Source organism: Nuphar pumila, chromosome 7 (genome assembly GCF_984573655.1).
Source record: "Nuphar pumila chromosome 7, dmNupPumi1.hap1.1, whole genome shotgun sequence".
NCBI classification, from domain to species: domain Eukaryota; kingdom Viridiplantae; phylum Streptophyta; class Magnoliopsida; order Nymphaeales; family Nymphaeaceae; genus Nuphar; species Nuphar pumila.
In genome coordinates, this window is record NC_143255.1 from 119,092,842 (window position 1) to 119,164,930 (window position 72,089).

At 37.6% G+C, this 72,089-nt stretch overlaps 2 protein-coding genes and 1 pseudogene across 2 annotated transcripts; all 3 read left to right on the forward strand.

Annotated features, from left to right (window-relative positions):
• The first annotated feature begins 10,579 nt into the window (after window positions 1-10,579).
• On the forward strand, window positions 10,580-17,798 carry LOC149833166 (lipoxygenase 6, chloroplastic-like). Its single transcript, XM_090013381.1, has 9 exons — window positions 10,580-10,940; window positions 12,024-12,304; window positions 12,695-12,932; window positions 13,274-13,606; window positions 13,729-13,814; window positions 13,926-14,033; window positions 14,752-15,053; window positions 15,686-15,952; window positions 16,829-17,798. Exons 1-9 carry the CDS (start codon window positions 10,580-10,582, stop codon window positions 17,586-17,588), a joined length of 2,736 nt encoding a protein of 911 aa, XP_089869507.1. The 3' UTR covers window positions 17,589-17,798.
• Window positions 17,799-32,362: 14,564 nt separating this feature from the next.
• On the forward strand, window positions 32,363-36,898 carry LOC149833167 (putative methyltransferase At1g29790; annotated as a pseudogene).
• Window positions 36,899-54,311: 17,413 nt separating this feature from the next.
• LOC149833168 (transcription factor FAMA-like) lies at window positions 54,312-59,841 on the forward strand. The gene is made up of 5 exons (XM_090012736.1): window positions 54,312-54,543; window positions 55,364-55,462; window positions 55,579-56,217; window positions 57,892-58,338; window positions 59,499-59,841. The coding sequence occupies exons 2-5, from the start codon at window positions 55,436-55,438 to the stop codon at window positions 59,586-59,588; spliced, it is 1,203 nt and encodes a 400-aa protein (XP_089868862.1). The 5' UTR covers window positions 54,312-54,543; window positions 55,364-55,435; the 3' UTR covers window positions 59,589-59,841.
• The last annotated feature ends 12,248 nt before the right edge of the window (window positions 59,842-72,089 follow it).

Here is a 72,089-nt window from a genome sequence, read left to right on the forward strand (position 1 = left end):
GATTTCAGCCTATACCTACAGGCAAACCTAAGGACTGAGCACATCCTATAGGTGTTGAACTGCCCTAGGGACAACATGCTAGTGCACCCAACTCGGCCCAGCCGAGTGGTGCACCTGCCATGCGGCAACCGCCCAAACCGATTGCCAAAATGCCCTGGTTTGAACCAAATGGGTTCAGACCAGTCCTGTGCTGGTCCAATGGACTGACCAGATATGAACCACATGGTTCAGACCCTGGTCCAAGTTTCCCAATTGAGACTCAAGGTTTGGGAATGCAAGAAGAACGACACATCGAATGCATATGGGTCCCTTTCTATTTTTTTTTGAAAAGTGATTTGACTCGGAACATGTTGACTATATATTATCTTTTTTGAAACAATAGGTTGCAGCCGACTATACTGGCAGACCTGTGTATTGAGCTCCTTCTCAAGCTATTGGGCTGGCCTAGGACTAGCATACTGGTGCACCCAACTCAGCCCAGTCGAGTGGTGCACCTGCCATGTGGCAACTGCCCAAATCAAAACCACTAAGCACCCTGGTATGAACCGAATGGATTCAGACTAGGATTAGGCTGGTTCAAACAGACTGACGGGGTCTGAACCTCATGGTTCAGACCCTGGTCCTAACATCCCAACTGAACCCTAAGGTCTGGAAACAACGGAAAAGAAGCAACCGAAAGCATAAGCCCATCTCTATATGTTTTTTTTGAAATACAATATGTCTCGAGCATGTTGTGCATTATTATGTGTTTTTTTTTTGTGTGCAGGTACCTCCGCATCTGAGCCAACCCTAGAGTGTTGGGCAACTAGGGACCTCAAGTGAGCTGCACCCAACTCGGTCCAGCCGATTGGGCGCACCCACTAGGTGCCAACCGTCTGGCAGTTGTGGTGGTGCGGTTGAGCAAAAAGAATGCCTAGGTCTGGTCCGAATGGACCAGACCAAGGGTAGTCTGATCTGAGCAAGGGACCCAGATCTGAACCACATGGTTCAGACCCTGGTCTGATCCCTCTAACAGGAACCAAAATTGAGAACAAAGAAAAAGAAGGAAGGCTTAACGAAAAAGAAAAACTTGTTCGGTCATGCATGGCAGCAGGATGGGGGTGCTGGAACCGGCCTCTCTTGCGCCCACATCTGCAAGGACGTTGCCAAAACTCAGCCAATCTACTCCCCATGCAGTTAGACCTCATCACATGGCCAAACGGCCAAAACCGAGTTCTATTAAGCATGAACTAAAAGTAAAACCGAAGAACAGTTTTGCAATGCATGCAACAAAATATAAAGTGACGTGTGTGAGTAACAAAAATTGTGTGTTAGCACACCACGAAAAGGAACCACCATTATCATTTTAATCCACCGATATCCATCATGCATTTCAGAAAATGCATTGTTGGAATCAGTTTCATGCTTGGTCAAAGCAACAAGAACATACATTTCACTTTCAATTCAACAAAAATGAAAGTAGTAGGCATAAACTCACATTGATTCTTTTGAAAAAGAGGAGGAACACGTTCTTCACTTGGCTGGTAGTGTAGGGGAGAGTCCCTTTCGGTACCACACCCTACACTAGAGCACAAGGAAGCTCTAATGGAGGTCACGGTTGGGAGAGAGAGAAGAGAGTAGAGAGAGAGAGAAGAGAAAATCGCCCCTCTTTTTCTTCTCTCGCTTTCCTCTCAAAACCTTAAGTAGGTAGGGTTAACTCAATGAGTGACTGAGATTAATTCTAAAAATAAGAAGGGCTGAGATGAGTTGCACACCCATCTAGGTCATGACATAATTGTTGTTTCTCAAACACACCTCTCACGCCCCCTATGAGATTCAAGCATTTGAATTTTCTTAAAACTCTTTAAAAAATGCCATTGCATTTGGTCTTTAATGCCCTTTTGACTTTTGAAAAACTTCAAAACGTGCCCCAGGGTTGCCGCCTCCTTGTGGCCAATGAAATTGCATTCTTTTTGCTACCTTCAATACCTTTCAAAAGTGCCATGGGGCTGCTGCCCCAATGGCCAATGAGTACTTGGTCTTTTGAAAAACTTTTAAAGAATTACAGCTGGGCCACCGCCCAGCTGGTCAAACACCCCCAGCTGGGATCTAGGTTCGACCCTCCAAGCTGAACCCAAACAGCCCACCAAAACCGATTTTTGGTTTTATTAAAATGTACACTTTAAAAGTTATTGTATATATATATATATATATATATGTATATATATATATATATATATATATATATATATATATATATATATATATATATATATACTCAATTCCAATTCTGATAAAATCCATAATCTTTTAAAACCACCTTCCTTGCCGAATTACGTAAAGTGAAAGGGTTTTAAATCATTTAAACTCTTTGATTTGCAATTCAATTGATTTTATGCAATTTGAATGAAACTTAGGGTTTCGATGAAAAATGCATTGCAATATGCATACATATGCATTTGTTTCAATACATATACATGTATATATGTTCGTATTAAGGTTTCATATATATATATATATATCCTCGTAGATATAAAAAAACATTTTTCTAAAATTTCTTATTATGCATTGAATTTTCTCAGAAAATTTGTGGGTCTTACAAGGTCTGGGTCAAACCAGACCCATTGACATCCCTACTTGTGAACATCACCAGGCTGAAGTAATGCCACAAGTTCAAAACCTAGGGATGTGTCCCTTACTGTGTGGCTAAAGCTTAGAGTACTCTCTAGTGGGCAAGAGAGACATGGGGTTTTTACGCTAATGAGCTCACACGTTAAGAGTTGTGTTCCACTAATCCCCTTTGTCATCCCCCATCTCCATACTCCTCTTAAATCTTATAATTCAAGTTGTTCTGATCAAGTCTGTCCTTATAAATGGATTTAACATGATCAATTTAGTAAAGATCGATCCATTGGATCATATTTTTATTAAATGAAAAAAATATTTTTGTTTTTTTTAATTTCAATTTTTTGTGTTTTGTCAACCATTGATTTTTGAATATGAATGATGTAGATCACATCTGAGTCCCGTTTGATCAAATCAACTTGCATCAATGAAATCCCAAAGGGTATGAAATAAAGATGACAGGGAATGAATGGAACCTATTTGCACAAGATCGTTTTGAGACAAGAAAGTGGACTATTGATAATCATTTGGACTCATTTGGTTACTTTTTAATTTCAACTTGACTCTTCAATTATTTGGGCTTGGAGAAATTTATAGTTTTTAACTTTGTACTTTTTCATCACATATTTGATGTGTTGCATTCTAGATGCTGCACACAAAAAACCTTGAAGGGCCTTGTAGTGTGTCATGATATGGGCGGTGTAAGGTGCAAAAGAGGTGTGTGCATCAAATTTAGCCAATGACACTAGATATTTACAAAATCATGAGTTGCATAATATATTCTTTTCTCTTAGCATGTTGTTTGTACCTTTAATTGTATGTACTTACTTTTTTGCTCATCTTTTTTCCATCTTGGTCAAATCATTGAGTGTGCAACCATTGAATATACTGCCAGATCCTTTAATTAGGTTTTGTTTGGGAGCTGGTAACTGGGATGGGAGTTGAGCATTTGGGTTTAAATTTTGTTCAATTATTACAGTGGTGGTTGTTTGAGAGGACAACATCGAGATGATAGTTCAAGTGAGACAATCTCTCGTTTAAATTTATGCTGAAAACCCAAATTGATAGCGGTGTCAATGCCCAACCCATACCAGATCTGATAGGGTTAGGGTTTGGTTATAAAGAATGGGGCTCGATTAACTATCCGGGTTGGACCCATGAGGTCTGGTTATTAAATGGGCCAAGTATGGTTTATGAAATTTTATACCAAACCAGGGATTGACCCAAGTTAGGATTAAGATCCACAATTTTTCAATGTAAAAAAATATTATTTTACCGAGTATGGACTGGTTCTGGTTTATTTAATTCTTATCAAATCTGGGTATGCTTTTTCTTATGAAAAACCAGTTAGACACAAATCCAAATTCGATACTTGCATCACTTAGTCGGATCAAGGTTTGGACCCACCTATTTTAAAGGGGGTCCGAACCCGTTGAAACTTACCAATTTAATCAAATGATGGCTTAATCACTTCCAAGTCCACGAATTCCCTCTCCCAAATAGGGGAGAGAGCTAACGATCCAATGGTATTGTATATTATTGCTATTACAAAAATTTTTGCATTTCAAAGCTAACCTTTTACCCTTAATCTAAAAAATGGGTTTCACATTTCTAAATTTTCTAATATGCCCATTGGGTTTTCCGGAAGCTACCAAACAGACACCTATCCTTACTATTATCCATTAACCCAGGTTAAACCACAATTAAATTGAATCAAATGACAGTGTAAGAGCGAAATAAAGTTTCTACCCTTCTAAAGCATATGATTAGTCATACTAGTCTTAATGGGTAGGGCTGCAAACAGATGGAATATGGTAGTCCAACATTTCTTTTCTAGATATGAATCTTTTAAGTACGATCCCAATGTACATTAGGATCAGATTCATATCTGTTCAATAGGATTACTTTTAGATTCAGATCAACCGTTTAAGTCAGATCTAGAATTGATCCAATTCAAAATCCGACCCGATTACATTTTATTTTTACCTGTAAATAGCTTGTTCTTGTTCAATTTTTTTTCAGACTTAATATCACGTCATGCATTTCGGATGTAGATTCAACCTTACCTCATCAGATAGAATTTTAATTCGGATATACTATTTGTATTTCAGATTTGGCAAGACCCGACCCGATCCGACCAGTTTGCACACCTATTAATGGGCAAACAACTATCATGTTCATAGTTGATTCTGCAGAGTCTCACTTGACATGGACTGGGGTATAGTTGGCTGCACATCAAGACCAAGGCCAAGTACCAAAATGCAAGCAAACTTAGACAACCAAGTTGGAGGTCCAGAGCCACCATGCAATTCATCTAGCTACAACTGGCCAAGTTAGTGTATGGCTTAGCTTTGGGAGAACAAACTTAACCCAAGTTCAGGTTGACTCAACCAATTTGTGCTTTTTGACCGCAGGGCCAGCTGGCCTCTTTGAGATGTGAGGCCACTGCCTAGGGCCTTCAAATCGTGGAGTCTTCTATCAACTTTGTATCAACTTACATATTAGACAAAACTCATAGATTACTTACAGATTAGAGATTAGACAGACAAGACATGCATTTACTAAAGATTACTTTGGCATTTAATGGACGTGCATTTTTTGTCTGAATTATTCATCAAGTATGATGTTATAATCAAGAGTTACTGAAACTGAAAAGCACATACCAGATCAATAATCTTTGCAGAAACTGGTGACCAGTTCATTATGTGCAGTGAATTGGTCACACACAATGAGCCCCAGAATCCACAGCACTCCCTTCAGATAAAAATAAAACAAACTTTCTGTCCGGACTGCATATAAAAGGAACTTAATATACTAATACTAGTCATTTTCAAAATACTCAGTTATACATACCATAATAACTGTCTTTGAGGAGCTAGCAATAAATAGTGATTATATAAGAAGGTCAATCTTTACAAGAAAAATATAACCAACCATAGCAGAAGATACCTACTTTAACAAAGCCCCTTTCTACCCGGTTTCAGAAAAGGTTATCTATTAATTATTTGCTCCAGAATACTCTATTTTTCTTTTTTGACATTTTGGATTACTTTTTTTTTAAAGAAGACATTTAGGATTACTGTTTGTAATTTGTCATAATAGATTGCCTACTTTGACTTTTAGGTGCAGAGTATGAATGCACTTTACCACTACCTTTAAATGAAGAACTTATGCTTGAGCTTCTCAGGCGAGAAAAAGAAGGCACAAGAAGATTGCAGGACATGGTTTTTTATTCAAAGATAAAAAAATTCAATTAGGAATGAGGGAGGTGTTATATTTGTATTTTATAAGTTAGGCTGGGTGTTTCTTTTTAGATGCACTTTTTTCTTTTATACTGATAGCCTCTCTTTTATAGCTAAGTTGAAGAATAACCCATTTATCTGTATTTGGAGAGAGATTGTTCTGGTGGAAGACAATACTTCAAAGATATGGTGCATTAAATGATTATGCCATGAGGTTTTCATTGAAGCACATGCCTAAGTAATCCGCCTTCTTTTCAAAAATGGCATGATCATATACACTTTAGGAACACAAAATTTGACAAAGTTGATAGAAGAACACTTGATATATATATATATATATATATATATATATATATATATATATATATATATATATATATATATATATATATATATATATATATATATATATATATATATATATATATAAAGTAATGCGCTTCTGCTCACTTTCTCATTTTTTCCCTAAAAATCATTGTTTTTGGCATTTTTCTCACATCTAATACCATAAATGTGATCAATAGGTTTTGTTTAGTGGGAACCAGCTTTTAGATCCCCAAAATCTAGCCAGTATACAGGTTTTTTTGGTGATCTAAAATCAATGGCTACGAAGGTACCGGTTTCTCTCGACTCCTAAAATCATCTAATTCCACTAAATCGAACATGTTAAATACATCTAACGGTTCAGATCTATCATGAAACACTTCTAAACAATAGAATAGAACAAGAGATGGGACCTAATATGTTCAGTTTTCTATTTTTCTTTTTATATATATATATATATATATATATATATATATATATATATATATATATATATATATATATACATAAACCCAATTAGTAAATATGAAAAATATTAAAAATTTAAGAAAAAAGTGCAATCTTTTTTAATAAATAATAAAAAATTTATGTACAATACAACAACAACAACAACAACAACTACAACTATGCCTTCATCCCAAAACAATTGGGGTCGACGACATGAACCAAAAAAAGGAAATCATTCTGGGTCTTCCACATGAATCCTTCTCCCCCAATCATTTCTATCCAATGCCATGTCCTCGATGAGGTTCAAAGCATTCATATCCTTTTCTGTCATCTCCATCCATGTCTTCCTAGGCCCATCCAACCTTTTTTAACTAATATATTTTCCCATTTCTCCATTCTTCTAACTGGAGCATCATTAGGCTTTCGCCAAATATGTCCAAACCACCGTAAACGATTCTCTCTCATCTTATTTTCAATGGGTGCAACGCCTACCTTCTTACGTATCTCCTCGTTCCGAATCTTATCTTTTATTGTATTTTCACACATCCATCTAAGCATACGCATCTCAGCTACACTCATTTTTTGAATATGATGTCTCTTGGCAGCCCAACATTCCGTACCATATAGTAAAGCGGGCCTAATAGTCGTCCTATAAAACTTTCCCTTCAGCCGCAATGACATTCTACGATCGCACAACACTCCAGTTGCACTTTTCCATTTCATCCACCCAACCTTTATCTTATGATTTACATCTCCATTAATTTCTTCATACTTTTGAATGATAGATCCCAAATATTTGAAACAATCATCCACTGGTATTTCTTGCTCACCAAGCTTCACTACACTCCCATCACTACTTCGTTGCTTAGTAAACCGACATTCCATATATTCTGTCTTACTCTTACTCAACTTAAAACCTCTTGCTTCCAATGTCTGTCTCTATAATTCTAACTTAGCATTAACCCCAGCTCTAAACTCATCAATCAAAATAATATCATCAACAAACAACATACACCACGACACATTTTCTTGAATTGATCTCGTAAGCTCATCCAGCACCATAGCAAATAGGAAAGGGCTTAAAGCAGATCCTTGATGTAACCCAACCGTTATAGGAAAATTGGTTGTCACCCCTCTATAAGTGCGGACATTGGTTACTACTCCTTCATACATATCTTTAATTATACTAATGTACTTGAGAGAAACAACTTTCTTCATCATTATCCACCAGAGAACGTCCCTAGGTACTCTATCGTATGCCTTTTCCAAATCAATAAAAACCATATGCGAATCTTTGTTCCTCTCTCTATTTCTCTCAATAAGTTGTCTAAGAAGATGTATAGCTTCCATAGTTGATCTTCCAAGCATAAAACCAAATTAATTCTCCGATATCATGACAACCTTTCTCAACCTAGACTCAATCACCCTCTCCCAAAGTTTCATAGTATAACTCATGCATTTTATACCATGATAGTTTGTGCAATCTTGTATATCACCCTTATTCTTATATAGAGGCACCAAAGTACTCTTCCTCCACTCATTAGGCATCTTATTTGTCCATCAAATCTTGTTTAAAAGATTTCTAAACCATTCTAAACCTTTCTCTCCCAAGCATTTCCAAGTCTCGATAGATATACCATCTGGGCCAACCATTCTAAATTTTTTCTTTTGAATCTTGCACATGAAGTCACGATTCATCTCATAAAAAGGAATTGAGAAGTCTCCAAGATCCTGAGCATGACTTCCATTAAATAGCTTATCAAAATAATCTTTTCATCTCTCCTTAATCTCCTCATCTTTGACTAAAACCCTTTGTGTTTCATCTTCGATACATCTAACCATACACAGATCCCTCGATTTCCTATCTCTCATCTTTGCACGCCTATAAATATCCTTCTCACCCTCTTTGGTATCCAACTTGTCATAAACCTCCTTATATACCTTATCCCTCACGTTTTGAAATACTTTTTTAGCTTCCTTCTTTGCTATCATATATTTCTTCGAATTCTCATTATCACGACTCTTACTTAGATTTCTATAACACTCTCTTTTAACCTTAATAGCTAATTTGATATCCTCGTTCTACCATGATGTATCCTTACCTAGCGGTGCATCGCCTTTAGACCCATCCAATACCTCCTTAGCCACCTTTCTCATGTCACCCGCTATCTTATTCCACATTGATTCTGATTCCTCCTCGAGACACCAATCAACTTCCTTAACTACCTGCTCTACAAACATTCCTTGTTTAGCTCCTTTCAGTGCCCACCACTTAATTCTAGGATATATCCTATGTCTATCCCTTTTGCGGCATTGTCTAATTTTAAGATCTAAAATTAGGACTTTATGTTGTGTAGCTACACTTGCTCCCGGTATAACCTTGCAATCGATGCAACAACCCCTATCTCTCTTTCTAAGTAGGAAAAAATCTATCTGACTCGTATTAACCCCACTTTTAAATGTTACTACGTGAGACTCCCTCTTCCTAAACCAAGTGTTTGCTAAGATCATATCATAGGACAAACCAAAATCTAAAATTCTTTCTCCACTTTTGTTTCTTTCTCCTATACCATAGTCTACATGAATACTCTCAAATCCATCCTTACTAATGCCTACATGTCCATTAAGGTCACCGCCGATGAAAAGTTTTTCTTCATAAGATATCCCTTATACTACTCCATCTAAATCTTTCCAAAATTGATGCTTAGTGGAATCATCTAAACCTACTTGAAGTGCATAAACACTAATAATATTAATAATATCCGTACCTAATACTAATTTAATAAGTAAAATCTTATCACTCTTCCTACGGACCTCAACTACATTATTTATAAACTCACGACTCATAACAATCCCTACTCCATTCCTATTCCTATTTATTTCTATATACCAAATCTTATATCCCCAAGGTTCTATCATTTTTGCTTTTTCACCTACCCATTTGGTCTCTTGTAGACATAAAATATCAATCTTTCTCCTACACATAACATCTACTAACTCTACCAATTTACCAGTTAAAGACCCTATGTTTTAAGTGGCTAACCTAATTTTATCATTTTGAACTAACTTCTTTACCCTCACCCATCCAACAAAGTGAGGGAACCCTTACCTATTTGATACCATACTCGGATGCGAGTGTGACACATCGCTTTTGGGCGACGACCTAACAACCTTTGCCCATTTATCAACATGTTCGATAAGAAACTCCTCAACAAAATTCTCATATTGATTCATATGAATAACTAAGTTTTTATGCTGACTATCACAAAAAAGGCACACCTCGTTGACGTCATCACGTGCCCCTGACATATCAAAAAAAAATTAAGGCCTCATGTTACGCATGTAGGGCCTCAACTTTTCTTTAGCCGTCCCTCGTTGACATCATCACGTGCCCATCACTCATCAATCTGCCCCCTGCATACTGACCCAGCTTTCACTTGAATTTTACAGCTTTCCGTCCGAAAGCTTTAAACAAAAAAAAGAGGCCAACAGTGAGGTTCACAAAAGTCCGTATTGGCAGCCAGGTCATTTCCCCATATTTTGCACGCCTCTGCTGCATGTGAATAATGACTCTTTCTCATCTTCTGCATTCACCGACATTTCTTCATGCACCTAACAGCAACCGTGTACACACTTCTCTAGGATCGGGTGATTGCACAGAAATTTTGCATTTACCCGATCGATATCGATCAGTCCTTGGGCCCCACAACTGACAAGTCCTGTCCACAAGATGAAGCGTGATCAGATGCTTAATGCAATCATATTGAACCTGTTCTTTTCACCCCTCTATGAGTGCGACACCAAGCATACTGTACACTCGCTCTCACTCATGCCATCCTTTTTGAAAAAGGAAAAAAATCTCTCGTACCATCCTTTTTAAAAAGGAAAGATACACAAGAATTCAGCTTCTTAGTTCAGGCTGCTACTATTCTCTCTCTCTCTCTCTGCGTGTGTAAACAGAGATGGCTACGATTCAGACTGTTGTTTACCAACAAAGGGTCGGACTCAGTTCAGGAATTTCTCCGGGGATCAGAGTTGGCCAGCAACTCAGAAGGGTGGCGAAGGTGGTGAGGATGCATCAGAAGCAGCAGTTCAGCTTCAAGATCAAGCCGATCAGAGCAGTGATCAGTAAGGATGAGGCGGTGGAATCAACGGCTATTGAGTCAGATGGAGCAAATATGGTGGGCGTTCGGGCGGTGGTCACCATCAGGAAGAAGATGAAGGAAGGGATCGTAGAGACTATACAGGATCAGCTGACGATGTTTCGCAATGGAATTGGGCAGGGGATCACTCTTCAGCTTGTCAGTAATGAGATAGATCAAGGTGAGCACTCAACCTTCTCTTTCAAATAGAAGCTGATTCTCTTAAGGTATCTTGGCTGTTCTTTTCCTACCCTTCATGTTTCCTCTTCCAAAATTTGAAACCAACTAACCATTTCTAGTGTTAAAAAAAAATTGATTTTTTTAGTATAAGAGTTAACAAGTGTGGAATTTGGTTGCTGGTGTTTAATTAGCTAATAAATCCCATTTATGAGTTTGAGCTGTGAGGTGTTAGTTCCATTTATAAGTTTGAGTTGTAAATTGGGTACATTCTTTTGTAACATAAGCTGTATCTTTTTGGTTTGGGAAAGAAGGTGGGTTTGGTGGAAAATGATTGCTGGATCATAGAATCTTGAACGCTCTAGGACTAGCACCATGAGTTTTTCCACAAGTTAATTGCGGATTAGATTGTTGAACACGTTGGTGCATTTAATTCGCAGCTTGCTGTATAGTTTTCCACTCATTTGCATGGATTGATTTGAAATGAAGACAACTTGAATGTTAAAATGGCAACTGCAGAGAGAGAAAGAGAGGGTGAGATTAGTATATCCAAGTGAAGTATTAAGTAGGTGCACTTCTGATTGCTTAAGCTGGATGAATTTGGCATATCACACAAAAATGTGTTTTCTCAGCATTAAAATGTTGATCGGGCACATATCATAGTCGTCAATCTTCATGTGGGATCTTGAAAGCAATTCATCTTTCTTGAGAAATATCATAAAAGACTGCATTTTAAGTAAAAGAAGGGGGGGGGGGGAACTTAAGAATTTGCAAAACAGTCCAAAGATTTACATAATTTTGTGTTGTTCTAGTAGTGTGTTTAAATCAACCACAGAACCATAGTTTGCTAAGACTCGTGCAAATGCTCTAGAAGATTAACATTAGCGGTGTACTTGGAGGTTCTTACGGATGGGACCATAAAAAACATGAGAACGCTATTCTTTTCTTTCCTACTATATGCTAAAAAAACCAACACCAGAACCCTATCTGCATACATCATGTGTAACACTCTGAAAATAGCACATGTATGTGTTTTCAAAGTTCATAGGAAAGCGAGGATTCTTAAATTTATTTCGTTTTTGTGCAGAAACAAATGCAGGAAAGAGGAGTGCAGAGACAGCTATAAGGGGCTGGTTGCCTAAGCCTTCAAACAGTCCATATGTTTTACAGTACACTGCAGATTTCACTGTTGATACTGGTTTTGGTCACCCGGGGGCGATTATTGTCACTAATCTACATGACAAGGAGTTCTACTTAGTGGAGATTGTGATACAGGGTTTTGGTGAAGGTCCAATCTTTTTCCCTGCAAATTCTTGGATTCATTCACAGAAGGATAATCCAGAGAAAAGGGTCTTCTTTTCTAATCAGGTACAAGTGGATATGTGTGTGCTTGTGTTTGTGTGTGCATGTGCACTCTGTGTTTGCTTCCTTTTATTCTATGGACACAAATTGGCAAGCAGAATGGCTTCAAGTGAGGTTTCGTTGGATTTATAATTGGCTTCTGCAATTCTTTGTGGTTTGCTCTGAGTTGGCATTAATGTTTATGCAACTGATTCTGCAGGTTCTCTGGTTCTTAAGCTAGGTTCTTTGGAAAGATTATGGCAATTTTATCTGCCAATATCATACACCTATTGTGCATGTTTGTGATGGATATGACATTATATGAACATATTTTTTCTTTAAATCACCTAGCTGGATTAGTTTTCTTATATGTCATACAGTTAATCGATTTGAGTTCTTTCTGATTGTTCCAATAAGGTGTACTTGCCTTCTCAAACACCATTTGGTCTTAAGGATCTTAGAAAGAGTGACTTGGTTAATATCCGTGGAAATGGGAAAGGTGAGCGCAAGCAATTCGATAGGATATATGATTATGCTACTTACAATGACTTGGGAAACCCGGACAAGGATATAAATCTTTCTAGGCCAGTTCTGGGTGGAAATGAGAGACCTTATCCAAGACGATGCCGCACTGGTCGACCTCCAACAAAATCAGGTATAATTCTTTTTCTTCCAAACATACTCTGCTCTATATTTTTCAAGTTCTTCTGAATGAAAAATCTTAGGTGATTGGAAGCACTCATGGTAGACTTAGGCAACAATATTTTGTAATCCATTATTTCCAGAGCATTAGCCATTGAAAAAATTTATGATGATGCTGTGTTGAGCTATTAGCCATGAACACAATATAAGAAACTACCAAGTGGAAATGTACACTATAAAAATTAGAATTTGCATTTGTGTGCATCTTCATGTTCAGGCAGTTCTGCCAAATGATAGAAATAAATGTCATGTGGCCTGAAAAATTTGATTTTTACATATTTGGTTGTATAACAGATCCTTTGTCAGAGAGTAGGGTGGAGAAACCTCATCCAGTATATGTTCCCCGAGATGAAGACTTTGAGGAAATAAAGCAGAGCACATTTTCTTCCGGGAGGCTCAAAGCTGTCCTCCACAATTTGATACCTTCTCTAGCTGCTGCTCTCTCTCAAAGTGACAATCCATTTAAATGCTTCTCTGAGATTGATAAGTTGTATAATGAGGGCATTGTTTTAAAGCATGATGAACACCAGAGCATTCTTGCAAACCTAGCACTTCCAAGGATTTTGAAAAAGGTTATTAGCAGTACTAAAAGGCTGCTTAGATATGAGACTCCTGCTATAATTTCAAGTATGTAGAGGACTTGCTCTTGATTGATCAGTACTTTTTTGCTTCTCTGAGCATTTCACGAGTACAGCTGTTACAAGTTTCATCTGCAATTCCAAGCATTATGATTGTATTAAATGTTTCAGGAGACAGATTTGCATGGCTACGTGATAATGAATTTGCTCGTCAAATGTTAGCTGGTGTAAATCCCGTGAATATTGAAAGACTGAAGGTATTTAACATTGATTTCTTGCTCTTCTCATTTTGTATGGTTCTGTTTTGTAGAGCAAAACCTTTGTATCCTATCTCACATAGGACCTTGAGGTTGAAAATGATTTTGCAGGAGTTTCCCATTCTGAGCAAATTAGACCCAGGATTGTATGGTTCACCAGAATCAGCACTAACAATGGAATTAATTGAACAAGAGTTGAATGGACTTAGTGTTGAAAAGGTACTGCACAGTTTATCAATTTCCGCATGATTCTCTTAGATTTTTCAGCTCGACTTTCTGTTAAAAAATCTCTGCATTTTTAAAAGAAAATAAGATATTGAAAATTAAGAAAGAATTCTTTTTTCAACAAAGTGAAGAAAAAGTAGCAAAGCTTTCAAATAGAAGAATAAGAAACAAAAGAGCCACAGTTAAATTAGAAAAGGTAAGAAAAAAGTTTAACATATGGTGATAATATTATAATTTTCTTAAAATTACCAATATTTTGAAAAATATTGTGTTATTTTTATTTTGTCATTTTTACATTGGACCAATATTCTTATAATAAAAATATGATGATGTTTCCAAAATATCAGAAATATCTATGACTGATGTGACAGTGTGTGTGTGTGTGACATATCCACCTGTATCTGTCCCAGAGGGGTTTTCCTAAGGGGATATATTAGTAAGTGATTTTTAATGAGATCTTGAGAATTGTAAATATCAAATCATAATGCAAACTTTTAAATATTCAAATTTCTCAAAAAATATAACAATAATATTGCAACATTAATGCAATAATTTCATTTTAGGTTTTTCAATTTACTGTGATATTTTTGTCTTTTAACTGTTTTGAAAAGCTTTAAAAATGTGATATATATATGAGAGAGAGAGAGAGAGAGAGAGAGAGAGAGATGGTCTTCTTTTGTTAAGCTTCTTCCCATCCTGATTGGTGATTCAGGTGATTGAGGAAGGGAGACTGTTTATACTTGACTATCATGATATACTCTTGCCTTTCATCAAAAGGATAAATTCGTTGGAAGGACGGAAAGCCTATGCATCGAGGACAGTTTTTTACTTAACCCATGGTGGTACATTGAAGCCAATTGCTATTGAGCTCAGCCTCCCACCTACATCATCCATGCCCAGGAACAAACACATTTATACTAATGGCCATGATGCGACAAGCCACTGGACCTGGAAAATTGCCAAAGCTCATGTCTGTTCAAATGATGCTGGTGTCCACCAATTGGTGAATCATTGGTAAGTGTTTACTTTGGAAATAATGAAATAATGGCGAAGAGTTGAATAAATCATCCTTTATCCTGTTACTAACAGAATATTGCCACTGGATCCTTGGAGCTAGGTCTGGTAAACGCCCCAAGCTCGAAGTGTTCAAGCTTGGCTTATTCTTGTGGTTATTCAAGCTGAGTTCTAGCTCATAATGAGTCCGAGTTAAACAATCTGAGCTCAAGTTAGCTTGCTTACAGAAAAATTATATGTTTCAAAGCTGGAATCAATAATTTTTTTATCTCCAAACTTATTGCTTGCAGACCAAATACTTTAATCATATGTTCTATCACTTCTATGTTATGTTATATGATGTAAAACATATCTAAAATACTTAGTATTACTTAATGAGCTTATACTAGTTGAGCTGAGCCGAACACCTATTGTTCATGTTTGGTTTGCCGAGCCTATTTTACAAGTTTGAAGGTGCCCTTTACAAGCCGACCGCAAGCTGAGCCACAGGCGGCTCAGCTTGTTTCCCAGCCTGTTTTCAGCCTACTTGGAACCACAAAGCAATACTTGTTAGTTGTTACATAGTGCTGTTTATTTGAATTTTTTATGGTTAGGGACCATATAACTGAATGTTAATGCTTTTTTATTTTCAGGTTGAACACCCATGCATGCATGGAGCCTTATATTATTGCTACTCATAGGCAACTTAGCACGATGCATCCTATCCATAAATTGCTACATCCACATATGCGCTATACACTTGAAATTAATGCATTGGCAAGGCAGAGTTTGATAAATGGAGGTGGAACTATTGAAGAATGTTTCAGTCCAGGAGGATATGCCATGGAGCTGAGTTCAGCTGCCTATAAGAGCATGTGGCGATTTGACATGGACGCATTACCTGCAGACTTGATCAGAAGGTAGATTATGTTAGACTTCCAATTGGCATGTTGAAGTGAAGGCTGCACTCTTTTTCTTTTCCTATTTGTTTATTTATATGCTTATGCATTTGTGTTTTTATAGGCTACCATGTTTTTTATTTGCTTTTTTGTTTGTGTGCATGTCTTATTCATGTTTATGGTAACATTAATTGGACTTGATGTATCAAGTTCTCTTAATAACACACATAATTAGGTCATGCAAATTCAGTGATTTATGATTGTGTATGACAATACTGCTTGATTAAATGACATTCAGTACATGGGAAAATCAATCTAAATGTGATAAAATTACACCACAGAGGATTGAGTGCATAATGATTTGTGTCTCCACAGCTTTCTTTCTGTGCATATTAATGAAAAATCAGGAGACCTATTCTTTAGCAGCAGAGGATTAAGGCAAGGCAACCCCATTTCCCCTTTACCTATTCTACCTTGTTATGGAGAGGCTTTCTCATAGGCAGCTAAAGCAGCACCTGATTTGCTATCTGGATGTCATATGTTATAGTTTGATTGGTAAAACTATACTTTTAAGCTGAGGAGAACTGGGTTAAAATACCACCAGAAAGTGCATGGATACTCTCCAGTTTGCCTCTGTTCTATATGAAAAACATAGCTTTGAATTTAAACTTTTACTTGATATGGATGATAGATTTTAAGGGCATATTATATGTTTGTAGATCCAATTAATGTCTCCTGTGCATGATGTTGAATGAAGTTTGTTTGTGTCTGCTTTTTACGCTTTTGCTCAAAATTGATTGGTCCTATTTTCTCTTAGATTTTTCTTGTGAAAATGCCATTATGTATTCATTCACAGATTATGTTTGCTTCATTTTTCTAATCCATTACAAATTTCAGAGGCATGGCTGTGGAGGATCCTTCAAGCATCCACGGTGTCAAGCTTGTTATTGAGGACTATCCGTATGCTGCAGATGGACTTCTTATATGGTCAGCCATTATGAACTGGGTTGAAGACTATGTTTCACATTTTTATTCAGATCCAAACAGTGTTCAATCTGATGTCGAGCTTCAAAGTTGGTGGAATGAGATCAAGAACAAGGGTCACTATGATAAGAGGAATGAACCATGGTGGCCTCAGCTGAACACCAAAAAGGACCTCTGTGGAATCCTTACTACAATGATCTGGGTAGCATCAGGGCAGCATGCAGCTGTCAATTTTGGTCAGTACCCATATGGAGGATACATGCCGAATCGTCCTACGCTTATGAGGAAGCTAATTCCAAGAGAAGATCAGGTAGAATTCCAAAATTTCCTTCTAAATCCTCAGGCCATATTTCTCGCTTCGCTACCAACACAACTTGAAGCTACAAAGGTCATGGCTGTCAAAGATACATTATCAACACACTCCCCAGATGAAGAGTACTTGGGTCAAGTGCAGCCATATCACTCACACTGGATTAGTGATCAAAAGATCCAAGCAGCATTTGATAAATTTTCATCAAGGTTAGAGGAGATAGAAGAGATCATTCATAGGAGAAACAAAGATATGCATCTTAAGAACAGAAGTGGTGCTGGAGTGCTGCCTTATGAACTGCTGCTTCCCACGTCAGGCCCTGGAGTGACTGGGAGAGGAATCCCTAACAGCATTTCTATATGATGCAACAGCAATTGTGGAGTCCGATGTGCATCTTTTCTTAAAAAGTTTGATTAGTATTTGAATTTGGAAGAACTTAGCTCTTGTGATCTTATATTAGCTTTGTAAGCTTCAGAACAGCTTCTGTTTGATTGAGGATCTGAAAACAGACTTAATTGCACAATCACTAGTTCTGCCATAATGAATCACAGTTTATCAAAAATTGTACTGCAACTCTAGATTATTTGTATTATTACCTACCTGATTGGATGTATATATGTGTTCTATTGATAAATAATAAACGTTAAGCAGAAACAGTGTTTACGAATATATTAAAAAAAAACAGAAACTAGTCATTGCTATTGGCTGACACAATATTCTAGAACTATTTTTGAGTATAAATATACTTCGATGCTGCTGAAAACTAAAACCAATCATACTCACAAATAAACACTCATTATACCGTATCATATCATTTCTGTCAATAAAAACCAAAACTAAGGGAAACTTCTCATCTGATTATCTATGATTTTTACACAAAATCGCTGCACGCATTATTGATTTTCTGTGTTTTGTGGCATGAGTACTTTGTAAATGCTTAGTCTGATCACCTAACCACACCTCCCTAATCTTCTCTGTGTTTTGTGTGGAACTTCATTCAACTTGTTAAGGAAAGAGTCTGGGCTGAAGTGGAATGCGATCACAAGATAAGATCCAAGATGAGGTAAGAATTCCCAAACTAAGGCTAAATCTAAGGATACGTGACACTCTCTGTCTCTAAATTTGTCAAATGAATTATAAAGATTTAAGTATATCTCTTGAAACTTTTTGTTAAGACTTGTATTCAGTTGATTGTGTGTAGCTGATATTACAATTTCTATTTGATAGAATGGACTCTCTTTACGGTGGACAAGTGACGGAAGAGTATTCCAGTTTCTGATTCCTGTTAATGGTATCAGAGCTGAATTGCTCAAACGAGCTCATGGCTGCCTCAACTTCATCTTCTTCTTCCCCAATTCTACAATGGAATGCCTTTGCAAGCTTAGTCTCGGGGCGAGAGAAAGCTTAAGTCCATCCCCGCCTTTCATCTCTGCACGGGTTTTGATTTTAACCTTCATCTCTGCCTCCATCCCCGTTTAATGCCCTCCATCACTGGTCCAAACTCGTCGAGGCAGGGTGGGGACCTGTTTTCCCCCGGCCCACTGCCATCTCTAACCAAAACCTCCTGAAGTTCATCGATAGATCGACATCTGCCCCCAATGCAATGTCTCTCTGCATCCAAAGGAGGGAAGAGTGAACTCAACCCTCAGTTTGTCACATGGAGACGATCGGACCAGCTGACACTCGGCTTGATCAAGGCGACCATATCAGAACCGGTCCTCGGTCAGTGTGTTCCCACATCACGTGATGCCTGAATCATGCTAAAGAAATCGTACGGGTCGCAGTCTCCGCTAAGGCTTATGCATTTGAAGAAAGAATAAACATTCATCAAGAAAGAAAGTTTGGACAAGGTGACATATGTGAACCGTGTCAAATCCCTGGCCGACGCCCTAGCTGCAGCAGATGATCCAGTTGATCATGAAGACCTCGTTCAGATTGCCTTGAACGGGCTCCCAGCAGAGTACGAGAGCTTCATCACTTCCATTGCCACGGGTTCAAAAATTTCAAACTTCTTTGAAATTTCCGATCTGTTGATCAACCAAGATAAATGCTTTGTATGTTGCGTCTGAAACCAACTGAATCCTCTTACATGGCCTTCAATGCTTCTAGAAGCCGTGGAAGAGGTCGCGAAAGAGGACAAGGGTGTACAGCCCCTTCATCACCATATCAGCTCAGATCTGGTCAAAACAAGAAGGGTCAAGTTGTCTGCCAATGTTGCAGGAAACGTATTCACACTACTAGGCATTGTTACTAAATCCCAAAGAGTTCACAATAGAATAGAGAGAGTGAGAGGTGGGGTAGACATCATGCCCTGGCCTTTGGTCGGGCCAAAGTGGTGGCCACCCTGACCCAGGGCACCTCTAATGTGTGCACCGGGTCAGGGTGGGCACTGCCCACCAGACCCGGTACCCCTAAGGAGACTTTTTCAGGTCAGGGTGGGCACGCGCCCACCTTGGCCATAACATGGCTCTGCCTGTCGGCATCACGTCTGGCCGACCTGTTTAGAGCTCGGTCTGCTGGGCTTCAAGTGTGTTCTGGCCAGGAGATGACCCGGTTCTTAACAGGTTTGAAGAGCAGCCCATGACCCGACCCATTGGCCCGTTGGGCCAATGTAAAGTGGGTCGGATCTGGCCCAACCCAAATTCATTTGAAAATAATAATAATTAACAAATTTTCATTTTCTCATGCACCCAATTAATTATCTTTCCAGTTTTTATAAGATTAATATAACTAATTACGTAAATAGTAATAGTTATCAAGTTAGGGTTTTGGCCCGAGCCTAAAACATTGACCCATGAGCTGGGTTGTTTTAGCCCATTAAGCCATCCGGCCCGTTGCCCACCCTTAGCTCCACCACTACCAGGAGGCAATATAGGACTTTGGCTTTAAGGAAGTAGTTTGAGACCTAGTTACCATAGAGTGGCTGCGAGCATATGGTTGAGCAGGGGGCAGTGGATTGGTAATAGGGGTCAGTGGACTGGGAGTAGGAGAAGTCGACACAGGTGGTGTAGAGTCCATAGGTTGTGGGATTGGACTCAGATCTAAACTCGGTTCTGAAAAGGGTGGGGGTCTAGGGTAAGAGAATTGGTGTAACAGGAAGACTCACAACACTATTGCTGTGGAGGTTTACTAGGTGGAACAAACCTTTGATAAGGAAACAATTGTTTATCAAACTACACATTCCCACTAATGATGAACTTCTCAGTCACAAGATCAAGGCAGAAATATCCTTTGTGTTGACTACTATAACCGAGAAAGACATTGTTTACTTCAAAACTCTAATGTATGATGATTATATGGGCGAAGACAGGAATAACAAGTACAACAAAAAACTTTAAAGAACTTATAACCAACAACAATTTGAAACAAAACTTGTTGTTTATGACATTTGATGAAAGTCTATTAATAAGATATACAACAGTGAAAAAAGCGCAATCCTAAAATTTTTGAGGCATCCCTGGGTCAAAAGAGTGATAGCAGTTTCAACTATGTGCATGTGTTTATATGCTCAACATACCCATTTTGTTCATGTATGTGGGGACAAGTAACATGGTGTTTAATTTCACATGATTTCAAGTATGCCTAAAAAGGTCTATATTCTCATCGCCAATCATTTTGCAAGGATTTAATCTGGCATCCAAGTTGATTTTTCACAAGTTTTTGGAAACTTTGAAATACAAGCAAAACTTATGGTTTCTCTCAATAAAAAATAACCAAGTAAATCTTGAAAAATCATCAACAAAATACATAATATGTGTTCTCTACTATTGAGAACAAAAGTAGGTTCTCAAACATTAGAATAAACCAATTAAAGAGGCCTTTTAACTTTACGTAGAGAGAGTTTAAAGGGTAAAATATTTTACCCATTTGACATGCCTCACAGACTGAATTTCCACTATTATTATGCAAAATAGGTAAACTATGCTTATTCAAAATCTGTTGAACAATACGAAGAGAGGGATGTCCCAGTCGCTTATGCCACTGTTCTACATAAGCTCATTCTCCAATGTAGGTTGATGCATGAGGCTCTCTCAATGTTTGTTCTACTTTGGTGATATCCAGTTTATACAAGCCTTGTTCATTGGTACTTTGAAGAAATGCTTTTCTCATTTTGCGATCCTTAATATAACACCGATCATAATGAAATTCAAGAAAAATATCATTGTCATTAGTAAACTTTTGAACAAATAGCAAATTGGGTGTAATAGCAGGAATATGAAGTATATCATTTAAAATATATTTAGAAGTAGAGGAGCCAAACACAAAATTACCAACGTGTTGAATCTTCAAGTGAGAGCCATTATCAATTTTGATATGATAATGTCCTTGATAAACTAAATGGAGTGAGAGATTGTTCAGATCCGCTGTTACATGCTGAGTAACTCTAGAATCTAGAAACCATGCTCCATCATCAACATGGTTCATTATTGTAGCATTGTATACTTCTAGAGAAGTAGTGTCTATTTGAAGCTTAAACACTTTGCATTATAAAGCAGATGTCCTTGTTTTCTATAAGTTTGACATATAGTACAACATTGAGCAATAATATGGCCTTGATTACCTCACGAGTGCGAAATTAATGGATTTGTCTAACTGATCGAATTTCTCCTCTTTAAACTAGACTTATTAGACTGTTGTCCTCCCCTTTTCCACTGAAAGAGTTAAAACAATTCTGGGATCCATGATTTACCTGAGATTGACCCAGATTTTGTTCCCTGAAGGCTAACTTTTTCATAGGAGGTTTTGGGCTTTCAAGCTCACTTAACTGAGCTTCATGAACCAATAGCATCCCCAATAGATCTTCAGAGGTTATAGGGCCATCTCTAGTGTTAAATACAATTCTTAGAGACCCATATTCACTAGAAGGCCAACAAGAACATGCATACTCAGATCTTCATTAGAGATCGACTTTCCTACCATAGCCAGTTGATGGGCTATGATTTTGACTTTATGAAAATAACTTGTTATATTGTTAGCTCCCTTTTTCAAGTTCTGTATTTGAGATTTAAGCTGATGCACTCTAGCCCTGGAGTGAGTGTATATTCTCTTTAATGTGTTCCACATACTATATAAGGTGGTCAATTCTACCACTTCATAGTGTATAATGTCTGATAACGATAACATAATTCAGCTTAATAAAAGTCGATTCATTCTTTTTTATTGCTTAAACTCAAGATTTTTCATAGCCTCTTTGCTGAGCTTTATAATAAACTCATCAGGATGTGATATTAATCCATCCACAAACCCTATTAGGTTGTAACTTTTCAACAATAAGATGAATTGAGATTCTCACAATAAAAATTGTCCATAGATAGTTTTACATACAAGAAGTGTTGTAAACTTATTGAAGCAGGAATAAAGGGAAATGTATTATTCAAACCTGCTACAGTGCTGTTGTTCGTAGCCATCCTGGATGATGAAGATGAGAGAAAGAGGGTGACACACTTGAAGTTTTTGAAGCACACACCTATGGAGACAAATACTCTAAAAGCCTACATTGGATCAGAGGTGGCTCTAATACCATAAAAGAGAAGTTAAACACGCACAAACACTCACACACAATCAGAGTTTAACGTGGTTCGATCCAGGGAGGATCTACATCCACAATGAAAATATTTCTCTCTATCTCTTTCCTTCACACACCGAGATGAGAGGTTCCATTGAGCTAAATATATACTATGAGGTACAAGACCTTTGGGGTGTTATACACATTCCACATTTTACGTTGTTTTGTTTTTCAAGTTTATCAAGATCTTAGATAATGTTTGATTGATTGTAGGACTCTTGACATTTTGTAACTTCTTTGCAAGGCTCTTATCTTTATGATAGTCATTTGATGTGGTCTCAGTAAGACTTTCTAAGTAGTTGACATGTTCACCTCTTTCAGTGGGAGAGTCATTTAATGTGGTCCTAGTAGGACTCTCCAAGCAGTTGATATATTCACCTCTTTTAGTGGAACTTTCATTTTTTTCAGTTTTTTCTATAATTTTTTGCATTATTCTTACTTAGCTTGTAATACCCATAATTTTTTGAAGAATTTTCTTGATTTTTTATATTTTTCTTGAGCTAGGCATTGTGAGATATGGTATGTAGGGCTTCAAAAAATTTTCTAAGTACAAGAAAATACCCTTACACGCCCAAGGGTCTTATCAACAACAACAACAACAACTACGCCTTCATCCCAAAACAATTGGGGTCAGCGATATGAAGCCCAAGGGTCTTATCGACTTTATTAAATTTTGTTTCTTCAAAAATTATTTTTAAAGAATTTGAATTAAACTCAAAAAGAATATTTAAAATAAATAAGCAAAATATATGAATTTTTTAATTTTAATAGGTATCATGTAATTGAATAAAATTCTAATTCAAATTTCATTTAATTTCATATAATTTTATATTTTATTTTTTTAAAGAATTTTATTTGAATTTAATGAGAATTAATTAGGAATTAATTTAGTGGAATGAAATTTATAACTAAACTAAATTTTATAATTTAGTAGGAGTCTATAGGTGGGCCATCCCATCCTATATGGCACTCTAATTTAACTTTTAAAATGATAAAATAAAAAAAATTTAAAATTCAAGTTACTTTGAAAACTTTCCAAAAATCAAATTAACCTTGAAAAGTCTAAACTTGCCTTATTGCAAGTTTTGGTCCACTATGAGAGGGGCGTCCCCTCCTAGAGAATTCTAGGAGGGGGTGGATGAACTAAAAATAAGAGAAAATGAAAGAAAGAAAGGAAAAGAAAAAAGAAAAAAGAAAAAAGAAAAAAAATATATAATAAGTCAACTTGCTTGCTTAATTTGAAAAATGGAAAGAGGGCCAACCCCATGGGGGTAGACCACTTCATGTGGGCTACCTTAGACTACATATATAAAACGTATACTATGTATAAAATAAAACCTAAACCCTAAGCTAGCTAAATAAAATACAAAAAAATAAAAATAAATAAGCAACAAGAAGGGAAAAGGGAAGGTTGAAAATAAAAATAAAAAATGGAAAGAAACCCTTGAATTAGATCAAGGGATGCGATTAACTCAACCTTTGACCTCATGCCTAACCTTATATAATCATAGGAAGGGCTCAGACCCCCCTATTTGTCCATTTGAGATTCCTCTCTCTATTGCTCTATTTTTCCCACTTTTCCCTCCTTATTTTTCCTTTTCATTTCCTCCTTCCCTACGAAATTCTTGTGCATCCTCCCTTGACCCAACAAGAAGGATACCCACATGAGGAGTGGAAGGAGCTCATTGACATGGTCACCACCCTTGTTGGTCGGCCAGTTCGTGCTTGAAGTCCATTTTCCCAAGTGTAGGAGTTATTTTTGTCAAAAAGGTGGGGGGTCCTATGCTGTACACGTAAATTAGAATTCGTAGGCACAAATTTCTTTGATTTTTTTTATAAGAACAGACCTTAAACCATGACTCCTACATGTGAGTTTGGCTTAGGATTGTCAAAATATAAGAAAGAAAACAGTTTTTGAAAGAAAACCTCTCTAAAAATCAATTTTCCTAAAAATCAGTTTCTCATAAATAAAATCCATAAATTTTGGGATTTCACGTATTACATATTTGTTTTCTTGTAAATTTAAATTAGAAGTAGTAGATTAGGTTCACGTGAATATAATGTACAAATTTGGTCAATTTTTGTTATGTCTTTCATGTAAGCATATGTATTCCATGTTATGGGTTTTCTCATAAATAAGTTTTGTATTTTTTAAAAATACCATGTTATATTTAATCAGTTTATGGAAATTTAAGTTAGAAATTTATAGTAATTATGCTTGTAAATACTCTGTAATTATAACATGATTTTTTTATTCTATTTCGTAAAGAATTTAGGTGGTTTAGATTCCTTGTAATTTTACAGAAACTATTTTTGAGAAAATAGGCTTCAGTGAGATGGTTCTGTTTTTCGGCCCAACGACTGCAATAAAAATAAGATTTGTCCATTGTAGTTTAGTCTAAAATAATGTAGTTAAGTTTTTATAAATTTTTTTGTTGAGTTCATGTAAAAAAATATAGAAATATGAATTTCGGTGGCCTGTTTTGGCCTCATCCGAATGCATATACCCGTTAATAAGTATTTCTGGCCTGACACCTGATCGGTAAATTACTCGTATCTCTCTCATCCGGTGGAGTTTTAATGAGTGGTTTATTGCGTTGAAAAGCTAACAAAATTTTATAACTACTTTGAGCTCTATTCATGGAGTGAGTAGTATTTTGTGGCAGTCGAAACAAAAAAGTACAAGTTTGCACCAAAATGTTCATAACTCTCTTATACAAATGAATTTTTATGAAGTTTGCGGCATCAAAAAGCTGACAAAATTTCTTACAACTTGTGAAAAATCCAGCTTTGACCATTGATTAAATTTTTTTGTGTAGCCTTTGCAATAGTGAGACAGAGTTGGGTTTTTCAAGATGAAACCCATTTAAGAATCGACTCCTGCATGCTTGCATAAATTATATGTTGATGTGCATGCCTTTACGAATAGATGTTAGCTTATTTATGTATTGCCATAAGTCAAAATTTCTATAGGAAATTTAATACCCAACTATGAGGCATCAACTGAATGCTAAGTGAATGAATGTGCTCGCCTATATGACCCTTCATTACTTAAGGGACCGAGGTGTCTGTATTGTGAATTAAGGGCATATGTGAATGAACTGTTTATGTTGTATTTTCTCCTTATGTGACTGCCATGATGACCATATTGATGATGCTGATGTAAATGAATAGATGCATGCAATGTATAGAAATTCTATCATTTTGTTTATGCATATGTGCATATGATTGACAAGAAAGAAACACGAGCATGAATGTGAATGTAATGTTTTAAATATGCATCCATTAACTCTGCAATGAAACAATCTTTTTTTATGGATTCATATACGGTGTTGCATGTAAGACATCTAACTTAAATAAGTGAAACATATAACACTAAAGCAAGGGCTTGAAAGTTGAGGACAAACAATACTTCTAGCTTTGTGAAAATAAGTTTTGACCATGAAAGGTTGCTCTTTTCTAACCACAAAGATAGAGAAAACCACTTGCACTAGACGACAATGTAGAAGAAAGAAACTTATGAGTGGAAGTCTGACGCATCAGGATGTTATTGTTGAGAGCTTCTCTCGTTCTTGTCGTCCTGCACCCAGTACTGGTGAAAGGTGTTCGGTCAGGCCAAAGCCAACAATGTATGAAAACACTGCCTGCATCATGACCCTAATTCAGGTATATGCCAGTGTTTGTACCCACATGGCTAAGAAGAAAAACCTAAATGTATGTGCATTAGATAGGCATGACATGCATCATATACGAAAGAAAAGATAATTAAATATAATAATTGGTTCATGCATAAGGTCAACTTATGCGATGGTAAGTGCATTTATTTTAACTGTTCATGCTTTTTTAATTATGTTCATACAATTTTAATTGTTTATACTTGAATGCATGATGAATTAAGATTAATTTCTCAAATGTATGCTTGTATGAGATATTAGAAATGCATGCTTAAATTTTATGTATTTATTTTTGTTAAATACAAGAAAATTTATAGTAATTCCTGTTTGTTAATTTCAATTTACATGTTTTGTATAGTTCTATCTTATTGAGACAAGTGTTGTATGACCCTATAGATTTTATTATTTTTTAGGAAGTGAGTGAGCTTATAGGTGATAGTGAGAGGTTGCAACGGGGACCAAGACATACCTTTCTCAAACCTCTCAGTGTTTTGGACTGAGAGCAATTTTAATTGCTCAAGACTTTGATATTTGATTTAATTTATTAATTAGACTTTTATTATTATTTTTGGACATGTATGAACATTTATTCAATTTATGAATGTTTTAATTTTTAAATTTAAATGCATGTGTGGATATGAGTGTAAGCAAAAATACAATGCACCAAGTTTTGTCTCATTTGATTTTTTATTGCAATTTTATAAAAGTATCTAAAAAATTTTCATGATTTTCAAGATTTAAAATTTGGGGCTTTATATAGCATATCTTTAGGAGTCTTGAATGATCTGACTAACGTCTCTGATATTGGATATGAATATTGATTGATTTTGGACCTGATCCAACATTTCCTTAATACTCTCAAGGGCCAAAAATACCCAATTAAGGCAGATGCAACTCCAATAATGATGACATTCATAGGTGAGAAAACTTTATCTAATTTTTTGTACCAACACCTCGCTCATGCAAATAAGAAGATCATTGGTTTTGTAAATTAAAAAAATGCATCTTAGTGAATACAAATAAAGAGACAAAAAAGTGTGCTAGTTGTCTTGTTAGGAAAGCACACAAGCTTCCTATTGGTATATTCCAGATGTATACCACCAGATCCCTTGAATTGCTTCATGCTGACATTCAGGAGGCCCTCTTCAATTGTCTGAAGATAGGGGTTTCAGTATTACTTATTTATTATGGATGACATTTGATGATGCATGAAATACATATCATTCTTATCATAAATTCATGCATTTATATGTGTTGTTATAGGATAAATAACTATGTTTGCATTGTTTTAGATACAAAGAAGCCATGGTTTGAATTTCACTCAAAACTGATTTAAAATGAGAAAGAACTATTTCTAGGTAATTGGATTGGTTTTTGAGGTGATTTGGATCCATATCCAAAGCCTCCATCTTGGACCCGGACCAGACCCAAAGTCAATCCAATCCTAGATCCAAAGATTCTGAGAAATTTCAGAAAACCCCTCACCAAAAGTGGTGCCTAGAGGTAAGTTACAAAATTTTGGAATTTAGGTAGTTTTTTTCTAAATATTTTCTAACCTAGGTGTGTTTTAGAATTTTGTTAAAATATGTAATATAAAAACTCATTTTTTCATTAGGAAAAGTCATCCAAGCCTAGGGATTCATGCCCCTTCTTCTTCTTCCCTCTTCTTCCCCCAAAACCGTCTCTTCTTCCTCTTCATTGCCCTCTTCTCTCCTTCACATTTTTTCTTCCTCTTCTCTTTTCTTCATATTTTCTCGCTTTGTTTTGTTGTTTTGCTGTGTTTTTATTGCAAATCGAAGTGGCTGGAACCTCTATTCAGATTTGGCATGGGAATGCCATCTACCTCCATAGTCGGTGGTCGAGAATCTTCTTCGTTTGCAACCACCAACCCTCTATGCTTCTCCATTGATCTCCCTTCTCGTCGATTCGGATCCAGCCTCAGATACAGCAAAGAGAACACGTGTAGCAGCAGATCTAAGAGACGTGTGGCATGATTTTTAAAGCCTAAGATCACTCTTTTCTTCCCCAAACTCGTCGGGCATCCCTTGAAGTATGCTTTCTTACCCATTGCTTGTATATTAAGATGAGTCTAATTAGAGTTGTGCATCTTTATTTATTTTGCGTATTTATTTATTTTTTGTTACATCATAGTTTAGATATATATGATTAGATCTTTTTTATCACATTTTTATTTGGTTTAGGTGTTTTTAGAAAAGGAAAATTAATTTCTTTATTTCATAATAGAGTGTTTATATTTTTGCATAATTAATTTTTTGTATAATTAGATTTCTGCATTATTTTCAAAAATTGTTTTGGCCTTCTTTCTGTATTGATTAATTTTTGTTTTATTTTTTCTAGAAGTTTAATATGCCTATTTTATAGGAAAAATAAGTTTGGTGTTATTTCTTTGGCCGGATTATCGGTGGTGGATTTGAGAACTGGATTTGTCCAGAACCTGTCAGGCGACATGCCTGAAATAGAACCATAAATTGTTTTGCTTCTCTATGTCAATGCCGAAGTCATTTTGAACTAAAATTTGAAGAGTAGTCTAATATATATGTCTAAAATCTACAGTCTAAATTTGGGATAAATTGGATCATTCGTTCGAGATATATCAACATTTTATCAGAGTTCTATCTTGATTTTGCAGAACCAATTTCTGCAGAATCAAGATCCGACCCAACTTTGATATTCTATTTTTCCAGGATAGAATACTTCAAATTTTCCAGTGATTTTTGTTCTTGTGTTTTTTTAGGATTCAAGAGAGTTGTGTCTATATTTTTTTATGATTTCTTGAGTCAGTTTTATAGGTTGTTTTTCTTCTTCTTTTTTTCTGCAAAAAATTGAGTTTACAAGTTAAAAAACAAGTTTTTGCAAAATCGATTTTTTGTCTTTCCTTAATTAAAAATCATTTATTGTCTTAGTTTAATTCTATTAAGGTAATTAAGTGTTCTTTCTATAATAGATTAGGTTAGTGGATAATTTTCTATGGTTGTGCAATTAGTTTTAAGAAGTTGCTAAATTAGCAATCCTACATTTTAAATTGGTAAGTAGTGTGTGCTTAGGTAGTTTTCATTTTTCTTGAATATTTACTTTCTAATTTAGTCAATTAAGTTTTAGAAAGTTTTGTGCTACAATTTTAGAATAGTATTAGTTACTAATTTGCCTCATGATTTGGTTTAGATAGTTACTTTCTCATTTTTTCTTGTTAGTTACTTTAATTGAATAATTTAAGTTAGTTAGTTAAGTAGTCTAGTCGTGGGGTTCTTAGACATTAATTAGCTTTAGTTAGATAGATTAATTTAGATGATTTACTTTTATTTTATTTTAGCTTTTGCATTATCATTATTTCTTTGTTTCAATTGCTGGATTAATTAGTCTTCATTTGCATTAAGTAGTTTAGTTGGTAACGTTTAATTGTTAGTATTCGATTATTATTAACATTGTAGTTAGTATAGATACTTTAGTTTTAATTGTTTTCCGTAGTATAATTGCTTTTCTTTATTTATTTTATGTTTTAGAATAAATTAGCAGTAGTTAAGATATAAATTTTGAATGAGAGGACTCTGGACCATTTAGTGGGTAAAAAGTCTCCTTTGTCATATATATAGTGAAATGGGTTTGTGCTAAACCTATTTGGTGCTAGATCGGAGCTAAAGTGTGTTGACCATCCATTATACACGTTAATAGGCGGTCAACTCACAAAAAAAAAGTGTCAAAAACCTTTTATTGGCACACAAAAAGCATCAATAAATGTCTCGCTAAAGGTTCGGGGACCTTTACTGACGCTTTTAGTATGCCACTAAAGACATTTTTAAAAAATGTGCTCACCTTTTAGTGGTGCACTAAAAATGGCAGTAAAGGTCCCAAACCTTTAGTGGGACATTTATTGGCACTTTTAGTGCGCCACTAAAGGTCTTTTTTCTCCAAAATCATGTTTTTGGCACTATTTATGCATTTTTTGCATGCTTACTGCCCATCAACGCGTGCAATGGACGGTAAGTGCACTTTAGCTTTGATTTAGCACTAATGCAGTTTAGCATTGACCCATTACTCATATATATATATATATATATATATATATATATAGAGAGAGAGAGAGAGAGAGAGAGAGAACTAATGTGGGAACCACAATTTGCATAGATCTTTTTTGTTCTTTTCTCTTGAATCTAACTATAGACATGCTTGGTTTTATAAGAATTTGCTCTTGAATAATACTATTTTGATGCATGAACTAGATTTTTTTAAGACTTTAAAATCAATAGCTCATAATCTTTATAAATATTCAAGCATTTAAAAATGACATTTTTTTATCGAAAATACACAATCCAATGGTTGATTCCTAGCAAATTCACCATGCCAAGCACATCCACATGGTTGGATTTGCAAAAAAATTGTTGAAAATGCCTATATATCTAGTTCTCATATTTCAGTTTTTCATATTCTAGTTACTATATATATATATATATGAGCTTTTCGGAGTCGAATAAGTTAAACACTCTGAGTTCGGGCTCGACTCGTTTAAGCTAAGGGAGCTGCTCATGATTCAGCTCAACAGCTATATGAACTGATCACAAACAAGTTTATACCGAACCCCGTCCCTAGCTGCTTGGCTTGTTTACCAGCCCTCAGTTCATACTTGGTATATCAATACTTTGGTTTTTTACATGGAAAATTTCTGGATCTTGATTAGGCTTTAGTATGAAATTTCATAAACCTTAGTCGGTTCCAAATGCTGATCGAACCTCATGAATTCGATCAGGATAGTTAATCGGACTCCTTTCTTAGTTATCAAAGCCCTGATCCTATCGGATTCATATAGGGCCCGGATCGGGTCATAACCGAACAATTGACACCCGTCGTTAGACCGTTGGAGGTGTTCGAAAATGCACACACAGAACGTGCTTCATTCAGTTCAAACCATCAATTCCCGGAGCGGGTCAACCACGCAGCACCCCGCGGCCCCGCCTACGATCACGTTTCCACTACTACCCATCCCCTCTGACAACAAAGAAGACGTCGTTATTTATGCGAAAATTTAAGGCTAGTTTTGTAAAATCATTCAAGAATTCCCGCAAGAACTAAATATTTCTCTATTCTTTCAAATAAAGAATTTCCGGCCTCGGAATCCCTGAGAAATTGCCAAACGCAATCTTTCTCTCTCTCTCTCTTCTGTTTTTCTTGAAACCCTAGGTACGTTCTTCCTCCTCTTCCTTTATTTTATTCCTCAATTTTTTATATTTCTTTTGTTTTTGTTTATTTCTGTGATGATATACCATCGTTCTTCATCTCACTGTTTGCTTCTTGAGCAGAAAATATTGATTTTTTTTTCTGGCGGATTTTTTTTTGTTTTTGGGCTTCAATTTGGGTTTTTTTTAGTGTGAACGTGTAATGAGGGTTTGAATTAGGGTTAGGGTTTATTCATCTGTTGTTAGTGGTGCAGAATCCGAATCTTCTGCAGGGGTTTAGAGCGAGGAGAGGGGGGAGTTGGGTAATCTACGTGTTTGGGGCGTTTACTTTAGTCCTTAGCTTCGTAACAGTGTCGAATGTGTTCTCTTTGAGCTTCGATATCGGCGGTTGCGGACGTTCTGTGCCGCCGAGCGTATTTGAGCGAGAGTAGTGGGTCTCTCGGCGGGCCAGCCGAGCTTCGGAAGGTGGGGGAAGCCGTGAGCGTTGTTTTGAGGATGATTGGGGGTGAACTGCGGTCGGTTCGGAACGTTTCGGATGATGTTTCATCAGAAATGACAATCGATAAAGCCGGATATGGCTCTTTGCTTGCGGAAGTGTTGGGGCGCCTGGAATAGATTCATGGGTCTTTGGGAAGCAGTGAGATTTGGGATGGTGTGGGTGAATTTTCGAGGCAGAAGGAGAGGATTGATGGGAAAAGCCAACAAGGTATGGATGCTGAGTTTTTCCTCAATGAGGAGATAAGGAAGTATGTAACAGTTACTCCGAATAAGTTGGGGAGGCAGAATTTCATAGGAACCAATGGGATATTCACTAGTATTGGCCATGCTTGTTTCTCGGTGAAGATGGAGAAAGATTTGGAGGAGTACATGAACTACGTGTTGGTGAAAAACATAAAGGAAGAGCTTCACTTACCGGAAGCAGCCATTATCGATCCAAAGGAAGCTTCGGTGAATGTGGCTTGTCGGCGTTCTCCTCAGCCAATCGATGCCCTCGATGAGCCTGAGCCTTGAAGTCGAGAGTAGAGCAGGACCCATGAACCCCAGAGAGAGAGAGAAACCAATATTGCAAGTTCTCATCAAATGTCCATGGTCTCTAAATAGTGGAAAATGTGGGAGGTTTCCATAACTACCATGCAATTCAAAATGCTAATCGATCTCACTATAACGGAAACTCTACATTTCCCTGGATAGACTCTTGTCAAACCGGGTCATATCAGGTTGGACCCGATCCATAATACGCAGTTACAATATTGAATTTTATCTCAACACGATCTAAAGAACCCTCAATCAACACAACTCAGATCTTGGTGATTATATGAGTCAGTTAATCAAGATCTTTTACCGTAATTATATTAACATGCAAAGCATGCTTATACAATCATCATAATGCATGCATATTCATGATAAACTATGTATTATAACATCAAAAACACAAATTCATGCTAGATCTCATATGCACAAATGAAATTTTGATAAAACATATCACATATATAATGAATTCAGTTATAATTCATGCTTAAATATCATGGATAACATAAAACAACATAAAATGCATGCAATGTCATGCATTTATTTTAAAATTACATATAAGAGCATGAGCAAAATGAAAAAGGTATGCTGCTACAGGTAATACCTGGGGTCCTAGTGTTGGAAGTGACCAGAAAATACCCCAAAACGGTCTAAAACAGCCTCAAACTGGTCCGAAACATGCACAAAAGCCTTTAAACCCCTAAAATCGAATGAGAAAACTCTTGTTCTTTCACTGTTACATGAAAACAGGGTATCTTCTTGCAATAACCGGTGAAAGACCGTCTGAAACCGATCAAAAAAGGCTCTGAAGCGGTCTAAAAACTATGGAACCGGTCTTAAAATGCCTTAAACCAATTTTGGAAACCTCAAAACCGGTCTCAGGATGCATGAATCGGTCCCTAAAAGGTCAAAACCAGTCTCATAATGCATGAACCAGTCCCAGAAACCACTAAACCGATTTCCAGGATACCTGTATCGGTTCCAAAAACCCTAGAACCAGTTTTCAGAACTCCTGAATAAGTCTCTGAAGGACCGAATCAGTTCCATAATCGGTTTTGCCCTGGATGGGTCCGATTCTGGACCTGCTTCGATCCATGGTTGCTGAACCGGTCCACCCTGAAACAATAATGGGTCTTAGACCGGGTCGCAATGGCTCGGGCTCAGACCCAGTCCACTCAAAACCCCATTAAGTGGGTCCAGGTCTCAGGACTAGGTCCAGACTGAATCGGGCATTGACCCAATCCACCAAGAAACCTGGAACGAGTTTGGGTCGGGATCGGGTCCCCCCGTGGAATGGGTGCAGACCCGATCCACCCTGAAAAACCGTAACAGGTTTGGATCGGGTCCCACTTGGGATGGGTAAGGACGCGATTCACTCGGAACCCGTAACGGGTCCGGGTCCGGATCGGGTTATGAACCGGTCCACACGAAACCCACTTATTGGGTCTGGTTTCGAATTAGGGCCCTCGGGGCCGGGCTCAGAACCGATCTAGTCAGAAACATGTTCGGATCCGGATTGGGTCTGCCTCAGGGATGCAATCCGGTGTAGCTTGCTACAGTGGAACCTGACGAAACCCCTTCCCTGAAACCGAAAACCATGGTTGTAAAACTCGTTGACTCGTCACTCAGCTCGTCTTTGAATGACGTGTGACTCGGTGACTTGGCTGAGTTATGTTAACTTTATATTTTTATAATGTATTTAGTGTATAATTTTATTAATATATGTATAATCATATTTTTATATAATATACATAATATTTATATTATATTTCATATAATATATGTAATTATATATAATATATTATATATGAATATATATGCATGACTCAGCTGATTCGTCCATGACTCGGCTGACTCGTCCCATGACTCGGCTGGGTCAACTCGGTGACTCGATCGTGTTTTGTTGAAAATGAGTTTGTACTCGTTTTTGACCCAGTGACTGGGCGATTTGGGCTGAGCCAATCGAGTCACTGGGTTGACCCGACGAGTTTTTAAACTATGTCAAAAACCCTTCGGTTTCTCAGGGTTGCGCCACCATCCCTCCTCTATCCTACCACTGTCATCTGCGGCTGCCTTCGGCGGCTGACCCCATGTGCCGTCGGCAACGACTAGCCACCGGTATCCTGGGTAGTTTGTTGGCGGTGGAAACTTGTTCGGATGGGGTTGATCCCCTTCCGCCTAGGCTTCGCCACCTCTGGCTGCCATCGGGTCCACTAGATTTGGATGGGACTTCGACCCCCCTCCACCATCTGTAGACAGTAGCTACTGGCAGTCTGTCATTGTCGTTCACGGTGACCCGTCGACAACTAACATCCAACCTATGTCACATGGGTGCGGGTGCAGAGCTATTTCAAAAATTTTGGACACGGGGACACGACTATATATATATATATATATATATATATATAAAGATCGATTTTTTTTTAGTTTTTATACGTCTTTTGTCCTAAAAAATGGACAAAAATAGATTCGGTCAAAGTTGATCGAGTCCAAAATGTGGACGGACTCGGCTCCGGTGCGTTGATCGTGTTCGTGTCCGCACCCGTGTCGAGGCGTGTCGACGTGGGTCCATCGACCTTATAGCCGAGTCCGTGTGACTTAGCATCCAGCCTAGGGCTTGCTGCGGCTGGCAGCCTCTGGCGGCTGCCAGGGGCTATTGGACTGAGTTGTCACCGACGACGGCTAGCCTCAGACATTCAACTATCGCTCGATAAAGCCTGACCCGACCTCCTGATGGCTACGAAGTCGGGTTACGGGTATCCTTGGGGGCTCCTAGAACCCGGCTAATAACCCGGTTATACGACATCCCTACTTGACCGCGGCGACCACCACCGACCACTTGGGGGGCAAGGGGGGCGGTGGCAGCGACAGCGACAACGACAACTATTGACCAGCAAGCGTTGGTGCTTTGGTCAATTTCTCCCCCTTCATCACCGACTTTCCAAACTTCAAGCGAGAATCCGACGAGGTAGAAGAGATGACCACCAACATAAAATATTTTGGCCAGCACCCCATAGACGTTGGCGCACCCACACCCCAAACATGCGTAATGTGGGCCCATGACCCAATGTTAGCAAAAAACATAAAGGGAGCGCCACTTACCAGAAGTGGCCATTACCGATCTGAAGGAAGCTTCGGTGGATGTGGGTTGTCGGCGTTCTCCTCAACCAATCGATGCCCTCGATGAACCCAGGCCTTGAAGTCGAGAGGAGAGCAGGACCCTTTGAACCCCAGAGGGAGAGAAACCAATATCACATGCTCTCATCAAACGTCCGTGGTCTCTAAATAGTGGGAAATGTGGGAGGTTACCATAACTACCATGTAATTCAAAATGGTAATTGATCCCACCACAATGGAAACTCTATGTTTCCCACCCGATCCATAGTCCAACACTATGATGTTGGTGACTACTGTAGGGATTGGAAACAGCCTCAGAGGCTGATGGTACATGGGTGTGATCCTTTGCCGCGAAGAAAATGCCTTGCACAGGCACCTCCGTTTTATACAAAGTCGTTGCCTATTAATGAATCCATGTGGAGGACACTGGATAATCGAAATGTGCGTTGGAGATTACATTTGCAGGAATTTTACATGTCTATCTAGCAATCGGTCTCTTAAGGGGCTCTTCAAATGTGCAGATTGCTTTGATCTTGGTGGTCACGAAATGCCAAGGTGGATGACCAAGGGCAACAACTCAAATGCTTTGACTGATACAGTCTTATATCCAATGTCTTGGAAATTAAGCCTGGGGAGATCAGGGTAGGACTGGATTTCAGTGTTGGGACAGGGACTTTTGCTGCCACGATGCAGGAGTTCAATGTTACAATTGTTTGGGCTACCATCAATCTCAGATCTCCCTTCAATGAGATGATTGCCCTTAGAGGCCTGTTCCCACTTTACTTGACCATCAATCAAGTGGTGCCATTCTTTGACAATACATTGGATATTATCCATACAACACGTTTTCTTGATGGTTGGATAGATTTTAAGCTCTTGGATTTTGTCATATATGTTTGGGATTGGGTTTTGAGGCCTGGAGGGTTGCTTTGGATAGATAGTTTTTTCTGTTTACATGAGGACTTGAATGATTATCATGAAATCTTTTTACAGCTTAGGTACAGGAAGCATAAATGGGTAACCGTTCCAAAGCTAGATAAAGATCACAGGGAGGTTTTCTTTTCTGCAGCTCTTGAAAAGCCACCGAGGTCCTTTTAATTAGATAACTGGATTTGTAATTTCCTATCTTCTTGTTCACTTTATTGGAAAAGCTCCCAGCCTGCAGAGCTGTAGACTTGTCATCCACTAGTTCTACTTTTCTAACACTTTCTTTATGGAAGTGGCTACAACTTTTTGTTTGACAAATGTATATATATGTATATATATATATATATCTGTTATGTAGTGGGAAGTGAGTTGTGGGTGTTATTTGCTTAATCAGACCCTATAGATGTGTTTAGAGTGGTTTACTTACTAAGAAACCTGCTAATGATCTAATTGTTTTGATTTAAAAATTGACTTTTTAATTGTGACATTTTGGTAAAATATGAGCCATTGATTTTTACATTCCTTTGGAAGCCTGTCTAAACATCAAATTAACCTAATCTAGTATGTGTCCTCTACAAAATAAACTATGGAGATCACATTTGTATGCTGAAAATCAATGGATCTACTAGATACTAGGGTACTAATGGAAAGTAACAAGTGTATATATATACATATATGGAAACTCGTAGGGTCAGGTCATGTTGACCAAATCTAACCCCATGGATGTGTTCAGCATGGTCAAAGTAGCAGGAAATGACTCTTGATCAAAGTAGCAGGTGTGAAGCCTATCAGTCAGTGTTATTAAAAACGCGCCTCAAGGCGAGGGGCTTTATGCCTTGAGACGCATGTACAAAGCGCAAAAGCCCCGAGGCGTGCGTCTCATACGTCTTGAGGTGCATGCCTCGAGGCGAGGCGCACCTCAAGCCGAGGAGTACACGCCTCGAATTTTGGAATTTTGTTTATTCTTTGCTTTCTAGGGTCACTCTGAAGCCAATCGGATATTTTACCTATTTGTTCCACAAGAGGCACTTCTGGATGTTGCATCATCATTGGCTTAGAATGCTCAAACTAGAAGAGGTTGGAACAAAGTAATAATTGAGAAGCCTTTTGGCTTTGATTTGCAGTCTTCCTTTGTGTTGACACAGTCCCTTCTTTCAAATTTTGAAGAGAAACTTATATACAGGTCTATATCCTGTTGGCTTGTTATTATTTCAAGTGTGCCTATTCATCTTTTCTTTAGTAGATTATTGCTTGAATTAACTGGAGCCTTATTCAACAAAAGCTAAAATATATGTAGTATGTTTTCATGCCTTTCCCAACTTATTTTAGAATCGATCATTTACGGGGAAGAAACATCATTGAAAATCTTACCGTTCTGAGATTTTCCAATCTTGTTTTTGAGCCATTGTGGAGTCAAACTTACATACGCAATGTTCAGGTAAAAATTCCTATGCACTAAATCACACAATGGATGATATTATAGAGTGTCTTCATCGTTATCTCTAAGATCGGGTCTGATCCATAAGAAACCGGGTCTCAAACATAAGCCCATAGCGGGACCCGCGCCGGGGGGGGGGGAGCCCTCGGACCCCCCTTTCTGCAAGGGAAAAACTCTGAATCAGGCTCCACAACTCATCACATACCTGGCAACATAATATTTTAAATTATTTTACATTGAAAATTTGAGAATCTTAACCGAAACTCCGGTCAAACCTGGTTTGGTATAAAATTTTATAAACCATACCCAACCCATATAATAATCGGACCTCATGGCTCCAACCTGAATAATTAATCAGAATCCCTTCTTTGCAACCAAACCCTGGCCCTATAAGATCCAATATGGGTCAGGATCGGGTCATACCCAATCCATTGACACCCTTAGTAGCAGGTTCACCAATTTGCAGTCTAATAGACACTCAAAGCAACCACGTTAATGAAGTCATTGAGATTAGTTGCTTCGTTTCACAGAAAATTAATATCACCGTGTCAACTTGTTCAATGTATTCAATTTCGTAGGAGCAATAATCTCTTCTAGAATGTGACGTTAAACCCTTTTAGTGGCAAAATCAAGTCATGCAATTACATGCAGTCACAACCCTATATATATGGAAATGAAAACATGCATTTTCAAATATATATATATATATATATATTAACATTTGGTTCTTAATGCTAAAATGCATTTTCTAATTATGACATGATATTGTTAATGCTAATATGCATTTCGTTGTTAATGTTAATTTTTATTTAATGAATGCTCATGTTTTATTTCTTAGATACTTACATAGATCAAGTTGTTGCATTAATGTTATTTTTACATGTTAATCTCATATTTTTTCAGTATTTATTTGAGATTTTTTATTTCTTGTTGGTTATTGCTTCATCAATAAAGAATTTTTTATTTATTTATAATTTTAGATATTTTTTATAGTTTTTTTAAGTTTTAAAAAAAAAACTTTGAGGCTTACGCTTTACGCCTCGAGGCTTACGCTTTACGCCTCGAGGCTTACGCTTTACGCCTCGAGGCTTACGCCTCGCCTCAGATTTTGGTGGAGCGCCTTGCTACGCCTCAACGCTTTTCACAATACTGCTGTCAGTTGATAATCCTTTGTTTGGCATGAAAAATATGTTGATAATTCTGTGCTGATATAGCTAGGTGATTTTGAACTGCTTATGAAAAATATGCTTATTCTTCTTCCTTTTTTTCTCGTTTGGGTTGGGGTTGTTCTTGATCACTTTTGCATATAATATGGATGCTGTTGGCTTGTTCTTGGTCACAAATTGGCAGTTATGCTCATGACCTATCAGGATGGGATGTATAATGTTATTTGTGAGTTGGTTGTGACATATCTTATCTTTTGGATGTGTTTGTATTGGTAATTTATTGATGCTAAAATAATGTTCTAACTTTTCCATTATTTGTGTAAACTCTAAATTCTCTTTATGCAATGATAGATGACAGAACTACAATGAATTGTTCGGATGATGATACAGATGATCTAATAGTAGCAGCTGCAACCATCGCAGCTGCTGCGGTTGCTAATGTTGGTGCTTGGTATAATGAATCTTTTCCATCGGAAGAACCATGTCAAGATTTAGCATTTAAAGATGAAGGTTTGAGGGATGAAATTCTTGATGTTCACGATGTGCAATCTCATGAGGATCTACGTATGGATAAACCAGTCTTTAAGAAGCTATGCAAAATATTAGCAGCAAAAGGATTGTTGCGTAACACAAGATCAATACCAATCAAAGAGCAGGTATCAACTTTCCTATATATAATAGGTCACAACGAACGCAATCGAGTTCTTCAAAAGCGGTTTAATCGTTCTGGTGAAACAATTAGCCGCTATTTTCATACGGTTTTGGATGCGGTTGTTGCACTTGCTCCACATTTTTTCCGGCCTCCAAATTCTGGTGCCCCCTTCAAAATCGCTAATGATCCTAGGTTCTATCCATATTTCAAGGTAATCAATAGTTTTTAGTATAATGGTCATGGTCTGTGATTCTTATCATAATCTCACATTTCAATTGTTTTTAGGATTGTGTTGGTGTAATAGATGGGATACATATACCTGCTGCAGTTGGTGTTGACGAGAGAGATCCATTTCGTAATAAAAATGGCTTTTTCTCCCAAAATGTTATGGCTGCTTGTTCGTTTGATTTATGTTTCCAGTATGTTTTGGCTGGTTGGGAAGGGTCTGTAACAGACTCGCATGTACTACATTCAGCACTTACAAGGTCTGATAAACTTGCAATCCCTGAAGGTACCATATATTTCTCGCATGTAATTCAAGTTGGTAGTTTGTCACGGTATATAACATAAACTCTTACTTGTAGGCAAATACTACCTCGTTGATGGCGAATACCCGAACATGCAGGGTCTTCTTGCCCCATACGATGGTGTTCGCTATTGTCTAAGTGAATTTACGGATGATCATGCTCCTGAAAACCCAAAGGAGTTATTTAACTATCGCCATTCATTATTGAGAAGTTCCATTGAAGAAGCTTTTGGGGTCTTAAAAGCACGCTTCCCCATTTTGAAGACCGAGCCTCTTTACCACATCAAAACACAGGTGAAGGTGGTCATAGCTGCATGTGTCATACATAATCACATACGCATGGAGGCGAAGGATGACTGGATCTTTATTAAGTACAAGGAGGAGAAGGAAGAACATGGAGGAGAAATAGTGGCCATGCCTGAGAACCAAGAGCCAGCAGATGCCAATCAAAAGATGGAAGAGGAGGAGATTGCATCACAACTGCGAGACTCAATTGCAAATGCAATGTGGAATGATTATATCTGTAATTAATCTACTTCACATGATATCTTTTTCTTTCTGATATATATATGTACATTCCCTGATAGATGCATCTTTAGCGTCTGCAGGAGTCTTTCTGAACTTGACTAGTTAATTAATGGGCATCACATAATGGAAGGTGGTCCAAGTAATTGCTTCCCAGTCTACTGGGCCTTATTTGCATCAGTTTTCCTAAATGAGCATTCTTTGCACAGTTTGAGTCACTTGTATTTTCATCGTAAATGTAGAGTGCTTAATTTGGCTAGTCTTACTTGGTCCTCCATCCTACCTGACAAGATGCAGATTACTGTTTTTTCCCTTTTATCGATGGAAAGATGCAGATTACTGTTGGTGATAATAAATTGTTGTATGGCCCTTGATTCCTGCACTCAGGCATAGGATCATGTTCCATGCTTAGCTAATGTTGGCTAGTGTAGGTTTTGCTTCAAGTTTCCAATATTGTACAAAATTGGCCAAATGCCCTACTCGTCAAGTTTGAACAGATGCTCTGGAACGGGCAGAATATTTTATAATGAGATCCATAATTCAGAATTACTTATGGTCTGCTCTTTGTGAGTGTTCGCTTGCACTTTGCCAGTGAAATTGAGTCACTTTCTCTAGAGAATTAAAGTCACAAGGCCATTTCTCTGTCGATTGGGGATCTTTATCTAAAATGAATCTGAATTTCAGGGCCCAACTTTCTCATGCTTGCAATCAGGTGACAAAATGGTTCTCCTAAGCGCCCATTTGTTTCATGCAGTTTTCATATGAAAGTGCCATTGACCCTCCCCACCATGGTGTAAAACAATCATGCAATAATATTCATGGAAAGGTCCACACTGTCTGAAGACTCTGAATTGCGTAAGTGGCCACCAATAGAATCTACCAACATCAGGCATGCTCTCTAATCATAACTTCAGGATGGGAGGGGTCCAAGTCATGAATTGATGTTTATCATGCTACTTAGGAGCTCCTTCATACTTTCCCATTCATAAATTATCTGCTAACAGCAAACCGAAAGAACTTTCAGACATGATAGAGATGTTACAGGAGATGCAAATTACAAACAGTCAGCCTTTGGCTTTTCATATAGATTACCAGATCCTCTTTGAGTATCTATAAGTATCCAAGAAACTTTTTTGGGGCTTGTTTGATAATGGGTAGAAGCCATCACTTTGGTTTGGAAGTTGTGTTATGAGTAGGGGTGTCAACGGGCCTGGTTTACCCGGACTTTATCTGAATCAAACCCTATAGGGTGCAGGTGATAAATCAAAAGACCCGATTAAGACCTGGGTCCGGACCCGAAGGTCTGATTAATACATGGACCTGGGTCTAGTTTGTGAAATTTTATACCAGACCCGGACCTGACCCAAGTTCCAATTATGACCTGCAATTTGTCAATGTAAAAATGAAAAAAAAATGATTTTACCGGATATGGTCTGGGTTTGGTTCTTATTGGGTCCTGGTCTTTCTTATAGTGGGCCAGATTATACCTGGGTTCATATCCAATACCATTCCCGAAAATCGGGTCCAAGTATGATTCCACGTGGGTCTGAACCAAACCCAACCTGTTGACACCCCTAGTTATGAGTAGGAGTGTCAATGGGTCGGGTTTGGTTTGGACTCAAGTGGAACCAGACCTGACCCCGATTTTCCGGTATGGTATCAGGTCCGGACTCGGGTCTAATCAAACCCATTATAATAGAAACCATACCCGGACCCGATAAGAACTACATGAACCAGACTCATGCCATACTTTGTAAAATAATATTTTTTTACATTGAAAAATTGCGGGTCTTAATCAGAACTCCCGTCCGGCCTGGGTCTGGCATAAAATTTCACAAACTATACCCAGCTCCATATATTAACCAGACTTTCAGGTACGGACCCGGTTCTTAATCGGGTCTTCTCATTTATCATTATACCCAAACCCTTTAGGGTTTTGTACGGGTCGGGTCTGGGTAAATCCAACCCGTTAACACCCGTAGTTATGAGCCGAGAGGTGCCACGATGATATCTAAAACTCAGCGAATATGTTCAGCCTGCCTATCAGGGATAATTTCTCTCTCGATGTCCTTCAACTTGAATGCTTTATGCTGAATCAGCTATCCAGAGTGACATGTAAGACTTTACTGTTCACGAGAAAGCAAAGTCTCCAGCTAGGTTGCTAACATGTGATGGTGGTAATCCATCACATGAGCAGTAACTTTTCTTTTTGTGGATGACCATAAACCATGTGCATAGTCAAACTGGGTACTTGGCACTCACAATGTGGCTTTTTATTCTGACCAGTCGTAGGCGGTTTATGTTATCAATCAGCTAAGCTGATTAATTATTTTGACTGTTTTTTCCCCTTATGCATCTATTTTTCATTTTGTGGTTAACAAAAGGATAAAAAAGCCATACCATGGTGATATAACACTCAGCTAGTCGACTTTAAAATTTAAACCTTTGTCTCTCCAATGTTGGATAGTTCGGATCGGGTCCAAGTGAAAGGTAACTCAGTTTGGCACAGGAACATCAAAAAGTAAAGCATGAGAGTGGGTGGGCTGTTCCTTTGAAGTGAAGAGTTCACATTCATTATAGAATATGAAAAGTTCACATGAATGTCATGCATGTAACCCCCACTCTCCTCTTACTATAAATAGACAGACATGGTTGCTTGATGAGTGTAACCAAGGTGCTCTCTCTCACATTGGGTTCAAGGGTCCAGATTACCTTTCGACCTCACAGCTTGGGCTTATCGTGGGCGTCGATAGGTCGAGGAGAACATTGATCACCCACGTCAACGCAAGCTTCGTTCGAACCGAGGATGGCCGCTTCTGTTAAGTTTTTGTTCTCCATGCAGTTTTTGCTAACATTGGGTTATGAGTCCACTCTCCACATTGTCGTTGCGCGTGTGGGTGCGTTGGCGCACTCTATCGAATACTTGCCCAAAAAATTCATTCCGGTTTTTCTTTTTCTCTCGCCGGACTCCCGTTCGGTCTTTGGGATGTCGGACGGTGACGGGCAAGGAGGTGGCGGGTGCATCACCGCCTACGGGCAGGTAGCTATTGCTACCTCCTCGTGGAGGCGATGCTCAGCTCCGTCAATCAGGCTCGTTGGTATCCCCGAGACAACTGGGTCTTTCGGTGCCCTCCTTAAGGAATGCCCTCAATGCCCCTGCCACCATAACAGATGCTTCAAGACACTGAGAGTCTGGATCATATCGTGTTGAGTGACGGCCGACCGCCTAAGGTCGGTCATCATCGTTGGCTGGTTGAGGCCGGCCGCTCCTTCGGTGGTGGCCATTGTAATCCCAAAAGTATCATGTGGTGGGGCGGTGGAACCCCATCCATAGTCATTGGGGTCTATCGGCGCCGCAAACCGCCATGACGTCGGGGGCTAGCCATTAGTGGTTGACCGACGCTGAAGTCACTCAGCGCTGACCGTCGCTGGTGACGACTGGTGGCAGAGGCCGGATGTAGTTGGGTGGGGGTCGATTCCTAGAAAAACTAAAACTCTTTTTGGTTTGGGATTTTTTTCCAGACGCTGGTGGCCGGTGGTCGAAAGGCCGGGGGAGGGGGCGAAACTCGACATTTCACAACGTGAAACATCGGGTTTTCAGTGTAACATTTAAGCTACAGTGAAAGATCCAACTCGGGGCAGATTCAAACCCATTATAATATATATATATATGGTGAGTCCTGCTGAATCGAGTCATTGCCCACCCCGTCGGTACCCAAACCGAATCCAAACCTATTGGGCGTTCTAGGTTTGGTTCTGAAACTGATCTAATGTGATTTGGTTCGAATTTGATCCGAGACCCATTGAGACCAGGTCTGGATTCATACTGAATCCATGATCTGGATTTGACCCGATATTCGGTTTGGACTGGGTTCAAATCAGGTGTAGAGAGATAAGATCCAACCTGGCATCCAGTTTGGACTGGGTCTAGATTCAGATCAGGTCTGGATTGAGGGATTTGACCCGAGACCCATTTTTATTAGATCTAGATCCGGATAAGGTTTGGATCATTGATCTAACTCGAGATCCAGTTAACCAAGTCTAGATTTGGATCAACTCTAAGCTTGAACCATTGTGACCAGGTCTGGATCTGAAACGACTCTAAGCTTGATCCATTTTGACCTGGACCAAGATCCATTACTGTTTCAGGGTGGACCGGTCAGCAGTTCCAGATCGGTTCTTCACTAGTTCCCACATAAGAAGACCTTATTTTCTTATATTTGAGAAAGAACAGTGGTTTTCTCATTCGTTTTTAGGGGTTTATAGGCTTTAATACATGTTTCAGACTGGTTCGACTTCTAAGACCGGTTCAAGGCCTTTGTTGACCGGTTCAAGGCCGTTTGAGACCGATTTAGAGTACTTTTTGGTTGGTTCCAATATGGGGACCTCAGGTATTACTTGTAAAAGCATGTTTTTATCATTTTCTCATGCTTTATGTGTATTTATTACATGGATGCATGACTTTTTCATGACTCTTGCATACATTTTATGTTGTTTTCAGTTATCATAATATTTAAGCATGAATTATGACTAAATTCATGATATATGTGATGTGTTTCATCAAAATTTTATTTATGCATATGAGATGAAGCATGAATTTATGTTTTTAATAATAGTTTGTCATGAATATACATGCATTAACATGTGTGCATGAGCATGATCTATAATACAAATATATTTATTATAAAAGATCTCGATTAACTGACTCATGCAATCACCAAAGTGATATGAGTTATGTTGATTGAGAATTATTTGGACCGTGTTAAGATTCAGTATTGTGATTGTGTGCGACTTTATAAAACAATGACTCTACTTAAATAAAGGTCATTGTGTTGCAAATTCACACAGGGTATAATAGTAGTTGTGTATACCAACCTATGAAGCATGCTTATATCCAAAGGTACAGTGTTGAATTGCCTCTGGTTACATGATCTACTAGTTTCACCAATTGAAGTCAATTCCTTGAGAATTGAGGAGATGAATCAGCTTTGAGTGTCATTTCCACCAAAGTGAAACAATAATGACCTTATTATGCTTGTCTCAGAAAAAGTAAATAATAAAGGATCTCAATTTTTACCTTTTCAACAAGCGTCTCGTTTGAGCATTTATATGGTATTTTCCTTTCATACTTGCAGTATCAAGTTATTTTATCATTGACGATTCTAATAATATCTCTATCATAGATGGATCTAATTTTTTAGATTGGAAAGAAATAGTGTTGTTTACTATGGGTTACATAGACCTAGATTTGGCTCTTAGAATTGACAAACATCTCACTCTTATATAGCATTGTACAACCTACCTCTTAGAAGTGAGAGCACTCGAATAAACTTAACCTATTTCTTTTGCAATCAAGAGTGACAAATAGCATTCGAGGTGTCATCCCTCACTAAAGGACAATGAAGGATTTCCTTAGAGTCATTGAGGCTCAGTTTATCAGTTCTAATAAGGCTAAAGTCAGTACCTTGATGTCCAAGTTGGTGTCTATGAAATATTCTGGTGATAGTCATATCTGATTGCACATCTTGGAAATGAAAAATATTGCATCTCAGTTGAATGGCATGAAGTTTATCATTTCAAATTCTTTTCTAGACCATCTGAGTTTGATCTCATTGCCAATTGAATACAAACCCTTCAACATCTCTTATGGCACACATATTGATTATTGATCCTTTAATGACCTCTTAACCAAGTGTGTTGAAGAGAAAGAAAGATTAAAGAGTGAGAAGGTGTTGAGTACACATATGACTTTTCATCATGAAAAATGTAGGCCGGGGTAAAGAAGGGTTCCTTCAAGAAGATGAACAAGAAGAAAACCTCTGAGAAGAGTTCAAACTCTCAAGTGAAAGCCAAATCTCATGCAGGAGATTATTCTATAAAGTGTTTTTTCTGCAAAAAGAAGAGACATAAGAAGATGGACTGCTTGAAGCATAAGAAATAGCTTGAGAATAAAGGTAACGAGTCATTTATTTCTCATGAATGTAATTTAGTTCATGTTCTATTGCATAGTTGATTGATTGATTCTAGTGTCACAATGCATATTGTTAACTCCTTGCAGGCATTTCTAAACAAAAGAGAACTAATAGAGCATGAAAAAAGCATATTCTCATAAAACAAGATGTGTTCGCATGTCAAGAATGTTGGGACCTACCAAGCGGTTTTGCTTTTAAGTTTGAAAACTTCAAACTTAATATTGTTAAAAAAATTATTTATGTTGATTCTGCATATGTGAGTGATGGTTTATATCGTTTGAAAATCAAATTCTAAATCTAGGAATCCCACTCTATTGAGAATACAATGATTGACAATAAACGTGGTCTAAAGGATGATCAATCATATTTGCTTTATCATCGAAGGTTATGACACATCTTAAAAGAGAGAGTCCAATGACTTATGAAAGAAGGTATTCTTGGATCCATTGATTTCACGGATATTGAATCATGTGTTGACTGTATAAAGGCTAAGTAGTCTAACACATACAAGAAAGATATCAAACACAATAATAAAAAATTAGAGATTGTGCATACGGATGTTTGCGGACCTTTTTTCCGTGTTATACGGGTGAAAAATATTTTATCTCCTTTATAGATGATTACTCATGGTATATTATCTCTACTTATTATTTAAAAAATCTAAAGTCTTTCGGGTTTTCAAAGACATCAAGAAAGAAGCAGAGAAAAAAATCTGTAAAGTTAATAAAGTGGTTAGGTCTGATAGAGGTGACAAATATTATGGTTGTTTCACTGAGATGTGACAAAAGAAAGGGCCATTAGCGTAATTTTTAAAAGAGAAAGACATTGTACTTCAATACACCATGCTTCATAGTGCTTACCAGAATGATGTAACTAAAGAAACCGTACGCTTAAGAAAATGGTTTGAGCGATGTTGAATCACTCAAACATTCTCTTGCGCTTGTGAGGTGAGGCTCTTAGGACAACAATGTACATATTGAACAAGGTTTCTACGATGGTTCTCCAAAAGACTCCTTATGAGGTATGCACTGGTAAGGAACCTTTCTTATCATATATGCATATATAGGGATATCCAACTGAAGTTAAGTTATATAACCCACATATAAAAGTCTTTGATCCTAAGATGACTAGTTAATTTTTTATTGGTTATCCAGAAAAATCAAATGGCTTTAGGTTTTACTGTCCATCTCATACACTACATATAGTGAAAATAAATAAAATAAGATTTCTTAAAAATAGTTTTGTTGGGATATATGCATCTCAATGTTTTAAATTTGAGGAATTACAAGATTTAGTTTTCATACCTGTTAAAGAAAAAGACCTAGTTTTCTAATTATTGTCCCTTTAAATGATGCTAGGAAAAATTTGGTCAATGAACATCAATCCCAAGTATATCAAGTAGTTAATGAGGATAGGAAACAATAACAGGATGCAAATGTTTAATTTGAATCACCTGTAGCACCTTTATGGAGGTCCATGAGGATCAAAAAATCTGTTATTCATTCAAACGGTATATTTACAAGAGCACAATGATTTTATAGACATTGATGATAATCTTTCTTTGCAGAAGTCATTGAAAGTGAATGGTCGATACATTGGATCAATACTATGAAAGAAAAGCTTGACTCTATGCTAAAGAATCAAGTATGAGATCTTGTACCTCAACCTGATAGAGTAAAACTTGTTGGTTGTAAGTAGGTCTTTAAGACCAAAACAGACTCCAAAGGGTGAGTGAAAAGGTACAATGCTAGGCTCGTTGCAAAGGGATTTACACAAATAGAGAGCATTGATTATAATGAGACTTTTTCTCATGTCTCAACTAAGGAATCATTGACAATAATCATGACCCTCGTAGCACATTTTGATTTAGAGCTACATCAAGTGGATGTGAAAACAACTTTCCTGAATAGGGATCTAAAAGAGGAGGTATATATGCAACAACCTCTTGGTTTCAGTGTAGATGATTCAAATAATTTAGTTTTCAAATTAAAAAAATCAATCTATAAACTTAAACAAGCCTCCCACCAGTGGTATAAAAGTTCAATCAAGTAATTTTGAATTCTGGATTCACTGAAAATGGTGTTGATCAATGTATATACCTTAAAGCTAGTGAGAGTAAATTCATAATTTTGGTTTTCTATGTTGATAATATTCTTCTTGCAACTAATGATTTGAGTATACGACATGAGACAAAAAATTGTCTTTCCTCTCTTTTTGATATAAAGGGCATGGGTGAGGCCTCATATGTCTTTAGAATTGAGATTTGTCATGATAGAACTAAGGGTGTCCTTGGCCTCTTTAAAAAATATTATACATTTAATGTTATTAAAATATATGAGATAGAGAATTATTCTCTTGGATCGACACCCATAGTGAAAGGGGATAAATTAAGTTTAAAGCACTATCCTCAAGATGATAATTAAAAGGCTCAGATGACAAGCATCTTGCATACTCCCGTGATTGGAAGTTTGCAATATGCGTAGATCTGCACACGACCTGATATCACATTTATTGTGGGAGTGCTTGGTAGATATCAGTCCAATCAAGGTATTGCGCACTAAAAGACAATGAAGAAGGTTATGCACTATTTGCAAGGAACGGATGACTATATGTTGACCTATAGAAAGGTTGACTACCTAGAAGTCATTAGATACTCTAAAGCAGATTTATGAAGATGTCTCGACAGTAGAAAGTTTACTATGGAGAAGCAAAAAATACTTTATAATTGCAGCTCATACTATGGAGGCAAAATTTATTACTCTATACGAGACTTCATCTTAGGCCATTTGGATAAAAAACTTCATTATGAGTCTTAAGATTGTGGACTCTATTGAAAGACCACTGAAGTTCTTTTTTTTATAATAAAGTTGTCGTGTCCTTCTCAAATAATAAGAGTTCAACCTCGTGTAAATACATGGAGTTAAAGTACTTTATTGTTAAATAAAAGATTGATAATCATTTAGTATATATTGATACAGTTAGTACAAAATAAATGATTACAGATCCTCTTACTAAAGGGCTAGCACCAGGATTATATTCCCAATATATAATAGGGATGGGTCTATTTGATTCCTTTTGATATATGATAATATATTATGGTTATATGTGATCACATTTATGAAACTAAATTGAATTCTTATGATTTTGTTCATTGTTGATTTTGTATAAAATATCTCTTATTTAGGTAGAGAGAATAGCAGAATAACAATATTAAAAAAATCAATAGAATGAGTTAGAGACCAACTCATTTATAAAGGTAATCTTAACATGATAAAATACTAAAAATGATTAATATTGTAGTGCATGAAAATATAGCATCTCATATAGAGGTGTTCATCTTCATGATTCATATGATTCATTCTTGTGATACAGGGTATCATGTAAACTCACATCAAAATTGAATCGAGATAATAGTAAAGAAACTCGAGTGTGTGCTTTTCATTTCAATGGGCCAAGTGAGAGAATGTTAGACATTTTAGATCGGGTCTAACTGAAGGTGACTCGGTTTGACACAGGGCACACCAAAAGGTAAAGCAAGAGAGTGGGGTGGGATGTTATGTTTACATTCATTATGAAATGTGAAGGGTTCACATGCATGAATGTCATGCATGTAACCACCCACTCTCCTCCCACTATAAATAGAGAGGCATGGTTGCTTGATGAGTGTAACCAAGGTGCTCTCTCTCATATTGGGTTCAAGGGTCCAACTCACCTTTCGACCTGACGGCCTGAGCTCATCATAGGCATCGATAGGCTAAGGAGAACGCTGACCACCCACATCAACACAAGCTTCATCAGGAGCAAAAATGGCTGCTTCTGGTAAGTTTTCATTCTCCATCCTATTTTCGCCAACATCCAATGCGTAAACGATAAGTCTCTCTCTCTCTCTCTCTCTCTCTCTCTCTCTCTCTCTCTCTCTCTCTCTCTCTTAGATTTACTTACCCAAGATGCTTATATATATATATATATAGAGAGAGAGAGAGAGTTATCTGATAGGGGCAGGGTCTTATGCCAAGCTGCCCAGGTTCAAATTCTACCACATGGGACTTAAAAGTTATCTGGTAGGGGTCTGCCTAACCCTAGCTAGCTTTTCATATATATATATATATATATATATATATATATATATATATATATATATATAGAGAGAGAGAGAGAGAGAGAGAGAGAGAGAGAGAGAATATGGGAACTGAAATATTAGAACAGAAAATATAGGTATTTCCAACACTTTTTTTGCAAATCTAACTTTGTGGATGTGTTTAGCATGGTGAATTTGCTAGGAATCAACAACTACATCGTGCATTTTCAATGAAAAAATATGAATTTTGAATGCTTGAATATTTATAAAGATTATGAGCCATTGATTTTAATGCCTTAAAAAAATCTCGTTTATGCATCAAAATTGGATGATTCAAGAGCGGGTTCTTATAAAACCAAACATGTAGATCACATCGGTACAGTTAAATTCAAGAGAAAAAAACAAAAAATTCATAAAAATTGTGGTTCACACATTAGTTCTCATATTCTAGTGTGTATATATATATATTATTGGTATTGTACCACAATAATTTAGGTTAGTACATACTTGAATTGCATAGATTTAAGCTCAAAAGTAAAAATCTAACTTTTGGATCATGTTTAACATGTCCTGTTGACTGTTTTCATGTGTTAAAGTTGACACAAACACGATGTTTTATACTATTTTTAAATCACTTTTATTTTTATGAATTTTGAGATTGATTTTTTACCATCTCAAAAATGGCATCTTGCAGTGTAGTAAACGTGATAAAGCCTTCTAACATAATAAACAAACCATACTAAACGCATATGGTTAGATCTCACATTTGGTGGTTAGGTCTATTCAAACAAAAGTATGTACCCCTACGGTATCACAGTACAAAACCACCATATGAGCACACATTTTATGCAGCGACGTTGCATACTCAGCCTGCAGCATCTTTTCCGCCCATGATTGTTCCTCGAGATGATGGGCGAGACCCAACTGATTTGATGCTTTGGAACTGCCAGTAAGGCGGTAATATCTCAAAGTGAGAAAAGAAAAACATGGGGAAAAGACTTTCATTTGAGGTTTTAGGATTGACGAGCCTACTCATTTTTATCTTTGTTGCAATTACCATTAACAACCACTCTTCCCTAATTATTATCCATCTCCGACCACAAACATGATGTTTTATACCATTTTATAGGGGAAATGTTTGCTACCCTCGTGGGTAAGGAATCCCTTTGGTGAAAAATTATAATTAATTTTATTTTTTTCAGTTTTTTTTTCACATCTCACCCTTCAAATGTGATCTACATATTAAACTTACCTTTGAATCATGTTTTTTTTTTAAGTGTATGCCAGATTTTAAGAGAAATCAACGGCCTATAATGTACCAAATTTTTAAACCTCAAAAAAAAATATTTTTTATCAAAAAGCTATGTACCAAGAGTCAATTCTTACTATTTTGTCCATAAACACGTTCATAATGTTAAATTAGGTCAAAACAATCTCCCTCTGTGAGTTAATTTCAATTAGAGGGTTTCTTACCCACAAGGGTAGCAAATGATACCCTTTTAAACAACTTTTATCTTTTTGAATTCTGAGCCATTGATTTTTAACCATCTCAAAAATGGCATTTTGCAGTATATTAAACATGATAAAGTCTTATAATATAATAAATGAACCATGTTAGACACATATGTACGGCTAAATCTCGCATTTAGTGGTTAGGTCTATTAAAACAAGAGTATATACGGACATATGGTATCATGGTACAAAAGTATTATATATATATAAAGAGAGAAAGAGAGCATTAAAAAGTACATGTTGGTTACGTAACATGATACCATATAGTGTTAAACACTCTTGTTTGTTTAGATCTATAGTAAATCTAATCAAATGTGTTCAACATGATAATTACTATATTAGATTTTTTTATCAGGGTTAATATGTTATAAGATTTTATTTTGAAGATGATGAAAATCATCGGCTTACAAGGGTTAGATAGTATAAAACATCGTATTTGAGTCAATTTAACACATCAAATTAATAAACATAATTCAAGGGTTAGATTTTGCTTTTGGAGCATAAATCTAGTTACGGTGGTACAATACCATCACGAAGCACTCTCTCCTTTTCTCACTCTTTATTTAAATATATAGTAGGCAGTAGTCGCTTACCACTTTTCTAGCTTACCGCCACTCTACCAGGCTTTGAAAGAGGTTTTCTATTTTTTTTTAAATATGATCATATAGATGTGTTTTACTTGCTTGATTTTATAGGAATTAACTCTTGGATTGTCCAATTCCGATATGCATGTAGATTTTTATAAGATTTAAATATCGATGATCTACATTTTTAAAAAATATTCAATGCTTAAAAGTCATGTTTTTTATGGAGAAAAATATGATCCAAAGTGTCATTTTTTAGCAAACCAACCATGCTGAACACATCTACAGCATTAGAAAAATAACCTGAACTCGTGGTAGTCTGGGGTAAGCTCAAAAAGTAGTAGGCAACTAGGCAGATACACGATGTTGCTTCTAGACTTATCCGTCCTTTGAATTTCTTTATATATATATATATATATATATATATATATATATATATATATATATATATATATATATATATATATATATATATATATATATATAAAGAAATTCAAAGGACGGATAAGTCTAGAAGCAACATCGTGTATCAAAAGCTCGTGGTCGTCCATTTGTCTTCTTTTATTTTTTGAGAAAACCATATCAATGGATTTCATGCATGTTTCTGAATTTGAATTTGGAGAGAGAGAGAGAGAGAGAGCTGGTTGGTCAAATTAAAGGACTGATCAGGACTCATCATAGATGCATAGAAGCTTTGAATCTGATTTTTTTGGAAGAATAAATTTGAATCTGAATATCAATGTCTCAAATGGATGGTACATTCCAGATGGGAAACCCATTTGGTTTTCTACCCCTCGAAGAAAACATTTTAGTTCAGTACATTTTGATTTGGCTTTTCTTTCAAAAGCTAACATGTGGTGGTGTGTGAAGGACGATTGCATGTTTTTCGTTTTTTCACTTAGAAAATGAATGGAATTGACTACGGAGAGGGAGGTTGATTTAAAGAGATGTCATGAGAAGTGTGAGGTGAAAAGAAAGAGAGCGGCCATGAGGGCCGTAAAAAGAAGACTCCCTTGTGAAAAGATTAAATAATAGAGGTGGGGTGACCCAAACCAAACCGTCATCAATTCAATTAATACAGGAAGCTCCAACTTTTTTAATATCAATCTTGCACCACCCAATCTCTCTTCTAAATCGATAGAAGGGAAAACCTAAAAAGAAAAAAGCCAAATCTCAAGCAATTCATTGTCTTCTTGCCTACGAGGGCTCTGCACATCTGGCTAGGTGGGTTGGCTTAATATGTTCAAGCTGAAGAAGCACATCTTTCCAAAAGCAGTAGTCTCCCTTGCGGGCAAGAAGGGCATCCTCGGGGTTTTATGCCACTGGGCACGACGAACATAGCTCGGCAGAACCTTCCAGCGTGGTAGGCGTCAGTTTTCCTGTATAATGCAATTCATAGCCTTCTTTTCTCCAGGTCTCAAAACTCTTTTTTTTTTTTGAAAGGCAAGCTGGGGTTAGGCAAACCCCTACCAGTTATACAACTGTCATTGGGTTTTGAACCTGCAAAGTCCCAACACAAGGTGACGTGCACTAGCTTCTCTTACCAGACAAGCGGAAACTCTTGTATGTTTGTGATGCAGGACTCTTGTTCAAACCATGCAGCCTACATCCATGAGCTCATCAAGTTAATACATGGGTTTCATTCTTTAAGCTTGTATTTTCTTCTTCACCTTCTTCTTTTATTCAACTTCTTTATGCGTAGATTTACCCCCACAGAGGGGCGGTGAATCGGTTCCACTCATCCCCTATGTCATCTCTATCTTCATACCATCCTGAATCCATCTATAAGGTTAGATTTGAACAAAGCAACTTGCATCATAAGATTTAAGAGGGGTACGAAGATGGAGATGAGTGGATCATGAAAAAGACTCCTTTGATTTCAAAATATTTTTTTTTTCTAACAAAAAATTTAGGTCATAGTTAAAACCGGTTTCTACTCTCTTGCAAATCTCTAACATAATAACTCTACGAAAAATTCAGAGATTCTTCCTTTCTTTCGTTTTATTTTTGAATTTAAACTTCATGTGCCGTCATGGTTGGTTTTCCTATTAGAACAATATAAACCTTACGTGAGCTCATCAAGGAAAAAGATTGGTTCAATTTTCATTCGCTGATCTTCCCATTTTAACTGCAGTAAAAATTCATGATGTGTAACTATTGTATTGTGTCCTAACGTTCTGCAGCTTTCTGCTACCTTTTGTTTTTTTCACAACGAGGTGGGCCAGTACAATAAGTAACGTGAAATCTGGAATCATATGGACAAAGAGGAAGAGAATTACTCGGTATAGAACAACTCCTTCCCTTTTTTAAACCTGTCTCTTCCCTTATATTTCCAATCAGCTTCTCTCCACTCTGAACTCTCTTAAACATGCTATCTTGTTGGCCTGAAATCTTTCAGGGGACCTTCCCGGTGAATTTTTCCGGCAGCCTCGAGTATCCGTTCGACCACCACCAACTTCTAAGAACAAGAGAGAGCTCAGACAGTGGTACAATGGTGGATTACATGCTTGGTAATCCTCAGCTATCGTCTTCGTCCTCCGGCTTCTGCACCGTGAATTCCTTCGATAAATTGAGCTTCGCGGACGTGATGCAATTCGCTGATTACACGCCAAAGCCGGCACTGAACCAGCAGAATGATAGGTGCCCGGAAAACGGATTGGATCCGGTATATTTCCTCAAATTCCCGGTCTTGAATGAGAAACTTCAGGATCAACAGATGGTTTCTCCGGCTGCAAATGAGGCAATTGCAAGGAGCGAAAGGATTGCAGCCGAGGACGAGACCGAGGGTGGCTGCTCGGAAAATGCATCGGTGCAGTTCAGCCATCGTTTTGAAGGTAGCAGTGATGTTCAGAAGTTCGGTAGCAGCACTGGGGATCTGAAGAATAATAGAAGAAAGAGGCCGAGGTGCATGAAGACCAGTGAAGAAGTAGAGAGCCAAAGGATGACACATATTGCAGTTGAAAGGAATAGAAGAAGGCAGATGAATGGGCACCTCAGAGTGTTGAGAACTTTAATGCCAGGATCCTACGTCCAAAGGGTAAACTCCAATACATATAACACTGTATAGATCCAAATGCATATACATAAACATTAGTTAGATGGCTGTATCATATTTCTTCTTGATGTAGAATATGCATAGACAACAGTTAGACTGCTATATCATATTCTGTGTCACAAAGATACGGGTATGACCCAACTCATGACACGAGTTGGACACGAGTTCCCATTTTTTTTTTTTGCAATATAAGGTACGAGCTTTCCCTTTTCTCTTAGTTTTGGAGTGTTTGCTTTCTTGTGATTGTGATTCTCAAATGCATACGTATGATGTGCATATGGAACAGTTACTGTCACCAAGTTGTTGTTCCTATCAATCATTGATGTGTTAACGTTAATATCTTGCTTTTAGTTTATATACTTTCATTTTGTCACCGAACTTTTGAAGATATTTAGTTTTGGTCAATTGTATAAAATCGTAGATGTTTTGAATTATCTTATACACAGGCCGTGACGTACCACATTTACCTTTCCGTGAACTGTGAAAAACTGTTTTTCAATTTTTCGTCTCATTTTGTAAACGGACAGCTTTTTTGTCACTCTCGGAATGTCTGATCTTCCATGTCAGATCTAATAATAACAAATGTTTTTTCATTTTGCAATGTTGTCAAGGAGTAGGCCCACGGAGTTTTGTGCTATCAGGACAGCGATCATAAGTACGGCAGGCAGAGCGCAGTCTCTGATCCTGAGAGTGGTTTCTCCATGTAAATATATAAAAAAAGAAGACAACAAACTGAGTTTTGTTAAAAAAATTGTCTAATATTGTGCAATTCTCTTTTCAAATATTCTTTCTTTTAATTTTCTTGCCATTTAAGAAAGTTACATTCAGAACAAATATGTTTCGATCATTCATTTTGAGTGCCTAATGCCAAATATCGTTTTCATTTAAAAAATAAAATTCATGCTGACTGTTCGTCCTCGTACCCATAATCAGCACATTACATATCCTGTTGCTTTGGGTGTTTTTTTAGTAATTCTGACCCCATAGATGTGTTCGGCATGGACGATTTACTTAGAATCGACACCCAGATCATGCTTTTTTGATGAAAATTTATATTTAAAGCTTCAAAATTTTGCAAAGATTTTTTGCTGTCTATTTTCCAAACCTTATAAAAACCTACCCCTTTATCGGAATCAAATGTTTCAAGAGTTGATCTCTATAAAATTAAGTGCATAGACCATATCAATATAGTCAAAATTCAAAAATAAAATGAAAAAAAGCTCGAAAACCCCATTTCGCTTCCGATTTGTCTTAGCATATTAGAGGAATAACAGTGGTTCCTCCCTCTCTTTCTCAGTTTATTTATTTACTTTTGTTATTGTATGTGTCCTGAACTCATAGATGTATTCAATAGCATTTGTTTGCTAGGGATCACACTTTAGATTATTTTTTTAGGTAAAGTACATTGTGGACTACAAAAGCAAACACTTAATCCAAAACCTTTTTTCTACTAACCATTGTACTAGATCACATATGTAAAGTTAGATTCATAAAAAATTTGAACAAAAAAGGCACTAGAATGTATATATGTACAAAAGTCTGTAGCAAATATATTTTTTATATTTATATTTATTTATTTATTTATTTATATTGTTTATGTTTATAATTATGGTCGATCATCTGATACAAAGTGGCTTTATTACAATATTTAATTAGGGTGATCAAGCTTCGATCATTGGTGGTGCTATTGAGTTTGTTCGAGAACTAGAACAGCTGCTCCAGTGTTTGGAGTCCCAAAAACGGCGTCGAATGCTGGGTGGTGAGATCCTCACAAGGCCTTCATTAGATTCTTCCCCGCCAATGGGAATGCAACCACCACCACCACCACCCTTCTATCCAGCCATGCCGCTTGCCAACGACCAACTAAAGATGGCAGCAGAGTATGAGACAGGGCTCAGAGAGGAGACTGCCGAGAACAAATCATGCCTGGCTGACATCGAGGTGAAGCTCCTGGGATTTGACGCCATGATCAAGATCTTGTCAAGGAGGAGGCCGGGCCAACTGCTCAAGGCCATTGCGGCACTTGAAGATCTGCAGCTCAATATTCTTCATACCAACATTACTACAATTGAGCAGACTGTTCTCTATTCCTTTAATGTTAAGGTAAGTTGGTATCTTTACTTTCTTATTACTACCACCACTACTGCTGCTATTAGCACCACTGCTAGCTAGTGCAGCTGCTTAGATCATAGTTGGCAAACTTGCCAAGTTGACTTTGCAGACAGTGGTTCGCCTTGGTCTTGGTTTGACTTAGTCATCCAACTCGAGTCTTGTTTCAACTACATATTTGAAAAAAAAAGGGTTATTCTTGCATATAATATATGTATATATATAGGGTAAATATTAGCTACTATTGAAGGTAAGAAACTAATGAGTAGAAAACACTTTTTCTTCAAAAAAATTTAATTTTTTGTAGATCAAGTGTTATGATACATGGTTTGTTTAGTAGGAAACTTGTTTTGAATCATGTGATTATGACAAGTAATTAGATTTTTAAAGAGGTCTAAAAATCAATGGTCGACAATGTACCAAAATTTTATGACTCACAAGATCACTTTTTTACATCCTTAGCAAACAAACCATGTATGCTGAACACATCTATGTGATTAGATTGAGTGATACAACTTGCACCAATGATTTTTAACTCATTAGTAGTCAATATTTACCCATATATATTACCACCATATGTATTAACATAGTACAAACAAGGTATTTTTTTCTGTTATTTTTATAAATCCAACCCTGTAAACATATTCAACATGAACCATTTGCTAGGAATTGACACTTGAATCTTGTTTTTTTATGAAAAAGTACTAATCTTTTGAACCTCCAATATTCCTGAAATTTGTAGGCCATTGATTTTTTAGATCCTTAAAAAACCTACTCACTTATTAATATTGGACAAGCCAAGAGCCAGTTCTTGTAAAACCAAAGCATGTAGATCACATTTGTATGGTTAACTTACAAAAAATGAAAATAAAATGCTGAAAATGCATCGTCCCTGTTCTTACCTAAAATGCATGTACCCACACCCTTTCTCCCTATATATAACATTTTTGTATATTTTGAAAAAATAAAATATAAAAGAACTTAACTCGGTGAGTCAACCAAGTTGACTCGCGGTGATACAAGGTTGGAACCCAATTACACGGTTTTTACCCGAGTCACCGGGTTGGCCAACTATGACTACTACTATTATTGGCTGCCTTATGCTACAGGAAAACTCATATTTTACTGTCCCCTTTTTATTTTCTTGTAAGAAGATAGTTGGGGAGTCAAGGTTTACAGCAGAAGACATCGCCAATTCAGTGCAGCAGATATTCAGCTTCATTCATGCCAGTACCACCATGTGAATGCAATCTGTATAACTCAAATAGCTTTTAGAAAAAATGAAAGTAAAAAACCCAGAAGTTACAGTCATTTCATATATAGGACTCTTAAAGCAACTCCATGTAGTTGAGATAAGGCTTGATGATGATGATAGAACCCTGGTAAAAGTTCATATTATCTATATTTGTATGTTTGTTACTGTAAGTTTGTTACCCAGCCTCTGTGAAACTTTTGCTCCTAAGTTTTATGTAAGCAGTACCACTGTTGATTGTGAAACCTTTGGTTGTTTGTGAGAAGTGGGGTCTGCTGTACACTGAATTTCAAAGTCAACTTGGTTCTTTCTTGCAATATGGCTTCGATTGACATGTCAGGGGATGTCTTTGGTGGCATTATGCAGAGCCATCATTTCAGCAGGATGGAAGAACCCTTTGTTGTTGGGATGCTCACTTGACTCTGACCTTCGTGCCAAGGTCTTGCTTTTAAGACAGTGCCCTAAAAGGAAGAGGGGTCTATGGCTGTTTAATGTGAAAAGATCAGTCGCAATTACACAAATATTTGTGCATTAAACACCTGATCACCCTCCATCTTGAGGACAAGGCCTGTCAGTTGTAGGGCCCAAGGCCTAATTGGCCTTGTGGGTGATCAGATGCTTAATAGACAAATTTTGTGCCATGTGATTTCACTTGATCCAAACTCTTGTTTAATAGCTTTACAAAAGGACGACAGATCAGGAGAAATCATATTTCACACTTTGAGTTGTAGGGCTCACCCAACAACATATGGAGGGCAACTAAGTGCAGCGGCACACTCAAAGCGTGCAATGTGATTGCACCTGATCCACCCTCAAACAAAAGGTATGCACATTCCTCATGGTTGCCTAAAGTAAGAATTGGATATTTTCATCTCAAAGATGATTTCTCGTCACCTTCTTAATTAATTGATGTGCTAAAATTTTATATCCATAATAAAATGTCTGCATTTCATTCAAAAACAAAATGAAGTGGATGCGAAAAGCGATGTCAAGAGCGTGAAGCAAGAAGGGAGTGATTAAGAAGTTGTTGGAAGAAGTGTGAAGCATTTAGGAATGAATAGGGGGCATTTGTTTCGCGCCTTTTCATACGGAAGAGGCCTCCTTTCGTATGAAAAAGGGGCTCTTTCCCACAAGGGCGGAAATGAACACCCACATGAGAAAGTTGCTGCTGGGTTAGAGATGCAAATGGTTCTGATCCGGAACAGCTAAATACATGGAGAATAGGATGAAAATTGTATCCGAAAACAGTTAAAATTTTGCAAAACCTTCATCCTGGATCTGACCCATTTGCATTCCTATACTACACCCACATATTAAACATAGGTACCTCATTTTCATGCGAGAAAACTAGGTTGCACCCCCCTTGGGGAATGAGTTTTTAGTGGGGGGCACCTGTTTTTCACAAAACCGGTTTCCCATGGGGCAGCGTGTGACGAATGCCTCCATGGTAAAGCGAGTAAGAAACAACTGAAACAAGAAGAAAATGAGATATAAAAAAGTAAAAAACTGACAAAACTTGGAATTTTAAACCTAAAATAAATCTCAGGCCTTTCTGTCAAACTATCGATTGTATCCGTAGTTTTTTCATAAAAACATAAATTTTAAGAAAGAAAATACAATGCTTTCAACGTGTAGAAGGCACTTCATCTTTATACGAGGAGAAGCGAGATTTGCTTTTCAATGAAAGCCAATTTCGCATTAAGCTTAGAAAACATGAAAGAATCACATAGTTTCATGCTTCTGAATTTTTGAAAAACTTCCTAAAACTAAATACAGGTTGTGAAGGCATTGAGATGCAGGTGTCAAATCAAACTCAGCTGGCGCACGGGTATGTCCGTAGCTTTCTTTCGAAAGTGGACCATATAAGCTAGGATAGTCATATGGGCACCACCCCAGGTTGGCCTTGCTGGGGGTGGATCGATTTTCTACCTATACGATGTGTATCGGCCACTGATACTTATAACATTGGTCTGGTTCTCTGATAGGGGTCTTCATTATACAAAAAAAGACAAAAAATGCCTTGCATGCATGAGCTTGGTGATGTGGGCTTGATGCATCTTGATTGTCAACTATGCATGGTACCATGAGGATGGTACCAAAATTTTGTCTTTGAGGACAAAGATACCCACAAGAAAGGACACTGCACCCTCTATGCTTAGCTTCTACGTCTGCACCTGCGCTGAGGTGCATGTGCAACCATGCAATACGTATTCTCTAGCATTTATTATTATCTTATCCTCGACAGAGACCTTAGGTAGTCTCAACCGTGATGTCTTAATCCACAAATCGGTTTGAGTTTCATGGACACAGTGGGCTTGTTTGGCATTATCTAAAACAGCTTCAAGTTCATGAAGCTAGTTACGAGTTCGCAAACTTGGTCAGACCCTCGGTGTGATTACACATTGGTCTGGAACTACTGACAGACCACTTCATGCTACTGACTTTGATAGGTCAACAGGCTAGGAGGAAAACATTGGAGTTCATGAACTTGTTAATGTTTCACGTGATGCCCAAACATTTCCCGGGACCGATCAATTTCAACTACCACTCGGACCTTCTTTACCAAGTTTCAACATCCAGATCACAAATTGGTTTCCAAAAAATAATAATAATATGCTTACCACATTTGGATGTGCCTACCCTTAACCAAAAAATGCCCCCAGTAAGAGGGTTCACGTCAGGGTGCCCACTCTGCCGACAGGTTCGGTCTGGGTGGGCAGTGCCCACCCTGACCCTAGGTAAGGTTGGTTCAGAGTGGGCACCACCCAGACCCGACTTTTTTACTGCTGACCTCTCTCTCTCTCTCTCTCTCTCTCTCTCTCTCTCTCTCTCTCTCTCTCTCTCAGAGAGAGAGAGAGAGAGATGCTTGAACATTAGGTACTTGACAGATACTTGAATATGCTGGTCGTCCATCACGCGCTTGCTTGATGGACGGTCAACATTAAAAATGAGTTTTTCCACAGACGAGCAATAGCGGGGACAAAAGTCGCCAATAAAGGTCACTAACAGTAACAGAATTCATTGTTAAAGGTCAATAGCGGCGACAAAAGTTGCCGCTATTGCTCGATTTGTGGAAAAACTCGTTTTTATGTTGAATTTTTTTTTTTAAGCTGGCCGTCCATCAAGCGCACAATGGACGGCTAGCATGTTCAAGTACCTAATGTTCAAGCATCTACCACTTTTTCTATATATATACTAATGGGTAGGTGGTAAATAATACTTGCTAAATGAGTTTTTCAAAGTTCTTTCATTTTATTTTTATATTTTGGCGGTACATATATGATCTATGTACTTGATTTTATAGGGATCAGCTCTTGAAGTGTTCAATTTCGACACATGGATGGGTTTTTATAAGGTTTAAAAAATCAATAGTACAAAAATTTTGTAAACTTTTTAGGCTCCAAATATTATTTTTTCATCGAAAACACATGATTCAGTTGTGGATTCTTGGTAAATTGACCATGCCCAACACATTTATGGGATCAGAGCTGTGAAAAAAGACACCTGGAGGGCAGAAAAATCCATTTAGCATATATCAATTTGGCACCTCTCTCTCTCTCTCTCTCTCTCTCTCTCTCTCTCTCTCTCTATATATATATATATATATATATATATAGTTTTATTGTCATTCTTCTTAATGGATTAGGTGGTATCTAACAAAGGTGTTTGAATAGAACATTTTTGTGTTTTTGCATGATTTTTTCTTTTTTAATATGCATGTGTACCCACCCTAATTTAGATTCATGGCTCATATATATATATATATATGTGTGTGTGTGTGTGTGTGTGTGTGTGTGTGTGTAAAAAAGGTTGCTTTAAGGTTTCTTGTTTTTAAGTATTTTTTTTGGCCTAAAACTAAGTAAAAAAAGACTAGCTAGCAAAGCCACCGATTTTAAGTCTTTAAGTTTTGGTGGCCTAATCCAATAAAAGACTGAACGACACCACTCCTCTATTTCTAACAATATTATACCTAAAAAAGGGCCCCTGCGGCTTATTCAAAATTTAATTTGGGTTGAATTTTATCATGATGCGACTTTTTAAATAGAGTATTTTAAAACAATATTTGCAATAAAAATGTTTGTGAAAATCGTGCATCAAATAATAAAAACTGGTTCACACCAGTGGTGGAGTCCAGGTCAATCTCAGAGAACGGAAAAATACTTTGTATTCAATCAAACAATTTAACTACTCTTTATTGCAAAAAATAAAAAAAATTAATTGAATAAATAAATGAGAGAGTGTGGCCCTCTGCGGAGGGCTGAAACAAATAAAATAATAGTAGCCTTATTACAAACCCAATTATCGAAATAAAATAAATCCTAAGCTAGAAAGAAGAGAAAAGTCTTCAGTGCTTCGAGTCTTTAGTCCCCTTAATGTTTTACTTTTCTTCTTTGCATATCACTTTGTAGTCCTCTTGAGAGGCTCTCTGAAGGGCTTGAAGGGCATTTTTAAGACTTCAGATGGCTCTTTGAGGGTACAAAAATGGTCTTTTGCACATTTAATCGCTTTTAACAAAACACAGAAACTCACAGAAATTCAATGTTAGTTAATTTTAGCTAAAAAACACAAAAATATGAAATAAACTATCATGAAAAACTATACTATAAGATAAAATAGTAAAACTAATTACTAAAAGGAAATAAACTAATTTGTAACAACTAATCTAATAATGTAACTAAAAGAACAAGAAACTAAGTAACTAAAAATCAAAAATTGACTAATCTGACTATTAACAAAGAATAACAAATTGTGCTAACAAACTAACTACCATAAAGCAACATAAAGCTAACTAATTAAAAAACAAATAAATTGACATGCAACAATCTACTTACTTGAAGAAAACTGAGACAAACTAACTATTGGAGACTAAAAAAAACATCAGCTACACAACATGCTAACGTCTAATCTATTCTAACTATTAAATATCCAGGCTGACTAAACAAAAATTGAAATATTATTACTAGTCTATGAGAGGGAATTCGAAATCTAAGATTTAAAGTAAACTAATCAGATGACAAGCATTAGGTCAACCTGCTTATGTTAATTTATACTAAAAAGGTAAAGTATACCAACTAAACCTCAAGACACACGTTATGTTATAATTAATGATGAACAAGCATAAACAATCTAGCTAATGGAAAACAAATTACTCTTACGTATGAAATCGCTAAATCAGGAAAGGAACACTCAAGTTAATCACTTATACTACCTAGATGGCACGCAAGTTGCGTGATTCACTTGATCAAAGGCAAACACAATCTGCAAAGCGTGATTAGCGTGTTCTTGAAAATCACGTGATCTGCAAATCACCCAAATCAGCATGTTTGCAGATGACGCTGGTTTTTAAACTAGCCAATATAAATCACAGCTTGCGTGAAATGAGATCTTCACACAGGTCGTGTAGTGTTTGCACAAAGCCGATCTGCGTGAATGCAAGATCACGCAGGTCGGTTCTCTGGCCTTCACGAAAGATCTAAACCACACTATATTTTTTTAAACAAAAATGAATATTCAACTAAACAGAAATACCAAACTAAATTTATGATGCTCGTATTCTAACTTACTATGCAGAAAATCAAAACATAAAATCAAATTATCCTAAGTGATACAGTATTGCTAAAAATAAAATATAATGCATACACTAAATTTAAACTCCTTACGAATCTAATAAAGAGATGGGGGAGAAAGAAGCAAACCTCACAGCCGCTTTCGATGGAGGGGTTGAGAAGAAGAAGTGGTCATTCCCGTGGGTGAACACACGCTCCGACGATAGGGTAAGAGGCACCGGCAATAGCAAAGATCAGAAGAACGATGAAAATCAAGGCAGAAGAAAGGAAGAAACAAGGAAAGAAGTGGCGATCAAACCAAAAGAGAAAGGGGAAAAGAGAAGAGGAGTGGGAGGGAAGAGGCTAGCATTTTTCCCAATGGGAGGATGCCAGTCTCTTTCTGAAAAATACTACTTATAGTCCTAATCTAGGTTAAAATATGTTTCTTTCTAAAAACTTTATTTAGTTTTTTTAAATGCTAAAAACTACACTATAAGAAAAATGTTAATTAGCGACAGAAATCATCTGTCACATTTTTGCGATGGATTATGAGAAAAAATTAGTCATCCCTAAAATTGGAATTAGTTGGAAAATTTTGCGACGGAAAAAAATATGTCTTAAAATCCGTCGCTAATTAGTGACAAAAAAATTCTGTCTCAAAATCAATCGCTAATTAGCGACGAAAATGTTCCATCTCAAACTCCGTCGCAACTTCGCGACGGATGAGCGACAAAATTTTTTCATCGATAATCTGTCGCTAATTAGCGATAGATTTTGAGACAGAATTTTTCTGTCGCTAATTTTAAATGTACACTACAAGAAAAATGCTAATTAGCGACGAAAATTTGTGACAGATTTTTTCCGTCGCAAATTTGCGATGGATTAGCAAGAGAAAACTATTTATCGCTAACATTCGAAATATTTGCAAAATTAGCGACGAAAATATCTTCCTCGCTAAATCCGTCGCTAATTAGCGATGGATTAGCGACAACATTTTTTCATCGCCAAAACACTACAAAAAAATGCTAATTAGCGATGAAATTAGTGAGGGAGATATTTTCGTCGCTAATCCGTCGCTAATTAGCGACAGATTAGCGATGAAAACATTCCCTCGCTAATTCTTTCATTAATTTTTTATTTAAATTGTCCCACTTGAGGCACAAAATCCCCCCCCCCTAAATTTTCCCTCCCTCCATTTTTATTGGTGGAATTGCAGGTTTTATTGGTCATGGAGATCCCTACGACCATGATTTGCTGATAATGGTGGTTGCAGTCCCCACCACCACGCGCTTCTCAGGACGCCAGAAGCCCCGCCCTTCCTCTGACGATGCGCAACGACCACCTCTCGCACCCTCTGAGTGCGATAATGGCGTCGGCCCCCGGAAGCCAAAGGCTCGCGAGATCAACTCCCTCTACATATCCCCTGCGTCGTCCTCCTCCTCCGGGTGATGCCCCTTGCCAATCTCCACCGCCCGTCCTGCCTCTCCCTCACTGAATCTCGTCTCCACTATGACCCCGAAAAGGTCGCAGTCGACCGATTGACGTGCTCCTCTACCCCCTCCTGCGCGTCCACTCCTTTGCCAACAGTTTATTCCGTGAAGCAGGCGCCGAAGGTCCTCTGGCCGTCGACACGGAGTTTGTCGGTCTCCTTCTAGGGGAAGTCATTCTCCCTCCCGATCGGCCGCCGCGAGAGGCCGCCTGCAGCTGCTCGCGTCCCTTCTCTTGTCGTGACTAGCTCGCTGCGGAAGAGCGTTCTGACGCCGGAATGCGTCAGTTCTGTGCAAAAGACCACGTCGACGAACGCATCGGTTTTGTGCAAAAGAACACGCGGGAGAATGCGCTGGAGAATGCATCGGAGAATGCGCCAGTTCTGTGCAAAAAAAAATTGCTCCCTGCCGGAGAATGCATCGACATAGAGCAATTTTTTTAAAAAAAATTAACAATGGATTAGCGACGAATATTATCCATTGCTAATTTAAAATAGCAGACTCGCGACGGATCATGTCCGTCGCTAATCCATCGCAAATTAGCGATGAAAGTAGCGATGGATAAGTTCTGTCACTACTTAGCATCGAAAAATTCATGATGAAAGTTATTCATCTCTAATCTGACACTAATCCATCTTTAAATAGTTTAGCGACAGATTAGCGTCGAATTAGCGATGGATTTAGGTCATCGCTAATCCACAGGTTTCTTGTAGTGGTAAAATGACCCATCTAGGGCACAAAATTAACTCTGCTCTCTCTCTCACCTCTTCCGCCGACCGCCCCCGCGTTGCTCCCCATCTCTGCCCCCGCTCTCTAGCGACCCACTGACAGTTCCATCTGGAGACCTCACCAGCCATCTCATGTTTTCCTCCCTCGGTCATCCCCCCTCTGTCGCCCCTTTCCCTCGGATGAGCCCTCTCTTCCGCTCATCGTATTCCGGCCACCCAACGTCGGTGACCCCCACTCTACGTTCGGCCCTCTCAGGTGTTCTCTTCCCCCCTCTCCGTTGTCTTTTTCTTCATCTTCTTTTTTCTTGTCTCTCTTCTCCATCCTCGTGTTGGCCTGCAGCTCGCCAGCAACCCCACCCTCCCTCTTCGACAGCCTCGCCGAGCAACCCCACCCTCCCTCTATCACTCCTTTCCCTTGTGTTGGCCTGCAGCTCGTCGGCAACCCCACCCTCCCTCTCTGACAGCCTCGTCGGGCATCCCACCCTGGCCGTTCATCTTAAGTTTTTGTCAAACAGGGGTGAAGCCCCTACCATTTCAGAGTTCCAACAGGCAGGGGCTTCGCCCTTGCCTCTCTATATTCTGTCAGGCAAGGGTGAAGCCCTTGCCATCGGCTTGGTCAAATTGGCAGAGGCAAGGCCCCTGCCTGCTCTGGTTTTTGGCAGACAGAGGCCTAGCCCCTGCCCCTGTTATCCCTTCGGCAGGCAGAGGCGAGGCCTTCTGCTGCCTTTGGGTTTCCGGCACGAGGGCTTCACCCCTTGCCCCTTTTCATTTCTCTGCCCGACAAGGGTGTTTCCTATGTCCCTTCTTCTTCTTTCATTTTTATTATTTAGCATGCTAATATGTTGTGCCTTCATAGGTCTCACGACGAAGCCACATGCGCCCCACGGCTTGAGACCTTTAGCTCATATACTCGAGATGTGTGCAACCCTCAAAACCCTCAAGGTAGGGGAAAGTGGATACAAGAATGCTAAGCAAAATGTGCACCTTTAGCTCGTATATAAATATGCATTGCAGGTGCATAGCAGAGCAAAATGTACGATGCTTAATGCTAAGTATCGCATGCGAATTAAAATTTTATGCGAAAATAAACAAGAAAAATGCAAATGCAAATGCAAAAGCATGCAAATCGGGTAAATACCTATGGTAAGTAAGTGATGCAAGCACATCACATGTTATTTACTTTCTTGGATGCAACACTTTCTTGCTCACACACTCACTTAGTTGTCGATATCTAGGATTATTTTGCTCGAGTTTGGAGATCATGCTGAGCATGATTTGAATGTATGAGAATAGAAGTGCTCTTATTTTTGTAGTTCGGATTTCATGTTAGTCATGGTAGTAGTTAGCGGGATATTGGATTGTGTTTGTTGCAGGTACATGTTTGACATTGTTGTAATATAAATGATTGAATGTATTGCAATGTTTGACATGACTATCCATACTTGCATAAAGTTATTTTTTATTTGATTATGCATTTCATGTAAAATTATATCATGAAAACATGCTTAAATTGAATGTATCGTGTTTGTGAATGTGATTTCATCTTTCTAAATATCTTTGTGATATATATATATATATATATCAAATCATTACATCCACTATCAATGCATGATGAATTAGATATTTTCTTCATCGACGCATTATTATGATTCTCTTTTAATTGGTGAAGATAATATCCGTAACATTATAGGATAAAATGGCTGCAAACCGTGAATGAATGTATTGTAGGATAGTTGATAATAAGGTGTCGATTGAATATATGGATGGTGTTGACAGTTTTATTGAATTTGCGACGATAAGTGTTAGTACAGTGGATCCCACTGGTAGGATCAGGTGCTCCTGTACGATGTGTAAGAACAATCGATTTATAGAACCTCATGGCGTTAGACATCACCTATACATGAAGGGTTTTGTGAGTGGTTATCAGAATTGAATGCTTCATGGTGAAGAATTTTAGAATAATTTTGATGCATGGGTGAATGTGGTGCACGATAATCCATATGTAGATTTGATATTTGATGCCGCAGGACCAAAACTAGATTCTGCTATGGATTCCAGTGATGTACCAACTGAGGTAGAGGAAGAAGCAGCAAATGATGCAGCTATGTGATTTTATGACTTACTTAGAGATGCTGATGAGTCACTGTGAAATGGTTGTGAGAGTCGCACTATCTTATCTGCAGTTCTTCAACTACTGAATTTGAAGTCAGAGTATAATTTGAGTCAATCGTGTTTTGACCATCTCTACTCTATTGTGAAAACTATGCTACCCAAAGATGAAAAATTGCCACAAAATTTTTATCGTACGAAGGTTATGGTCAACGCTCTAGGTATGGGGTATCAAAAGATATATATTTATCCAAATCACTGCATATTGTATTTCAAAGATCAAGAAAATAGCAAATCATGTCCATTATGTGGGCATCCTCGATTCAAGCCAAAGACAGGAGGCAATGCTAGCACAAGGTCAAAAGAAGTACCATACAAGTCACTCCGCTACTTCTCTCTCACCTCTAGATTGCAACAATTGTATATGTCTTTGAGGACAGCTAAACACATGAGATGGCATGCAAATAAAGTTTGACATGACAAAGACAAGATCACGCATCTTGTTGACACAAAAGCTTGGAAGCACTTTGATCGTACTCATCAGACCTTCGCAATGAAAGTGAGAAATATAAGGCTCAATTTATGTACATATGGATTTAATCCATTTGGGGATAGATCAACCCCATACTCGTGTTGGCCGGTATTTGTCACCCCATACAACCTTCTTCCAAGCTTGTGTATTAAGCGTCAAAATCTTTTCTTGTCTCTATTGATCCCTGGTTCAACGTCTCTAGGCCAAAATCTTGATGTATATTTAAGGTCATTGATTAATGAACTGAAAATACTATGGAATGATGGTGTTCTCATTTACGATGCCCACAAAAAATAAAACTTTAATATGAAGGTTGTTGTTCTATAGACAATTAGTGACTTCCCTATATATGATATGTTATCTGGTTTGAGCACACATGGGAGGTTGGCATGTCCATGCAGCATGGAGGATACAAAATCTTTTAGATTGACACATGAAAGAAAGTCATATTGGTTTGCAAGGTGAAGTCTAAACTATACCCCGAGTATGATCAATTACAGGAAGACAAGATTGCTGAAGAGGGTGATTATTATCAATCAGATGATATGTATTACTTCTCTTATGATCACGATGCCACACATGGTTTGTATGTCACATTTTCATTGTCCGATGACACACGTATGGAAGAATGTGATCCAAATGATATACCAAGTAGATGAGCGTCCAATGAAGAAGAGCACAAAGAGGAGGAGGAGGAAGAAGAAGAATATGAAAGTCAAACAAGTGATGAGAAAGCATACTCGAGCTAGTGAAATACATCTTGTAATACATACCACATCACTTTCTTATATGCTCTTATGTTTATGGTTGTAGTTAGCGGAATATTAGTGTGTGTTTGTTGCAGATACATGTTTGATAATGTTGTGATATGAATGATTTGAATGTATTGTCATGTTTGATGTGACTGTATGCATGCTTGCATGAAGTTATTTTTTATTTGATTATGTATTCATGTTCATGGAATTGCATATCATGTTACATTTCATACATACTTAGCATGTACATGCACAGTTATAATCATGCATATGTCATGTCCATGCTAAGATCAAGAGTTATGTAACTGATCCAAATAACATTTTTATTTGATAGAATATGGTTCATGGAGGTCACAGTGGTCAAGCACCCAGTGGTCGAGGACCAAATGAAGGTTGTGGGACATCATTAGGTAGATGTCTTTATGTTATATTTAAATATAGGAATTCATTATATTGATATAAAAATTGTTACTTGTTAATCATTTTTATAGGATCTCAGCTTAGTGATAGTCAGTCTCAGCATTCGTCTTCACATAATGCTTTGATAGGTATATCATTTAAATAATTGTATACTTGATTACTTTATATGTGCATTGTGTGAATTTCTAACTCATTGTTCTGTAGAGGATGTTTTGTCTGCACATCACCCACTTACACCAGCTACTCATACACATCATGAGACCACGCCGGATGCAGGGTCTCCTCAGTCTGACACACGATGACTCATTCAAATAGTGTATATCGATAGTCGACCGTAAGTATTACATTGTCACTTGTCCAATACTTATCTTATAAATAGTATATATCGATAGTCGATTGTTAATGTGTACCAATTCATGTGTAGCGCGAGGTTCGAGCCACAAGAAGTAATATGAGAAATTAGAAAGTCACCAGTTCAGCATCTTCCAGGATTGATCACTCAATGAAAAGAGTACCCGAATGAGGTGTTGGAAAGATTATGGTCCACATTCATGGTATACAATCGTTTATCATAGCTAATGTGTTTCATATTTAATTTTTTGTTATAGTCATGTGTACTAACTTTCTGAAATTATTTGTAGGCTTTGAATCGCTTCGCGACTGCGAAGGAGGAGTAAGATGCGAGGCTAGTGTGGCTGCCAGTCGATTTGCCAACATGTTGCATAATAAGAAAACTGCAGCAATAAAAGCAGCTGGTGAGATAGATGATCCACTGCAGTGGAAGGGCCATGACCCTTCTACTGTCAGGACAGATTATTGGGATGCAATGTGCGACAAGTGGGTGAGCCATGAATTTTGAAACCGTTCATCAAAGGTTGCACAAAATCGAGTGAAGATGCCCATCTACACACAAGTG

Excerpts from the sequence above, each read along its gene's own strand:
- LOC149833166 (XM_090013381.1), top strand. The coding sequence starts at position 10,580 with ATGGCTACGATTCAGACTGTTGTTTACCAACAAAGGGTCGGACTCAGT. Across the intron at positions 14,034-14,751 it reads ATGGACTTAGTGTTGAAAAG|GTGATTGAGGAAGGGAGACT; the intron begins GTACTGCACAGT and ends TTGGTGATTCAG. Across the intron at positions 15,054-15,685 it reads CACCAATTGGTGAATCATTG|GTTGAACACCCATGCATGCA; the intron begins GTAAGTGTTTAC and ends TTTTATTTTCAG.
- LOC149833168 (XM_090012736.1), top strand. The coding sequence starts at position 55,436 with ATGGACAAAGAGGAAGAGAATTACTCG. Across the intron at positions 55,463-55,578 it reads AAGAGGAAGAGAATTACTCG|GGGACCTTCCCGGTGAATTT; the intron begins GTATAGAACAAC and ends GAAATCTTTCAG. Across the intron at positions 58,339-59,498 it reads TCTATTCCTTTAATGTTAAG|ATAGTTGGGGAGTCAAGGTT; the intron begins GTAAGTTGGTAT and ends TCTTGTAAGAAG.